Raw genomic sequence first — 72,089 nt, forward strand, 5'->3', positions numbered from 1 at the left:
CTTTTAGTCTGACTGCTAAGAAACAAATTATAATAGTTCTTTAAAAACAACCAACACACACTTATTTTTTATCATGAACTACGGAGCTCTGATTTTCTCATTGCACTATGAGAATACGTAGGCACGGGGGTTTGAATCCTTGGCGAGCACACTAATTAAAAACTTATTTTCCCCCTTAATCAATCACAAGTACCATTTAGATAATAACACTCATATATTCAAAGAACAATCAAAATGGTTCCCGTTGAGTATAACGGACGTGAGGGGGTGCTGATACCTTCCCCTTGCATCACTGACTTCCTCACCCTTTTTCTCTTTCCCTTGAATTTTATCGATAATTTCCCTTTCTTTCGGGAATAAATAAAGTTTGGTGGCGACTTTGTTGTATCTTCGAGCGTCCGATGCGTTCAGGATTTTTTCGCAGCGCGACAGTTGATGGCTCTGCTATATCATGATTCTTCTGTAAGATATGAATTTATATGAATTTTCATTGGTTACAACACATGCTACTGTCCACTGTAAGATATGAATCCCAATCCTTTGATTCAGTTGACGATGTCTGGACTGATATTTTGTCATCTGAATTCTAGCTGTGATGAAGTAGGCTCAAGTGTTATAGTCAAATGTCTTTATCCTTAACTTTTTCCTGAACATTTTTTCTCTTTTTTTTCGTCCATCGGGATACCTATTTTTACCTAATTCGTCTTTTTAGGTTTTTAACTTAGGGGACTTATCTTTTTTTTATTTGATCCCAAATTTTTGCCTGGACATTTCTTTTTTGGTCCATCGGGATACCCATTTTTGCCTAGGTTGTCCTTTCGGATGTCAACCTAGCGGGCTCCTTATTTATTTACTTTTAGGCGTAATATTTTTTGACTACGTCGGAATTCAGAGGAAGTGAAAATTCCTCCATATCCATGGTGGCGAGGATCAGAGCTCTGCTTGTGAAGGCCTTCTTTACGGAAAAAAATCCTTCATAGTTGGGAGTCCACTTGCCTCGTGGATCCGAATGTATCAGCGAGTATTTCTTGAGCATTAGGCCAGCTTCTTGGAATACGCGAGGGAAAATCTTTTTGTTAAAAGAATTATTGAGACGTCTCTGGTATAGCTGACCATGGCAGAGAGCGGTTAGTCTATGAGATTTAGCTAGTCAAATATAGATTGGACTCATTCTGCTTCATCAAGCATGGCTTCCATGGTAACCCTTAATGAAGGAACTTCAACCTCGATAGGAAAGACAACTTTCATGCCATATACAAGAGAATGGAGTTTCCATAATATAAGTATATACCGAAGTTATATAGCCATGTAGAGCAAAGGGAAGCATCTCATTCCAATCCTTGTAAGTCTTGGCCATTTTCTAGTCAATCTTCTTGATATTTTTGTTTACTGCTTCTACAACGCCATTTATCTTGGCCTAGTTTGGCGAAGAGTTATGATGTTTGATTTTGACTTCTTTGCACAACTCTTTCATCATTTTGTTGTTCAGGTTACTGGCGTTGTTAGAAATAATTTTGCTAGGAACTCCGTAGCGACATATTATTTCCTTCTTGATAAACCTTGTAATCACCTATTGGGTGACATTAGCATTGAAGCAACTTTGACCCATTTTGTGAAGTAATCGATAACGACTAGGATGAAGTGATGACCATTCAAATCTTTCAACTCGATCAGTCCAATCATATCAATTCCCCACACAGAGAAAGGCCAAGGTGATATCAAGACGTTCAGTGGAGTTGGTGGCACATGGACCTTGTCGGCATATATCTGGCATTTGTGACACCTTTTGACGTAGTTGTAACAGTCAGTCTCCATAGTTGTCCAATAATAACCAACTCAGAGGATCTTCTTAGCCATAACAGGTCATTTAGCATGGATTCCTTCACAACCTTCACGGATGGCTTTTACGATCATGTATGTTTCATGTCTATCCATGCATCTGAGCAAGACTGAGTCATAATTCCTTTTGTACAACATGTCACCATTCAAGAAGAATTTCGCTGATAACTTCTTCAGAGTCTTCTTATCTATAATGGACTGATAAGGCCAAAAAGAGCTAGATAATATATACATATTAAATAAGATGCGAAAGATCCTATTTATAAAAGAAAATTTATTGTTTAGGTTAAGTAAATATAATAGACTGGTAACATTGATTATTCTTATTTAGGTTAGTTTATCACTAACTATATTCTTATTTAAAATGTTTACAAAGTGAGAAACTATACTTAAAATTGCGAGGTCTTAGACTTAGACTTAAAATTGGAGTATTTCTCTTTCTCATACTTTCTTTTCCGATTCTCCCACGTCCTATTTAGTCTTCTACCTATTATGTTTACGAAAAAGAAAAATATACACATGGATGAAAATAATAGCAAAATACTGAAAAAAAAGTGACGGTGTGAATTGTTTTGGTTGGTCTGCGAGGGAAACGCGAAAAGCGCGCGCACAACCGCTGTTAGAAGAAACAATCCCGAATGGAAAAAATGCATGGCGATGAGATTGAGATTACGAAATGGAATTCTCTCCTTCGAATCGAAAATCCGAAAGAATGGAAGTAGAGAAATCGTCGCTCTGCAATTGCGTCGTTAACTTTCTGTTAGAAGAGAATTACATTCTAACTGCTTTTGAACTTCTCCATGAACTTCTCGATGATGGACGAATCGATCAAGCCATTCGTCTTCAACAATACTTCGCCGATCCTTCTCGTTTCCCTCCCAATCACATCTCTCGACTCAACTCTCTCCCATGTATATCTCTCTTTTCTCAATTTCGGCGTTTTGATTTTGTTACATGAATCACATTTTTCATCGTTGAAATTGCAATCGCGTTTTTGCAGCGGCGGATCCACAAACGCTGCTACAAAACAAAGAAGAAACGGAGGAAAAGTTAGCGATCACCGATTACGAACTGCGTTTGGCACTGGAAGATATTACAAAGCTGAAAGAAGAATTGCAAGCCAAAAGAGAATGTAATATTTTGGATGGTGCAACAATGAAGTCAAGTGGAGATGTTTTGGTGAATGGTGGTGGTGGCGGCGGCGGTGGTGGTGGTGAGTTACAAACTCAACAGCAAAAAGGGAATAATCATAGTCCGGTCGCGGCTTTAGGTCAAGTGAAGGATACTGAGCGTCGCGATCTCAATTGTGCTGTCAAGGAATATTTGCTTATAGCTGGTTATCGACTCACTGCAATGACATTTTATGAAGAGGTATATCTATATCAATATCATGCGTAATTCAACTCAAGTGTCTTCAATTTTATTATAATAGCTATTTTTGGCGCTTTTATGTTGAATTTGTCATAACTTTTATTGTAGGTTACAGACCAGAACTTGGATGTTTGGCAGAGCTCAAATGCATTAATACCAGATGCCTTACGGCATTATTATTATCAGTATCTTTCTTCGAATTCAGAGACTTCTGAGGTCATTATTTAATCTTTGGAGTAGCCAAATTAGCTCATTGAATTAACTCAATTTTTAGTAAAACAAAATGCTTGATTCAATAATGGAGTTGTTGACATAATGATAGTGATAATAATCAAATTTGTTAGTATCCTTTAGGGTTATGATTGGATCACGTTCCTATTTAGTTCTGGACCTTTCCAATCTACATGAGAGCTGAATTCATCAAATAGTTATGAGGTTCAACTATCTGTTTTTGCATTGGTCATTGTTTTTCGCTGGCTCCATCTTCAGGAACTGTTTTGTTTTCATCTAGTGGATTCTCTAGGGCTGTTCATGGCACAGTTCTGTCAAAAAATCGAATCCAACTGAACCGAACCGTAGTAGTAGGTCACCTGAATTGAACTGAATTGAATTTACTCAAAACCGAATCCAACCAAAATTGTTGGTTTAGTATACTGGTTCTGAATTCCGAACCGTTAGAGGACAATTTTTCCCAAACCAAACCATTTTTTAAAGAACCGAACCATTATAATTTTTTTAATAAAATATTTTAAATTTGTTTTTAGCATTTTTCATTTTCAGTTTTGGTTTGGTTAGGTTTCAATTTTAGTTTTTTTTTTTTCCATTGGTTTGGTTCTAGAATTGTTTGTGCAACATGGTTCGGTTCACTAACCAAACATAACGGTTTAGTTATTTTAACTTTAACTCGGTTTGGTTCACAGTTTTAATGAACAGTCCTACATTTCTCGCCCCCATATCCCATATCTTCTCTTTACTGTAAAACTTATTCTGTACATAGAAATATAACTTCTTCAAATCATATACTTTTTAATGATACAATTCAGTTTCAACGTTCCCTTTATGCCTAACAAATAAAAGTTATGTATAATTTGGTGGAACTGATTGCCTTGAATTTATTTTTAATGGGTCTTTGAAGATTTATGTAAATGTGTTTGCCATAATAATCCTGCAATATCACTTCCAAGTTACTGTTTATGTTGAACTCCACATGAACGGATATGCAGGAAAAAATTGGCCTGGTTCGAGAAAATGAAGCATTTTTGAAGGAAAATCAGAGGCTGAATGAAGAAAAGGAGAGTTTGTTGAAGGGCAAAGATTTGGCAGATGGTCAAATAAGAACATTAACTAAATCCTTGGGTGCACTTCAAGAAGATCTTAAGCAGAAAGAGAACACGGTAGTTGCAATCTACTTCGATAATATTCTGTCAAACTATATTAGTTTTCTATGATGAATCGTATACTGATAATAAATTTTAGGTTCAAGTTTTAAAGCAGTCCTTGGAGAATCAGAGAAAGGAGCTCCTTGACAGTAGAGTTGAGATCAGTAATTTGAAAATGCATATTAAAGGGTTCAGTTCTGGAAATAATATGGCTATTAATGATGTTGATAATGTTCTGCCCGACTCTTTAGATAAGTACAATGAAGAAATTAAGAAATTACAAATGGAAATTGAACGGTTGAAGGAAAAGAATAGAGGAACTCCAGAACATGGAAATTTTGGTGGTTCTGAAAATGAACTTATGCAGACAGAAGACAAAGTTATTGAGATGCACGAGGACCAAGGTGCGACATTGGATGTTAAACACGATGAAGACGCTCATTCTCCGGCTCTTCAAACTCTTAATGAATTTGCTGATAAACACACAGATTCACAACTAGACTTATTTAATCCTGCACATACAAACACTGTTTCTGAAAATATTGAACATGTCTCTGAACAAAATGGCCACAAGCAAGGAGGGGATATCAGGTTACATGCTAAAACAGAAGGTGTAAATGACAAAGCAATATCTGAGAAGACGGCAAGTCCATTCTACTTGATCAAAACCTCATACACCATTACTTTTTGCCTGACTTTAACTTTGTTAAATTTCTCAAATGCTGAAGTGCTAAAAGTCACGTTAGCTAATCAAAATAGAAAATAATTAATGTATATATATATATATATATATATATATATATATATATATATATATATATATATATATATATATATATATATATATATATATATAAAGTCACTTATCATTTCCTTATTGAGTGCCTTTTAGACACTAGTTCGCAAGATTCTTAGTTCTTCCAGCTTATAATCCAATCATATTTTGTAATATTAGTGAAAAGTAAAACGTCAAATTCTTTTAATATGGTAACCCCTTAGATGTAAGATTGATAGTGGATACATGATTAAACTCTTCCTGAATTCCATTAAGAAAAAACTCTTCTTGAATTCATTAAAGCTGAGTTTGCAGAACTAGTTTTGGCAAGGGCTTATTCTAGTGTTACAAATAAGCTAGTACTATATTTCCTGGTTTTCATTGCATGTAATGCAGTTCTTGTATGTATGTATGTATATACAGAGCAAAAATCACATCCCCTCCCTTTAAGGAATAATTGAAAGTCAAACTCACGAGCGTTTAAACAAAGGATATTTGCCTGTCTACTTCTTCGTGCACTTTTATTTTTCCTTTCTTATGTATGTTAATATTCGACAGGGATTAGGAACCATTCAGATACTCGCAGATGCTTTGCCTAAAATTGTTCCATATGTCCTTATCAACCATCGCGAGGTCTGTTTTTCTCTAATTTTATTTACAACTATATAGCCTACAAAATATGTTGCATCACTGTTGTTTGGTTGCAGGAGCTCCTTCCTCTAATAATGTGTGCGATTGAGCACCATCCAGATAGCAGGACTCGGGATTCATTGACCCACACAATATTTAATTTAATAAAGCGTCCCGATGAACAACAAAGACGGATAATAATGGATGTAAGTTGTATTGACTTCTTATAAGTTGATTAAACAATCTGGTTTTCAATACAATTATGATCATTTCAGGCATGTGTCAGCCTTGCAAAGAATGTTGGAGAGATGAGAACAGAAACAGAATTGCTTCCTCAGTGTTGGGAACAAGTATATCCTAACTTTATTTTTTGACTTGCTCCTGGCCATCCTGACTTGGAATCTTGTTTTCAGATTTTCTGTGTTATGGATTTCAGATAAATCACATGTACGAGGAACGTAGACTGCTTGTTGCTCAATCATGTGGAGAGCTAGCAGAATTTGTACGCCTTGAGATTCGTGATTCTCTTATTTTATCAATTGTGCAACAACTAATAGAAGATTCTGCCACTATTGTTCGAGAGGCCGCAGCTCATAATTTGGCTAAGCTGCTTCCGCTTTTCCCAAACACGGATAAATATTTCAAGGTCAGCCTCACTATATATGCTTCGAGGCAATCATGGAGAAGATTTCTGACTTGAGAGAATTGGCTGCAATGTAAGCTCAGAGACAGGTTGACGGGACGGTGTAGTGAATGGAGCTTCTTTATACCCTTACCATAAAAATTAAGACACTTTCTTTTTCTTTTAAAAAAAGAATAAAGATAAAGAGTTGCTCCAATTCTTTGTTTTATTTGTTGTTAGGTTGAGGAGTTGATGTTCCAATTGATATGTGATCCCACAGGAGTGGTGGTGGAAACTACACTCAAGGAGATGGTTCCTGCAGTTGTAAAGTGGGGAAACAAATTAGACCATGTTTTGGGGGTTTTACTCTCTCATATGTTCAGCTCTGCACAGGTATTGGTTTTCCTTTATGCATTTAATGTTCCTTTGCGACCCATAACTTCATCCTTGGCAGTTATTTCTGAGTAAAATTTTGTTCCCGCAATTGCAGCACTGTCCACCGCTTTCTGTAGTTGAAGGGTGTATAGATTCACATCTACATGTGTTGGGGGAAAGAGAGCGCTGGAATATAGATGTTCTATTGAGAATGCTGACGGAGTTGCTTTCTTTCGTATACCAAAAAGCAATTGAAACATGCCCCTTCCTGTCCAGCTTAGAAACTACACAATTTGTGGTATCTACCACATTGCTTGAATTATATGCAAGGTAAGCTTGGCTTAAACTGTTCAATTTGCACTACTATGTAGTAACAATAGGACATATGAAAGAATTGATTGAACTGACCCTCTCGAATGTTGTATTTTTCCCTTCAACCCATTAGTTACTAGTTGGAAGTTGGAATATTGGGTTAAGAGGGTGAAGTGAATGGACGACTTGGTGGCATGTCAAGACTTGTCTTCCAAACCCACTAACTTTGTATGCTTTACTCATATTCTAATGTATAAGCATTGCAGAGATGCATATGCCAAAACGTAAACTATGCAGGATCACAATGTCAAAACTATTGACCTTGATTGGTTCAACATTTGCTAGGGGAAATGTTAAATGGGATGCATTTGAATGGGTGCATGGTGAGTGTTTTCCTAAACTGATACAACTGGCTTGCTTGTTACCCTGGAAAGAAGACAATTTGCGAAGCCGAATTTCAAAGGTTAATCGGTTACATTTTCTGGTTTTTTATTTTGTGCTGTATGTTCAGTTGCGTAAGCAACTGAATTATTTCTAATCAAAGTTTCGCAATTGCAGTTTCTGTTATCTGTTTCTGAAAGGTTTGGGGATACTTATGTTACATGCATAATGCTCCCTGTATTTTTAACAGCAGTTGGGGATGATGCTGATTTAACATTTTTTCCTAGTGCTATTCATTCGAGAATAAAAGGTTATGATTCTTCAATTTTTGTGTGAAGTTTTACATAATTGCTTTATATTTGACAGTTTTCTTGTAGGTTTGAGACCAAAATCTTCTGTTGCTGAGAGGCTCTCTACATCATGTGTCCTACCGCTTTTGTTAGCTGGTGTTTTGGGTGGGCCTGGAAAACGCAAAGAATTAACAAACTACTCGAGAAAGCTGCTATTAGAAGACAATTCTAAGGAAAATACATCAGCCAAGCATACATCTGAAGTTATTAATGCAATCCGCTTCATTTGGTTTGTATACCCACCAATAATCTATTTATATTTTCGAAATTGGTTGAGGTCCTTTTGCCAAATTTTGGTCATGAGCTCTATTTATAATGCAGCATATATGAAGAAAACCAGGGTATGATATTTGAAATACTGTGGGAAATGGTTGTTAGCTCTAACCTAAACATGAAAGTAACCGCTGGCAAACTTCTAAAAGTTCTTGTAAGCTTACTACTTACTTAGTCTCTATTTAAATCTCATATTAATGGAAGCACTAACTTAGAGCACTTCATTATTAGGTGCCACATATTGATGCAAAGACTGTCTCTACTCATGCTTTGCCTGCATTAGTTACTCTCGGATCTGAACAAGACCTTGATGTGAAGTGTGCTAGCATTGATGCATTTGGTGCCGTTGCTCAACATTTCAAGAATGAAATGGTATCTCTTGCTAGCGTATATCCTTGGGTTTTGTCGGTATAAAGTTAATGATGACTAAACGTTTAAAATCCCGACTAAGAATATGATCTCTTGCAGATAGTTGACAAGATACGTGTTCAAATGGGTGCTTTTATTGAAGATGGATCCCATGAAGCTACTATTGCTGTCATTCATGCGTTAGTAGTTGCAGTACCTCATACAACAGAACAACTTAGAGATTATATCCTTAACTTTATTTGTTGGTAAATAATATTAAGAAGTGTGTTTATAATTTTCCGACTCTCAAGTCAACGTTCTGTCTCATTTTCTATTGGCTTTCTGCATTTTTTAATTTCAGCTGTTAGTTTCTTAACCTTGATGCACATCTTTTGTCCAAGATTGCTCAACTTACAACCGTGCCAGTTACTGCTTCAACTAATTTGAAGTGCCGGCAAGAAAGAGCCAATGTATTTTGCGAGGCAATCCGTGCTCTGGATGCCACAGGTTTGCTCCATGACATTTATAAATCTTTCTTATTTATCATTTTCAAGGTATTTTCTGGTATTCAAGCCATGGTGTAACAATAGTATTAGTAATATCTCTTTCACATGATCTTGCCAAAGTTGCTGAAAACCCAACTCTCTAACTCTGGTCATTGTATGTACCATCAATGCAAAAATGTTTTACATTGTTATTGCTACTTGCAAATGTTCTTACACATCAATATGTATTGTTTTTATTTATACCAAGGAGACACTGAGTGTATAATAATTAATGTTTCTTAAAAAATATATTAGTATTCAGTACATGTTAATGTTACACTTACAATTCATATCAGCTTCCCTTTGAGCAATGATTCAAAAACCAACCTTAGTACTATGTTATTATTGATTCATAACGAATACTGTTCCCTTGTCAAAACAAAATTGTGGAATAATTTATTTCTAGCTCTTGTTAACTTGGAGTATTAATCCCACGGCTACTGGATATGTTAGTTTTTCTTTCTTACATCAAGCATGATTAGTTACTCTTTATGATACAGATCTTTCTGCAAACAGTATCAGAGACTACCTGCTGCCTGCAATACAAAACCTTTTTAAAGACTTGGATGCACTGGATCCAGCGCATAAAGAAGCCCTTGACATTATTATGAAGGAAAGATCAGGGACAAGTTATAGTAGTATAAGTAATAAGGCGGCGAGTTCTCATGTTGGTCTGGCATCATCAATGAGCAGCTTCTTTGGTGATGGCGGCTTGCTTGGAAAGAGAGACAGTACAGAAGTGCTATCAGAAATGTCTCCTTCTTCCAACAGTGCTGCGTCACCACCACCACCGGTGGAGGACACTAGATTCAGGCGCATCATGCTGGGACATTTCGGCGACATCCTTCGTGGCAAGGGAAAATCATCAGAGGAAAATCATCACTAATTCCAAGCATTTTGGCCTTGTAATTGCACCCAAAATGTACAAGTTTTTTTTACTAACATAGTATGGTATAAATGATAGATATTTAGATCTTTAAAATATTTGATTAGGGATTCAATCCCATGCCAGTTCTAATAGAAAAATATTGAGAGACCAACCTCTTAAATATATCTTCACGAGCGGGCACCGAGATATCTTGATTTTGGAAAAAAAGGAATGTAATATTTGAAAGTATTAAAACGGAGGTGGAGTTGCTCCAGAGAGGGGAAATAAATTAGAGAACAATAAAATTGTGGAACCTTTTGAGTGTTCTTTCATTGATTATTATTGAATCTTGTAGAAGTAATTTAATCCAAAATTGTAGGATCAACTGCCAAGTGTACTAAGATCAAATGCATAGCAGAATCGGGATATATTCGTTTGATTAAAATTTATAAGTTGGAATGTGACTTCTCAGCAGAGAATGCAAATAGTTCTCCACCAACAACCTTGGCTATATTATTCCAACGCTCAGGGGTTGTCTTTGTCATAAACTGTTAGAGCGCTTTCAAAATGTGAATTAGTATAAAGTTGAAATTCAACTTTCCCTTGGACCATATTTGTGGATTTAAGCAATTGCATTGCATTAATAATGCCAATAAGAATAAGGCTACTAAATTAAATTTTTGATCTCGTCTAGCTCATAAGTGTAACCAGGGAAAGGAGGATGCATATGTAGCAAACCGATTCGGAGGAAGCTGCCTGATTTCATGGTCAAAGGGCAACTTGGCTCTACAATTTTTTTTTATTTACAAATTTTTCTGATGGTGTGAAATTGAAGACACGGAGGTCCATTTTTTTTCCAAGTACCGGTCAGTTTGAGATGTTTTCATCCTAGGGAAAAAGATAAATGGGGCAAATATTTTGGTTTCGTTAGATTCAAAGATGTGTTTGATGTGAAGAAGCTTTTTGTTAGTGTTAGTGATATTTGGATTATATCCTATAAAGTGCGAGTTAATTCTTCAAGGTTTAATAGAGTTGCTATTTTGCATGCTGGTTTTTTGTTATGAAAATTTATAAAAAACCATTAATCTCTTAATTAAAGGTTACATACAGGATCGATTAATGAGTCCTAGGACATTGTGCTAATATTTCTAACTTATAATTTTCTTTTAAATAAGGATACTACTTCGACTCAATCGAAATAGTTATAGTGACAATGTGAAAATATAGTTTTGACAGGAATAAAGCATATTGTTGCAATAAAGTTAAAGCGAAAAGAAAATATTGAAAGATATGTAAACGAAGGTAATTAGACTGTAAAAGTAAATTGAACTGAAAGACTTTTGCATCAAAGTAAAGATTTGGTATTTCATGGTTCATACATTCTCTCAATGAAGATTTTTTTCCCTATTAACGTTGATACTTCGAGTGAAAGTGAGATTCTGTAGTAAAATGAACACCTCCAATTCTACAAATGAAATCCCTATATATACAAGGAGCCATGTCCAAGTTGTACTTGTACTGTTTCAAGAAGGCTTCAGACACGTCCTTCCAAGATCGGATCTTGTTGCACTCGAGGCCCATATATCAGTCAAGAGATGCTCCATACAGGCTATCTTGAAAGCAATGGATAAGCATGAAGTCATTATCAATGTAGGAAGTCATCTTCATGTAGTACATAGTGATGCGCCTTCTCGAACAACTGAGCCCTTTGTATTTTTGTAGATCTGAACCTTGAACTTTGGAGGTAAGACTACGTTTGGTACAAGACATAATTCTTTTGCATCCATACATACGCGAAAAACCCCTCAATAGCATTGATGCGCTCATCCATCAACTAATATTCAACAGGCTTGCTTTGACTTGCACCATGACTATTCTGATTGATAACTGGACCTTGCAGACAAGCTTGAGAATTAGGAAATTGAGCAACTTGTGGAGTAGTTTGAGCAGGTGCTTGAGGATAAACAGATTGAGGAAACATCTAAGCAGGATACAATACGCTAGAATTAACAGTCTGACCATGTTGGATCCCATACGGAGCATAGGGTGCCCCAAGATAAGCAACCTGAGGAACAACATCAGAAGTGGCCATAAGATGGGCAAGCGACATTCCAGATTGAAAGCCTTGCTATGGATATTGAGCAGTAGGCTGAGCAACTTGAGAAGGAATTTGAACATGAATGAGAGGACCCATGTATTCAGGTTCATTTTCATTAGGCGCCTCGGTGGTCACAAGCACTAGAGTCTGTTGAGGTCGTTCCTCATGATTGTCAATGTCCACTACTTAAGGAGATATATGGGAAGACATCCCCATGGATGAACAACAAAATTCCCATTGACCAGATGAATAAACATTGTCTGATAAGGAATGAAGGAACCCCCATTAGCAGTCTGAGGAACAAAATTCTGAGGCATGCCCTAGGGATACACATCAAGATGCACATTGAGCCCCGAAACATAGTTTGGTTGATTCGTGATAGGTTTAACAATATTCTCAACATGAGTTTCAACAACAACAAAAGTGGTAGCCTCTTTTTGAGTACGAGGGTACTCTAGGATGGAGTCCACCTTACCTTGAAATTGATTCATATGACCCTGGAACTGATCCAAAGTCTCCTTATAAGTAGCATTCTCTTGTTCAACATCAGCCATAATTTTCCGTCTGTTAGCTCTTGTGAAGTATCTGTGAATGAGAGTCGTCATTTTCTATAGTTAAGGAAGGGAAAAGTGAGCTTTCTGGTTTAAATGCATGAAAAATATGAATGTATGAATGCATATGTTGCTTATGTGGATGGAATGCAAATAAATATGCAACATCTATTGATTCAAAGGTTTTGATGATTCAGTAATTGTATGCAATAACATACATTAAAGGTTCAACATGCTATGGATAGTCTGCATATGATTCTCAATGCAGGTTCAAAAGTTTGGCACAATCATGATTTTCGAGGAATGTAGAGTATATGGTTTCTTGTAAAAAATATCCCATATCCCCTCATAGGTAGGTTCTAGTCTTGAAGAAGGTAGTCCTTATAAGGTCTCCCAGAGTCATCGATCTAAATGAAAATACCTTGTCGTAGTGAATTCTCGCATGACAAAGATACTTCCAAGTGAATCTAGTCTGGGTGTGGGTCTCGTGCCAACCCAACATGCAAAACACGGGTCGACACGACTATCCACGAGTCTATCATGTGTATATACTCAAGCTCGAGTATATAGCTTCTCTCAAATCACAAAGCCCATCCCACAATGGAGAATATAGCAAATATCCAGCATGTAAAGCAATAAGGATGCAATAAAGATGTAATTTATGCAAAAATGGTAAGTAAAACGATAAGGATAAATGCCCTAATAAATAAGTAGGAAAACTGCAATATCTCCATCATATTCCAGATAATCTGTCCATACTTCTTGACGTAGGTTCAAAGGTCCGAAGTTATGCGAGAACAAAGGTATGTAGGGTCTTGATCTCCTACAAAAACCCAATATCCCCTTACATGTGTGTACTATTATTCAAAGGTAACCCTAAAAAGGTCCATAAAGTCAAGGAACCATTTTGAGATACCACAGCCTGAGACGAATGACTCGTCAGACAGCGATGCTCCCAAAAGGATCTATTGTAGGTGTGGTTTCTCGTGCCGACCCTGATAGAGGAATAACTCCAAGTAGGTCAATCACGACTTTTTCCACATACTATCTTGTGTTTGTGCTCAAGCTCAGGTATATAGCTTTTCTCTCATGTAACAACATCCTAACCCAACAACAGAGAATATAACTGATATCCAAAGTATGCAGAATATGAATATTTAAATCAATAAGGAATGCGATAAATAACATAAAGATAAAGCGAGTAAAACATAAAAATAAACACCCAAACAAACAAGGAAACAAACAAAACTAGGCTTGACTTGCTTATGTACTCCCCAACAGAGTCGCCAGCTATCGCGCCGCGAAAAATACCTGAGTGCATCGCACGCTCAGAGATACAACAGAGTTGCCACCGAACTTTATTTATTCTCTAAGGAAAGGGAAAATATCGATAAAACCCAAGGGGAATAAAAAAAGGGTAAGGAAGTCAGTTATGCAAGGGGAAGGTATTAGCACCCCTCACATCCATTGTAATCAATAGGAACCATTTTGTTTGTTCTTTTCTCGAATGGATGTTAGTATCTAAAGGTTACTTACGAAAGGGGAGAAAAGGTTTAATAATTAGTGTGCTCGCCAAGGATTCAAACCCTTGTGCCTACATATCCTCATAGTACAATAAAGAAATAAAAGCTTCGTAATTCGTGGAACTAGGGATAAGAACTGAAAAGGAAAAAGTTGATTGAATAAGAAAAAAGAAAGTTCATTGAATTGAGAAAGTGTGGTGATAGTAATGTTTGGACCATATATTTTGTTGTTTGGATCCATAAGGTAGGTGTATTTGAATCAAAAAGTGTGGCTAATACAAAAATCTAGAATTTTAGCTAGATCCAAGGATCAAGATCTACAAAGGGGGTTGCCAGAGCATGAAGATCCACAGGGCAATGTATGAAAGTTTCCAGAGCAGAAGACTCCATAGGGAAATGCATGAAGGTTGTCGTTACTGAGGTTTTACGCGCGATAACGAAACCAGGGACCGAACTAAAGGATGCTTCCTTGATCGAAAGAGAAGAGAGAAGGCAAAACAAAAGAGTCGCCATCAAATTTTATTTGGATTACCTCTATGGGAGAGAAGAGGGAAAATAGTCGATAAACCCCTCGAAGAAGAAAAGGTGCACACGGGTAGTGCGAGGATAAAGAATCGATCTTGCAACCGAGACTTGGGTTCAGAAGTCGGTTACGTAAGGGGAAGGTATAATACCCCTCATGTCCATGGTATTCAATGGGAACCATTTGAGTTGTTTACGTACGTGGGTATTTATCTCGTTTATTCTTGTTTTATTTTCTAAAGAGTGCAAAAGTGATAGGACTTAGGGTTTTTTATTTTGGTGCTCGCCAAGGATTGTGGCCCTTGTGCCTACGTATCACTTATCAGGTGATGAGAAATCAGAGCTCCATAGTTCGGAGTAAAAAATGTTTGTGTGTTGGTTGATTTTACCTTTGAGAAAAGGGTTTTCGAAGTGGTGCCCTAAGGCATAAAAATAAGGTTTGATGGATTGTATTGTTTTTACCTTGAACTAGGGTTTATGAAAAGAGTTTGTGATTAGATTGCACTAAAGTCTATGGGTAGAGGTGAAAATTCTAGACAACAAGCCAAGCGTCTTGTGTCCAAAATAATCAGAGTAAGGGTATAAAATCTCCATTCTTACTCATTCTTCACCTCTTAAGGCTCGTGGCGCACAATATTAATCGTAGTTTAATTTCATTTTGAGTTTGATCATGAAAATGCTACTTGAAGTTGAATTTAGTGTTTGTTTATTTTATTATGAAATTGGGTAATGTAATGAATATACAAAGTAACCAACAAGGAAATAAAGGGTCTCATTGTAAGGTAGCCAAAGAGAAAGCCTTGTGTGTGTGAAATTGACCTAAGCTAAACAAAGGATAATGGTCTTACAAACATGCCCCCCTAGGGTGGTGCCATGATGCCATACTTACAATCGGTATGTAAGTTACGCATGAAATCCAAAGTTAACAGAGTAACATAAAGATAATGAAAGGATCCTCCAAGCAAAGATCCTAAATGATATGCTCTAAGTCCAAGTTGATTAAGTGGAAAGAATATTTTTGGTCTTATCATTTTATCATGTTTTATTTTATTTTTAATTGTATGATGACAATAAAGATAAATGACAGTAATAAACATGCATGATGAGTTTATACAATGAGTATGATGATGACGAGTACTTGAATGTAAATTATAAAGTAACAACATAAAAGTGAATAGCAAAGTAACAATGGTAATAAAACAATAACAATGGTTAGTGGTGATCAAAGTTAGTAAAGTTTAAGTTAAATTAGTATTATGAACAAGTCCAACACTTTAGGATTATCTATCCTTAGGTCAAAACATTCAAAATATGGCGCATCAGAGGATAACTCATCACTGATGCAAAGTATTGAAGATGATCAAAATGTCAACTTACAATAAATTTGTAACAATGAAAGTTATGTAAACCCCAAGTCCATATATCAATAGCTTGGCAAAAGGAAGACTATACCAACTCAAGGTTTAAAAGTTAATGTTTTGATTAAATGATTAGGTTAGAAAAGTTATAAGGATCAATATACAATATAAACAAGTCAATAATAAGGGTTAGTGGGTTAGTGTGACAATGGAGACAAAATGGAACAAAATGGAACAAAAGGAACCACAAGCAAATATGTACATATACATGGCTTCATCTACATGTAAAATGACCCAAGTTGGTTGATGTAGAGGCAACCTATCCATACCTTAAAGTACCATAAATGAACTCTTGATCATTCATTAGTAGGTTTGAAACATAGAAGGTTCAAGCAACCCTAAACAATCCAATATCATGTCAACTATAGACTTCATTAGCCACTAAGTTCAAACCTCCTAAGTGAATGAAAAATTGTTTAAATGACATGAAACAAAGCATAAATAAATAGTATAGGCAAAAATAACAAGGGTCCATGTTGAGAATATTTTCAGAATAATAAAAATAAGTGGGATAAAAAATAAAATGAAATGCAAAATAAATAGGATGAAAATAAATAAAATAGAAGTGAAAAGAATAAAAAAAGGGACATAATGCATGCACTAGGGGTTGAACCCCTGACCTTGGGGTCATGGGAGATCAACCCCCTCTCTCACTGGGCCAAGCTCCCACTTGTGATAAGAAAACACACTTAATAAATAAAATAATAAAACAAGACTCAAAATGGAATGCGCGCGCTGAAGCACCAATCAGAACAAGACACAATTTACTTCTGACATGGTTTTCCCCTCAACTCAGTTTGTTTTCACTTTAGCACCAAAAAGGAGGGCCAAGGATGGTTGGATCATAGCTGTGGTGGCTTTTGTTTTTAGTCATTTTTGGGAAATTTGAACTTTTTGCACATGGATCGGGTTTCTTGATTTGTGACCCTCTTGTATCCCAGTTGACTTCTAAACATACCTAACTATGCTATGCAATGTGTTAGAGGTCAAAAGGGAGAAGATCCATGTGGTTTGGGAGCTTGGTGAACAAAAATGCAAATTCTGTTTGGTTGTGGTCTGGTTTGTGCATCATGGTGATTTCCAATTTTTGAACCAAGGCCAAATGAAATTGGCTTGTGAAATTTTCATGAAATTTGTGCCAAATGTTCCTTGACATTTCCTTGATTAGATGCAAAAAGAACCAGGTCAAAAGGAGTTGTGTTTTGGAAATGGCAATGTGGTAAAGTAGTGGTCTTGTTCATGTTTTAGGGCATGGTAGACATGTTGGACTAGCTTGGACAATGCAAAAATTTAGGTCCTTGCTTAATGAATTAGGTCTTGGAGATTGAAATAAAGTTGGAGAGGGACTCAATTAGGACATTTTTATCAAAGTGGAACTTAAAAAACCTGTAATATGAGAAAGTTGTGGATTTTGGAGCTGGCCATAAGTCATTCTTGCCAAAATGTAACCAACCAACATGACCTAAAAATGTGACTTTGAGATTTCTTGATTTTTATGGTGAAATGATGGATGTTTGAAGCTCATATGATCATATAATGATGTAAAATAAGGCTTGGGGCTTTGTGTAGTGATGTTAGGTCAAGTTCATGGGTGAATCAAATGCCTTAAAAGTTCAAATATCATGACCAAACCAAGTACTTGTGACATGAATTGAATGGATAGTTGAATGGTGAATTGTGGTTTAAAATGAATTAAGTTGATGTTGAATGAGTGGTGGTATGATAGTGTGATCAAAATGAAGCAAGGTCAATGATCAAAGGATGCCCAAATTAGGGTTTCTTAAATCACAAGCTTCATCAAGAACCATGGTCAGAGAAATTATGGTTTGGTGATGCAATTGATATATTGAGATGTTTCAAAGGTTGGGGCATGGAAAAACTTTGGATTTTAGGAATCCTCAGTGACATGGTCAAGATTCATGGTGAATCATGACTTGTACAAGCCAACTGAGGATCAAGAGTTAGGGTTGAGGTCCTTGGGTGACCAGATGAATCTTGATGTGTCTTAAATAGGGACTCATCATCCAATTAGGGTGTTAGAGAGTGAGTGAGATGTTTTGAATGATCCTCCAAGATTTGTTGGATGCTTGAGGATAAAGATTAGGGTCAAGGTGGATTGGGAACACCTCAACATGGCTAGAGGGTCTCAAGGCTTCACAAATGAATCCCATGCCTTGAGTTTATGGATTATTGTGGATCATTAAGTATAAATGCATATGAGATGATATGTATGGGATCTATGTTGATGGATTAGGGTTGAAGAGGATGATGTAGAGGTAGGATAAATTTTAGGTTATGGAAAAGGTTGCCAGAGTATGAAACTCCACAGGGCAATGTATGAGAGTTTGCTAGAGTATGAAGCTCCATAGGGCAAAATAAAAAAAGGCTTTAATAAAGCATGAAGCTCCACAGGGAAATGCATGAAGTATTGATTCAAAAATGGGTGCTTGACCATGAGGTGCTTAACCCGCATAATGTATAGATGCCAAAGAATGTAGTGTTTGGTCCAAAGAGGCAGTGTATTATTGATGTTGAATGTTGAAGTGTTGAAGTGATATCTGTGGAGAAGAAGACTTGTCAATTGTTTGAGTTGAATTACGCTAAAGTTTATGGACTAAGGCGAATACTTTGAATAACTAGGGCCTACGCCCCATACTCAAAGGTACTCTAAACAAGGGTAGGAATAATCCCTCTCATCCTTCTCCATTGCTTAAGGCTCGTGGTGTACAATTCGCGTCAGAACTGACAAGTGTTGAAGAAGAATCTTTGTCGTGATTGAACAATAATCCAATGTCCAATCTGTCTACAATGTTTTGTCTGACTTGTATTAACTTGAGTGTGAAGTCTAAAGTCTGTATTTTTCTTGATGTCCAGAATCTTCAAAGTCTTAAAGCTTGACTTGAATATGACTTTGGATCTAGTGCAGTGCCAATGCAGAGTGCTAATCCTATCAAATGATCAAAAGACTTTTGATCACTCAATTGGATAGAGGAGTGAGACATGTGTCAAAGGACTAGTTGATCAAGGGAAACTTTGATTAATCGATCATCTAGGGACAATATCAGAGTATGATTCAGGCACATGGATTTGTGGATTAATTTCAAAGAGAAATTCAATATTTACAAGCGTACTAATTCTAAAGGGTTTAATCTAAAATTTTAATGAACAAATGGTTTTAATTGAAATTCATCCTAAAAACTAAGTATTATTTTCTAACTAATGGCGATATCTTATTTTTATAATTTCCAAAATATTGATTAAAATATAATTGAGCAAACATTAAAAATATACTAAACAAAAATGCATAAAAAACTAATAGAAAAAAAGGATAAATTAAAACAAATAAAAAAGAAATAAAAGAAGGCATGAGGTTTTGCGCCATGTAGAGAGGTGTGACTTGCAATCGGTGTGGGCTTGTATTGAGAAGCCCAACATTTAGAAAGCAATGTTCAGTGGGGGTTTTGTGCCATGTGGGGCATGTGAAGCAAATCATTGGGCCACCCATGGTTCGTGGGCCCAAGATAGCAAAGCCAAGAGAGGGACAAAAGAATAAGGACTCACTCCACTTCAAAGTTCACTCCAAAAGCATTTCACCTGAAACCTCACCTGAGCATTAACTCCGTCACATTGGAAATCGCCTCTGGCGGTGGTAGAGGTCCCAAACCTTCAAACCACATATCAGATTGCTCGTCGTGTTCCCCTCTCCTCGAATCTCACCACATCTTTCCCTAAAACCTCATCCAATTTTCAAATCAAGGCCAAGAATGGATGAACCCTAACATACTAAAAACATAATTAAACACAAATAAAAGGGAATCGAGTCGTGCAACCATGAGGCTCTGATTCCCCTCCCTCGAATCTATATCGTGGAAACAAAATCAGTGCAAGAGAGTGAGGATTAGAAGGATCTACTTGCAAGGCAGAGTCTTGCCTTGGATAATGTTGAAAATAAAGGCGACGAAGCTATAAAGTACAAAATACCAGAGATGAGAATCCAGGTAATAATTCAATCTTTGACCTCTTTTGCAAACTGTTCCTTCTTCTCCTTCTGTCGGAACCACTTGAATCATTGTTGCTTTGTGGTGTTGTTCTTGCGTGTATATGAGTGATTTGTAGAAACTCTAAGAGATTTAGAGGATTAAATGAGAGTGAGATATGATTGATATGGGAAGGAGGTGCCGTGAGATTGAGAGACTCATAAAAATTAAGGACGATGGAGAACTCTGAGAATTTCTGTGAGTGATGATTCTCTAATGATTGTGTGTGAATTCTATAATGATTGTGAATCCTCCCACCAATGATTGAAGAGTGACTAAGTTTTATAGATGAGAGAGAAACTTATTGTGGCAGTGAAATCGGGCAGAAGAAGTTGGAAGTTAGGGCACCATTGAGTCTGTTAGTTTTTATCTATGCAAATTAGTTGAACTTGATAACTCTGTTAATATTCTGTTTCAATCAGTTTGAATTAGTTATGGTATTGAAGTAATTCAGTTAGTGTTAATTTGAAGGTGCAATCAGTTAGTGAAACTTGATGGCGAGTTAATTGTCAACGTAATTTTGTTGTATTATAATTGGTTGTTGTTAGTTGAACTTGAATTAGTTAGGGTTATGATGGGAAGTGAGGTAGTTGTGGCTTTTAGTTTTGTTGATAACACAAATTAGCATGATTAGAGTTAACTTGTTGTTATAAAGTTTGATCTGCTATCGCACACGGGTAAAAAACGAGTAATAAAATATAATAAACGGGAAGCGACACCTCGAGTATCGTATCGCAAGGACTCTTGATAAATTAACCAAATAACAAAACAAAATAATGGGGTTACGATTCGATTTAGAATAAGTGATTATGAAAAGTGATTATAGAAAGTGATTATAAAATAAGTTGATCTACCGATTTGGTTTCCTAACTTATCATTGGTTAATATAATTTTCACGCCCTAAGTGGATTCTAATCCCTTTTCGATTACAGTAACAATTACAAGCGCATTGATACTAATATAAAATATGTGTTCCTAATTTCTGAATTAAGCAAACAGATTCCAAATTAAGCAAACAGGTTAAGCACAAGCGAATTAAGCAAATACGATTATGGAACATATATCAATCAAAATTAATTAACGAATATTCTATAGAACTTGAATAAAGCATACACGACATAGAACAAAATATTGAAAGGGAAAAAACATTTGATTGAAAATTAAGCAACCTCAAAGTATCGGCGGAAACTGATTACAACATATCAACCTTGTGAACTTTAGTTCTCCATGAAATCTTCTAATAAATATTGTACCATCAAAATTCAAAATATGATTCCTGTAACAATGAAAGACCTAATATAATAAAAGGGAAATTCGGACCCTATGGGATCCGACCCAAAAATTACAAAAACCGGCACAAACTAACTATTTTAATTAAGTCTGGAACTTCAATGAATTATTCGACCATTCTTCATTCCGAATATGCTTTTAACTTCAACTTGAAACTTGTATTTCTTTCTTTTAGCTTTCCAACTTATACTAGAATGCGTCAATCTGACTCCTATAGCCCAAGTTATGATCTGCATAGTGATAAGGTATCAAATAATTGTTTATGCTGAAAATAAAGTACGAAAATAAAAAAAAGCAAAAAATAAACTTAAATATAAAAATACACTAAAATAGTAAAAATAATAGAATAAACTATAGAGTTGCCTAAGTAAAATAGTAGAAGAATGTGTATCAAAATGCACAGGTCAAATTCCCCCACACTAGAACTTTTGTACTCCGAGCAAAATTATAAATTCAAAACTCAAAACAAAAAAAAACAAGAACAAACAAAACATGCAATTCAAAAGGTTATCAAGATACAAGGTACAAACAAATTCTAAGTCTAAGCTTCAAGAATATGGTGTTAGTGAGCAACTTATTGTGAATTTCAAAGAAGATAGGAAAATAGATTACCAAAGAGTACATCCAAAAGCAGTAAGATCCTCACAGGATAAAATTAACTCAACTCTCAAGTATTTAGGTTAATTGTTTACCCTCAAAGCACAACATGAAAGTTAGTACTATCATAAGCTTGAAAATAATCTAACATCCACAATTAAAATAAATGCACACAACAATCAAAATGACTTCTATTTGGTTGTAACATGGCGAATGTAAGAGTGAGACAAATCCTAAGGGGGTACTAGGCTAAAATTCAAAGATACAAAAGAGACTTGAAAGAAACTGCGAGAGTTGAATTTATAAAAGATTTCATTCACTTCAACAACTTTATAGCAACTGTTTTCTCTTCTCCTTTCTCTTTTTATTCATTTTTTTTCTCTTTTTTTAGAAGGAGTATGTATTGACATCCTTCTATTTTTTTCATTAATTTTTTTCTTTTTCTATTCTTTTACTTTTTATTTTCTTTTTCTGCGAACTTCTGAAATATTACAAACATAATTATTCAACCTCACACAACTCCAAACAAGACTCTTTCAACCCTTTGAATAAGGTGATAACATTGTTTTTCACTTCTCAGTTTGTAATAAGTTTTAAACAAAAAAAAAGATAATAGACTCAAGGGGTTTCAAACAAGGGGTGGTATTATTCTAGGTTGACTTTTTGGCTAATGGCTAAAAAAATAAACAAAATAAAAATAAGTTGTCTTTATCATATCAATGTGTATAAGTAAACAAAAAGTTTCAACAAGAGTCAATTCAAGTTCTAGAGACTAACAAACATGAGTGAAATCACACAAGAAAGAAAGAGATGTATTTTTAAATGTTATCCAATAAAAGACTCAAAATCTCATAAGGATAATTGATCTACCATAAATGATGTACAACTTAGAGTTTAGTCCTACCTATCATATTAAAAATACACAACAAAATTTTCACATCACACCACAAGACTTTAGTCAAGAGAACTAAGAAAAATACTCATAATTTTAACTCAAAAGCCAAAGGAAAAATCATGAATTTTTTTATTATTTAAGAAAACAAACAAAAACCAAAACAGAGAAAAACTGAAAATAAAACAAATAAATGGTTCCTTCCCCCATACTTAAAATATATATTGTCCTTAATGAAAGAACATAAATATAAAATAAGAGTGAGAGAAAGGAAAGAACACACCCGAGGAGTCAAGGCAGATAAATGATCGCATAAGCAGTATTTCCCAAAGAGATCACTTCTACAGTCTCTTCTTCCAAAGTTGGGTTCTCATGGAGTAGCTTTGGATAGTGTCCATTGACCTTGAATTTTTGATTAGTGCATTCACCTTGTATTCCAAGATCAAAGAAGGATATTCAATAAGTAAAAGTGTTGAATGAGCACATGAAAATGATCTCCTTTTTCACAACATCAAGAATCAAAGGATTACGGGTCTGTCTCACTACTTTTGTTTCATCTTTAAGTGAAATCCTATGCATACATATGGATGGGCTAATATCATGAGTGTCATCCAAGGTCCATCAAATTCCATTCTTATGTTTATTCTTAAGTTGAAGCTTTGATGAATAATATGAATCCTCAGGAAGGGGTTTAGGCTTTAGAGAAAGTGGTTGTTCAATGGATGGTATGTTTGGGGCAACCGAGGATGTCAAAAGCTTCATCCACATAAACAACTTCATTTACACTCTCACCCTGCAAGACAATATCAATCTCAGCACAAACAACGTAAAGGTTAGTATTAGTACAATCATCACATGAGTAAATATCATCAAAACCAGATAAAGTTGGAAAATAAGCTGAAAACAAATTAGAATAAGCTTCATCAACAATTACAGAAAATAACTCTATTTGAAAAACAGAATGCTCTTCCAAGGGATGTTTCATAACATCAAAAATAGTGAATTTCGCGACAATGTCACCAAATTCCATGGACATGGTTCCATCGTCAACATCAACTTTTGTTTTAGCTGTTTTCATGAACGGTCTGCCCAAAATGATTGGTGATCTGCTTGAATTTGTTTCTCCATACATGTCTAGAATATAAAAATCTGCGGGAAAAATCAAGTCATTAACTTGAACAAGCACATCTTCCACTACTCCAGTAGGGCAAGCATTGCTTCTGTTTGCTAGTTGAATGATTAAACATGTATGCTGCAAAGGACCAAGATCAAAATTATTATAAATAGAAGTAGGCATAACATTAATGCCCGCTCCCAAATCAAGGATGCAATTTTCAAATTTACTATCCCCAATGGTACAAGGAATAACAAAAGTTCCCAGATCTTTGCACTTTTGGGGTATGACCTGATTCAGAGCTGAAATAGTAGTTTTTTCAGGTGAATGTTTAGGCTGGAGAATGGCTAAAATGTTTTGTCCTAAATTTACTCTCTCATTTCCCTTCAACCTCCTCTTACTTGTGCACAAGTCTTTCAGAAATTTTGCATACTTTAGAACCTGCTTAATCACATCAAAAAGCAGAATGTTTACCACCACTTTTCTGAACACATCTAAAATCTCTTTTTCTCTCTCTCTCTCTCTCTCTCTCTCTCTCTCTATATCTATCTCTGTCACCAGCCCTTTTCTGACCACATCTAAAATCTATTTTTTAGTATTCTATGTGGGAAAGGAACTGGTGGCACATACTTCTTCTCTTTTTCTTTTTCAATTTCTACCACAACAGAGGGTTCAGTTTCTATCACAATAGAAGAAGGTTCAGGTGTTACCTCAAGATTTTTTTTTAATCTTTTTTTGGGGCTGATTCTGTAGCCTTCTCGGATCTCAAGGAAATTGCACTCACATTAGCATTAGAGCCTTTTGGATTCACAACTGTTTGGGTAGGAAGTTGGTTTGATCATTGGGCTTGCTGCATGGCATTCATTGAAGTGGCAAACTGCCCAATTTGTATCTACAAAGTCTGAATACTGGAATATGTTCATTGCTGAAATTGGAGATTGTTCACAACCATTTACTTGACCAAATCCTTTAATGAAGGTCCGGAAGATGCAGAGGTGGAGACTTGGGGAGTGGTATGTCATGGTGGCGGTGGCAGGGGTAACATCAATTGTTTCACTAAAGAGGTAAGTTCATCAACTCTAGTTTCTAGAGCTTTATTGGAAGAAGAAACCTGAATCTCATTCACACCTTTTATTTGGACCACAAAATTATCCCTTTGTTGTGAACTGTTGGGAGTTAAGTGAGATATTCTCAATCAAGGATTTGACAGCAGTTGTAGTCTTATCAACAAGTGCTCCACCACTAGCAGCATCTAAACTGTTTCTTTCCATTGGTAGCAATCTCTCATAAAAGTATTGTATTAGCAATTGTTCAGAAATCTGGTGGTGAGGACAACTCGACACTAACTGCTTGAATCTCTCCCAGTATTCGGCCAATGATTCCATGTCAACCTGTCTAATACCACATATTTATTTTCTGATTGAAGAAGCTCTTGAAGCAGGGAAAAGTATCTCTAAGAAGATTTTCTTCATATTATTCCAACTTGTAATAGAATTTTGCTCAAGATAATATAACCAATCTTTCGCAACACCTTGTAGTGAGAATGAAAATGCTCTAAGATTGACATGATCTTCAGTAATTCCTTGAGGCCTCAATGGTGTAGAACACATAACCTGAAATTCTTTTAGATGCCTATGCGGATCCGCGGATCCTCACCTGCAAGACCATTAAACCTTGGCAACAAGTGTATTAAACTAGATTTTAATTCGAAAGATACAACAACAACAAGATATTCAATACACAAAGCATTATAATTAACATTAGCGGCAACAAGTTCTCTCAGAGTTCTTTGGTTAGCCATGTTAAACTAAATAGAAAAGAAGAAGAAAAAATCAACAAACAATGAGAAAACAGATAAGTAATTCAGCAATGCAACAACAAATAGGAAAGTACCGACAATGTCCCTATAAAGCAAAAACAATTGAAATATGAAAAAAACAATTAAAATAAAATAAAATAAATATGAAAATATGAAAACTAATTTAATAAAGTTAATTAAGAATTATAGGAATTTTTTCAGAATTTTCTGAAACTACCAAAACAGATAAAAAATCTTTAAAAATAAAAAAATAAGGAATTTTGAATTTTTAATAATGGCTCTCGATACTTGATTTTTTCCTAATGAATCGACAAAGAATCGGAATAATCTGAGACGATTTTTTTAAAAACAATTTTTTTATGCTAAAACGTGAAAAGGACAGAACGCAAGAACGCTGGGGCAAGAACACTGAAATATAACACCTATGACTATAATAATCGTTAAAATCTACAAGAGTCCCCGACAACGGCGCCAATTTAATCCACTGTCGTACACGGGTCAAAAACAAGTAATAAAATATAGTAAACGGGAAACGACACCTCGAGTATCGTATCGCAAGAACTCTTGATAAATTAACCTACTGAAATTGATTTACGGGAGATTTATGGTTTATGGATCGATTTAGAAAACAAAGTAAATAAGTGATTATAAAAAGTGATTATAAAATAAGTTGATCTACTGATTTGGTTTCCTAACTTATCATTGGTTAATATAATTTTCATGCCCTAAACGGATTCTAATCCATTTTCGATTATAGCAACAATAACAAGCGCATTGATACTAATATATGATATGTGTTCCTAATTTCTGAATTAAGCAAACAAATTCCGAATTAAGCAAACATGTTAAGCACACGCGAATTAAGCAAACGCGATTATGGAACATATATCAATCAAAATTAATCAATACATATTCTATAGAACTTGAATAAAGCATACAAGACATAAAACAAAATATTGAAAGGGAAAAGACATTTGATTGAAAATTAAGAAACCTCAAAGTATCGGCGGAAACTGATTACAGCAGATCAACTTTGTGAACTTTAGTTCTCCATGAAATCTTCTAAGCAATATTATATCATAAAAATTTAGAATAAGCTTCTTGTAGCAGTGAAAGACCTAATATAATAAAAGGGAAATTGAAACCCTTATGGGATCCGACCCGAAAATTACAAAAACCAGCACAAACTAACTATTTTAATTAAGTTTGGAACTTCAACGAATTATTCTACTCTTCTTCATTCCTAATCTGCTTTTGACTTCAACTTGAAACTTGTAGTTCTTTCTCTTAGCTTTCCAACTCATATTAGAACACGTCAATCCGACTCCTATTGCTCAAGTTATGATTTGCATAATGATAAGGTATCAAATAATTATTTATGCTAAAAATAAAGTACGAAAATAAAATAAAGTCAAACATAAACTTAAATATAAAAACACACTAAAATAGTAAAAATAATAGAATAAACTATAGAGTTGATTAAGTAGAATAGTAGAAGAATGTGCATCAAAATTCACTGATTAGAGTTCCTCAACAAATTTTGAAAATGATCAACCTTCAAACTCGTAGTAGAGTCATACCATTCCAATAAAGGTCAGCTGCATTCTCATGGTCAAGACTCAGGATTAATCAAAATTGAAAAAAAGGTGATTGTTAATTGGTCTTGCAACATTAGTAGGTTGGATTGGACTGTCACGGTTGATTAATGCATCATAGAATGAACTTGTTATTAGGTTAGTTAATTGATTATGCAGGTTCTGTCAGGATTTGAAATTGGAGTTTTAATTTTAACTTCCATTTTAGAAAATATTTCTATTATGAACAGTTAGTTGGATCATTGAACTTGCTATAATTAAGTTGTTATGGACTAATGAATTTTAATTGGTGAAGTCAGGTTTGAAATTGGTTTGTTAGGGATTGTTACTGCTAATTTGTTATATTAAATTATCAATAAGAAATTGAATAGTTAGTTTGTTAGCATGTGAACTGAACCTTTTAGAATAGTTTGAAAATTGTTATTTTGGAATTGCTAGTGTTATGTTAATGAATGGTTTGTAAGTTATTATTTCAAGTAGAATTCAAAACTAGATTTTGGATAGCATGAAAACTTAATGGTTATTTAATTGGCATGTTGAAACTGAACTGGATTGGCTATATGTTGACTCTGCTATGAAGTAATCTATCCTATTAGCCTTTGTTGCTAGCAAAACAAAGTTGTTCATTAGAGTTAGTCAATATTGTTGCTATATTGGTTAATTGTAGTTAGTTAGTGAGGGGGAGTTATAATGAGTTAGTGAGCTGCTAACTTAGTTATGTTAGGATATAAACTTGCTGCATCCGTATGGTGTTATTTTGCTTGATTTGTTGTGATGTGGTTGTTATATCAATGAAAATTTGCAATTACAATAGATATGCAATGTGAGCCACTTGGATTTTGTTTGCATGCATGCTTTTGGCCATGTTTTGAATGTTGGCAATATGTTTGTGTATACTGAACTTAATTAATGTTTATGCAAGGCTGGTACTAATTCAGTGGGGTGAACTTGGTATGAAACAAAATGGCATGGCATGAAGAGATTTGAAGTCCTTAAAGAAAAATGTGGTGCTTGTTTGAATACATGGACCAAAATTCATGGAGTCAAAAGAATCATGAAGGCAAATCATGACATGGTGGAAGAACTCCTTGAAAAGAGAATACCAAAGTGGACTTAGAGGTTAGGGTATTTAGTTTGACTTTGGTTAAATATTGACCAAAAAATCAACAGTTGATTATAGTAAACTTAAAGTCAATAATGTGTATTTTTGTATAGAACTCGGCTTTGTATATCTTGTAATGAAACTTGTAATGTTTGTAATGAGTTTTGACCTTTGAATTGTGGCATGTGACCTATTCTTTCAGATATACTTTTCCCTCCAAATTACATTTGAAATTTTGCACTGGAATTGAACTTGCTTTATGAATGAAACTTGATCTTGGATGAATGCCATAATATGAATCAAGAAATGATCATTAGTAATCACTAAATGTGACCTTATAAGAACATGCTCATCAAAATCCATGTTTTAACAATGCCTTTCACAGTCACTTATTCCATGACGCCATCCCAAGATTGTACAAAGAATTTGGGTTTCTCCCAGATGAATCTCAAACTTGTGGTGTTCAAGTAATCAAGATGTAGCACAGTGAATCATAGACTTGATTAGCAATTGCATCATGAAACCCTTTCCCATGCAATATTCATAATCTAATGCTCTTCACCATAAATAGTAAACCTTTGAATCAATGATGTTTTAAAAGAAAAATAGGTGCGATTATGAATGAATTACTTAGATAACTAAGAGAATGAAGATGAATAAAAAACAAAAGTCAGATGAAAAGTGAAAAGGGGAGGGAAAATTTGGGGGTATGACAGAGGCATATTCAAACTCACTCGATTGTTATTGCCAAGTCCAAATATGAAAGAAAGAAAATCTTTGATAAACAACTTTAGAATTTCTCCCTTCTTCTTTCTTTTCATTGGTTCTTACTAATCTCTTTTGTATTCTATGGATGCCATGAAGAGCTAAAACACCATGCGGTGGTTGAGGAAATAAATTTGAGATGCTGCTATTTTGGTTGGGATTCCGAACACGCACTCAGTTGGGAGTGGGTTCTGCTTTGGGTACACTTATTGGGACCCCTTCTGGTCTGGTTGTTAGAAAAATCATATAAATTATTTCACATTGCATTAGAGATACCACCCGACTTCTCTTGATCATATCTTTATGAAGGGAACTTCGCCATGTCCTCGTCATGAAAGGGATGGAAGGATGCCTCCATTCTTGAGTTGGAAGAGATCTGGGATGAAAGTCCTCTTTGTAAGTGCCTTCGTCGGTCTAGATCCGTGGATGGATATTCTTCCGCATAGATGAATATGAACCCTATACTGTTAGCTGTTAGATGCCCAAAAGTGCTTATTTGAGCTATCATATGTGGGCATCTTTCACTCTTTTTCCTTGCTAAAAATTGTCAAAACCACATTTGTTTTACATGGAATGCATTACATTGATAAACAAGCTTGGTGCCTTTGATTTGTGTGTTATTGTGCAGGAAAAAGGCATGAACTAATTGAAAATGAAGACACAAGAAAATTGGCAAAGGAACCAAAGAATACAAGCATTTCATCAGCCTGCTCGCTAGGCGAGGCTGTGGCGAAGCATTGGTTCGCTAGGCGAGTTCCTGGCGAAAAGCTCCAGTAAATTGTCAAATTAATTCGCCAGGCGAGCTGAAGGCGAAGGTGGTAGCGAGTTCCCAGCGAGCATTCCAGTAGCAAAACCTCTCAACCTCGCTGGGGCGAAGGTTGAAGCGTGTCCTTCGCTAGGCGAAGGTATGTTCGCTAGGCGAACATGACAGTTCAGCAGGCCCTGTTTTCTCTGGGCGCAGGGGCCTTATGTGCCCATTTTAGACCCTCGCTAGGCGAGCTAGTCTGCTCGCCTAGCGAACATGACAGCCCAGCAGTGGTCTATAAGTAGCAGGTGCCACTTTTGAGCACCATACCTGAGTTTTACCTCATTTTTCCACTTTTGTACTTTCTTCTAGATATTTTTGCAGCATTGTTCTTGGGAGCTTTTATGCCCTAATTTTCATTTCTCTTCATCTTAGAACCATCTTCTACAAAAAGAAGGTGGATTCCCATCCAACTTCGATTATCCGACTTGGATGTTGATCAACCTTCTTTCCTTACTTGCCGACCAAGCTACCATGAAAATGAGTAGCTAAGTCATCCATTTGTCAAGGTTAGATGTAGGTGATTACTAGCTTTGTGTGTAAATGTAAGGATCCTCATATGTAAACTCTTTAATGGTAAATATATGATGAAAACTTTGTTTCTATTTAAAACTCTTTGTGTTGGTTTATGATCGAGAGATGTTTACCGACTCTTGACCTAGGTTTTCATCCAAACTTGTTTGTTAGCTAGAGATAGTAATGAATGATTTTGTTCACCATAAGGTTGAACCAAAAAGTTGTCATTTTGATAGATTGTGTTCGAGAGAAACAATGGATCAAAATGGCAAAACTCACAATGTGTGTTCGAGAGAAACATATTGAGAGGACTTTGTGAAATTATTTATCATCTAAAGGAGTTTATAAGATTGTTGACCGAGCAAATACATGCAAAGTGATCATTGAAACCTAACTTTGACAATATTTCTCATTTAATCAAACCATAACTTTTACTGCAATTTATTACTTTTTATGCAAGATAACTTGATTAAAAACAAAACCCTATTGTTACATTGAGCTACGATTAATACAACCATCGAACGGCGGTGATATCTTACAATCCCTGTGGATACGATAACAAAAACCCGACACGAAAAATACTTTCAACAAAATGGCGCCGTTGCCGGGGATTGTAAATTGATATTGCGAGCATCGCAATGGTTGTTTAAGTTTTAGCTTGTGAATTTTTGACTTGTGCTTGTAATTTGTTTGGTTTAGTGTGCAGCTTACGTTTTATGCGAGGGCAAATCCCTGTGGACGAACTTCTTTTTGATCCTGAGATCGAGAGAACCGCAAGGAGGCTCAATAGCAAAACGAGACGTAGGAGGCAACAGGCTAGACAACGCCAAGAGCAAGGAGAAAGTTCTTCAACCACAAATCCACCATCATTCATACCAAACATGGAGCCACAACCACCACCACCTATTTCTACTCCATGTATCAATAGTCCAAGGAACACCGCTCAGTTTGCCAACCACACAGGAAGGCAAGCTGAGATGAAGACGGGAACTCTGAATTTATTATATGGGAGTCCATTCACCGGAATGGACCATGAAGACCCATTTGCTTTTCTCACAAAATTTTATGAGATAGCATTGGCTGCCGGAGTGGATCAGGCTTAGGAGCTTCCGTTGTTCAGACGTTTATTTCCCCACGCTTTGCTCGGTAAAGCAAAGGATTGGTATCTCGATCAAACACCAGCCGTAATGACAGACTGGAACGTGTTAGAAGAGAAATTCATTGAAAGATTTTTCTCCCATAACCGATTCATGGAATCAAAGACGACCATCTCGGTGTTTTCTCAAGGAACCAGTGAATCTTTAAATGAAGCGTGGGAGAGATTCAAGTCCATGCTTAGGAAATGTAAAGGGCATGGATTTGATGAATTGACTCAAATCCATATCTTCAGAAATGGACTTCAACCAAACTGCAAGACGTTGTTGGATGCCACCTCGGGTGGCTCGTTGATGTCAAAAAGTGCCGAAGAAGCCACAAACATTATCAATCGGATGGCTCTAAATGATCTTCAGAGTCAAAGTCGTGGAAATTCTTTGAAGAAGGCGGGAGTGCTTGAGTTAGGGACGAATGATGCCATCCTTGCCCAAAACAAGCTCATCTCACAACAAGTGGAACTCTTAACGCAACAAATCAAAGAGTTAAGAGAACCGTCAAAAGCTAAACAAATAGCTTGTTGTGAACTTTGTAAAGGTGAACATGACACCGGATTTTGTCCACCTCCCGGTTTTGACGAAGTAAACTACATGGCCAATCAACGGGACTATCAACCGAGACAACAACAACCTTATCAACCGCACCCTCAACAACAACAACAACAACAATTCCAAGGGAACCAAGGGTTCCAACCTAGAAGCAACTATTATCATAACCAAGGTTATGGAGGTGGTTCTTCTAGCCGTCAAAACCCTCCCCAAAATCCGTATCAATCTCAACAACCGCCGGTCGTCAATTCTAAATTGGAAGAGACATTGACGCAATTCATGCAAATGTCAATGGCCAATCAAAAGAGTAATGACGCGGCCATAAAAAATCTCGAGACTCAGGTTGGGCAACTTGCCAAGCAACTCGCTGAACAACAAACCGGTCCTTCTTTTTCGGCTAATACGCAAACAAATCCTAAGGAGCATTGTAAGGCGATTATGACGAGAAGTGGGAGGGAGTTGGGTAGTGAGAATGAAAAAAGAGTTGAGAGTGAACAAAGAGAGAAAGAGAAAGAAATTGAGGAGGAAATAGTGGAGGAAAATGTTGATGGTGAAATAGGAGTGTGGAGTGATGAGGAAGAAGTTGAAAAGAATAGAAATAATGGTGAAGTTGAAAAAGAAAAAGGTGTGGAGATTGAGGAAAATAAAAGTGATGAGGTAATAAGGGAGGTAGTGAAAAAGCCTAGATGGAAGAGTGCTAGAATTGCAAAGGGAAAGGAGGTAGTGAGCGCTACTCCTATCCAAAACCTTCCTTATCCTCATGCTCCTTCCAAAAGGGAGAATGAACGGCATTACGCCCGGTTCATGGATATTTTTAAACAGTTGCAAATCAACATTCCGTTTGCTGAAGCCTTGGAACAAATGCCAAAGTATGCCAAATTCATGAAGGACATACTAACCAAAAAGCGGAGGTATACGGAACCGGAGACCATCGTCCTTGATGCGAGCTGTAGTGCCATTATTCAAAGGACGCTTCCTAAGAAAGAGGTTGATCCGGGAAGAGTTACATTGCCGGTTAAAATTGGTGACGTTTATGTTCGGGAAAGGACTTATTGACTTGGGGTCGAGCATTAATCTTATACGTTTGTCAATTATCAAGAGGCTTGGCAACATCGAGATTAAGTCCATCCGAATGACGTTGCAATTGGCGGATAAGTCGACGACCCATCCTCATGGCGTAGCCCAAGATGTTTTGGTGAAGGTCGACAAATTCTTTTTCCCGGTGGATTTTATTGTAATTGATATGGAGGAAGATGATGATGCTCCGCTCATCTTGGGCCGACCATTCATGAAGACCGCAAGAATGATGATAGATGTTGATGACGGTTTAATGAAGGTGCGAGTTCAAAATGAGGAAGTCACATTTGACCTATTCGAGGCGATGAAGCATTCCAAGGATAGAAATGATAGCTTTCGCATCGATGTGATCGAAGACGCTATTATGGAGGTTTCAAAGCATATTCATGAGATATCTCCTATGGAGTTAGCTCTTGACGACTCATTGGAGGTTTTCACTGTTGAAGAGGAGCTAGCTCTTGAGGAATGCTTAAAGGAACTTGATAGTTTGGAAGACCTACAACCGTGGGAAGTAGAGGAAGAAAACTTGAAGAAGGAGGTCATTGACGAGAAAGCGCCAATTGAATTAAAAGAGTTACCTTCGACTTTGAAATATGTGTTTCTAGATGAGACCGAGGCAAAGCCGGTCATCATAAGCAACCTTTTGACAAAAGAAGAAGAAGCCCGTCTAATCATTGTGCTAAAAACCAATCAAGAAGCTATGGGTTGGACTCTTTCCGATCTAAAAGGAATTAGTCCATCCTATTGTATGCACAAGATTTTGATGGAGGAAGATTTTAAGCCGGTGGCTCAACCACAACGCCGCTTAAATCCTACGATGAAGGAGGTTGTAAGAAAGGAAGTGGTGAAGCTATTGGATGCGGGAATGATTTACCCGATCTCGGATAGTCCGTGGGTTAGTCCTGTGCACGTGGTTCCGAAGAAGGGTGGAATGACCGTAATCCGAAATGACAAAGACGAATTGATCCCGACTAAAGTTGCCACGGGGTGGAGAATGTGTATAGATTATAGACGGTTGAATACCGCGACTCGAAAGGACCATTTTCCACACCCATTTCTGGATCAAATGCTCGAAAGACTATCGGGCCAACAATACTATTGTTTTTTGGACGGCTACTCCGGGTACAACCAAATTGCGGTTGACCCGGTTGATCATGAGAAGACGGCTTTCACGTGTCCGTTTGGAGTGTTCGCATACAGAAAAATGCCCTTTGGGCTGTGCAATGCACCGGCGACCTTCCAACGATGTGTCCAAGCCATTTTTGCCGATCTGATAGAGAAAACAATGGAAGTCTTCATGGATGACTTCTCGGTATTTGGTGGGACGTTTAGTCTATGCTTGGCAAATTTGAAGACGGTGTTGGAAAGATGTGTGAAGACCAATTTGGTGCTTAATTGGGAGAAGTGTCACTTTATGGTGACCGAGGGGATCGTGCTAGGCCACAAAGTCTCTAGAAGGGGGCTTGAAGTGGATAGAGCTAAGGTTGAAGTAATTGAAAAATTACCCCCTCCGGTGAATGTGAAGGGCATCCGTAGCTTTTTGGGGCACGCGGGGTTCTACCGGCGCTTCATCAAGGACTTCTCAAAGGTGGCTAAGCCTTTGAGCAATTTGCTCGCCAAGGACCAGGTATTTCTCTTCACCGAAGATTGTTTGCAAGCTTTTGAGGTTTTAAAAGAAAAATTGGTTACCGCTCCAATAATAGTCGCTCCCGATTGGAATGAAAATTTTGAACTAATGTGTGACGCGAGTGACTATGCTGTTGGAGCGGTACTTGGCCAAAGAAAAGACAAAACTTTTCATGCGATACATTATGCGAGTAAGGTTCTTAACGAGGCTCAAATAAATTATGCCACAACGGAAAAAGAACTACTCGCAATAGTGTATGCGCTAGAAAAGTTTAGGTCTTATCTTATAGGGTCTAAAGTCGTTGTGTATACCGATCACGCGGCGATTAAATATCTGCTAACCAAACCGGATTCGAAGCAAAGGCTCATCCGTTGGATCCTCTTGTTACAAGAATTCGATGTGGAAATCAAAGACAAGAAGGGGTCGGAAAACTTGGTAGCGGATCATTTATCCCGATTAGTGAACGTGGAGGTTACCGCGTCTGAAAAAGAAATCCGGGAAGGATTTCCTGATGAAAAATTGTTTAAGGTTCAAGTTAGGCCGTGGTTTGCAGACTTTGCAAACCACAAGGCTAGTGGTTTTGTGCCTGCCGACCTAACTTCGAACCAAAAGAGGAAGTTCCTTTCGGATGCGAAGTATTATGTTTGGGATGACCCATACTTGTTTAAGTTGGGTAGCGATAACCTGTTAAGGAGATGCGTAACTGGTGATGAAGCCCAGAGCATCCTTTGGCATTGTCACAACTCGCCTTATGGCGGACATTATAATGGGGTTAGAACGACCACTAAAATTCTTCAATCGGGATTTTATTGGCCAACTATTTTCAAAGACGCACATACCCATGCACAAAGTTGTGACAGTTGCCAAAGAAGTGGTGGGATAGGTAAGAGAGATGAGATGCCTCTCCAAAATATCCAAGAAGTGGAAGTGTTCGATTGTTGGGGCATAGATTTCGTAGGACCTTTCCCACCCTCTTATGGGAATGAGTACATGCTTGTTGCTGTCGATTATGTCTCTAAGTGGGTTGAGGCGATTGCCTCACCTCGGGCGGATGCCAAAACGGTGATAAAATTTTTAAAGAAAAACATATTTTCCCGTTTTGGAACCCCCCGAGTGTTGATAAGTGACGGAGGGTCACACTTTTGCAATGCACCTTTGGAAACAATTCTAAAACATTATGGTGTATCGCATAGGGTGACAACTCCGTACCACCCTCAGGCTAACGGGCAAGCGGAGGTCTCTAATCGAGAGATTAAGAGAATCCTAGAAAAAAGCGTGTCTAATTCTAAAAAAGAGTGGTCCCAAAAATTGGACGAAGCATTATGGGCCTACCGTACGGCCTTTAAAGCTCCAATTGGCCTAACTCCCTTTCAATTGGTATTTGGTAAAACTTGCCATTTGCCGGTTGAATTGGAGCACAAGGCCTTGTGGGCCCTAAAGTTTTTAAATTTTGAACATGAGTTGGCCGGTAGCGAGGAGGAGTCCTGAGCCCTTAGTGGGTTAAGTTTTTGTGTGTTTTCAGTTTTTATGTTATTTCTATTTGTATTTTCGGATTTTGTATCTTGATTTTGGTGTTGTACTATTGGGGTGTTTTGTCCCCCATGAACAAATTTATATTTTCAGTTAATGTTATTTAATTATGTTTTTAATTTTGTTTAATAAATTTTTGGTTGATTGAGTGGTAAACCCTTCTAGATTGGTTGCTCCTCAAGAAGTACCCAATGAAGGTGCATCCGAGCTTGGATGGCAATGATAAGAATAAACAAGTGAATAAGGCTAAGGTACATGGTTACCGTCGGCTAGAATTTTAGAATGCATTAGGAACTTTACTCTTTTTGGTAAATTGAATATTGTCTTTTTGCAACATAATTGAATGAATGCTTCATCTAGAACTTAAAACCACAAATTGTGAGGAAACCTCCATTGTTCACTTAAATGCTGGATTCTAATAAGTTTTGTTGATTCATGTGATTCATTCTTTGTCTTTTATTATTGTGAAATTGTGGAAGCAATTAGAAATGATCAAGACACTTGTTTTCTTTCGAGCACAACTACATCCAAAAACAACTTACCTGTGAGCAGAGAGAGTATTTGTTAACCCCTTTGAGCCTAAACAGTTGAATCTCGGCTTGAAATAAAGCGAGATCTCAAAAATCTTTTTTTTACAACCCGGAATATCTTGATTATTGTTTTTTTGCCGTAAAAAGTTAAGAGCATTCACTTAGGGTGTGGAAGAAATAAGTTGGGGAGAACGAAAAAGAATTGGTAAGTACCACAACTCTTGAAAAAGAAAAGAAAAACCGAGCAAGCAGAGAAAAATATATGTATAGAAAATATAGAAAAGAAACATCTGTTTTGTATATTTGATGTGAAAGAAAAGAACAAAAATAGAAAAAATGAAAATGAATGCTTGCTTGGAAGAAAAATAGTGAAAAATAAAAATTGAGTTGTGGAATATGTGTTGTGAAGGTTTCAAATAAGAAACAAATGAAACAAAGTCGAGTAGTGTGAATAATACTGTGAATGTCTCTTTTGCATCGGCACTTTCGTTTCAATGGCCTTAGAAATGTCCCTTGTTTGTTAACCTAGCCAAGCTGCACCCTAAAAGCCCTTAGTGATCTTTATGCTTCCACAGTACCATTTATAATTGTTAGACATTGTATGAATCTATTTGTTTTCTTCATTATTTGTTAGAGAGTGAGATTATTCCCACGGTTGCAAACGCGTAAAATCTTCATTCCTTATTCGAAGAGGAGAGATAGGATGATTCATTCAGAATAGTATTGTTGTAGATAGATAAATATTTTGCATTGCTATTTAAGTTTTAGTTCTTGTGTATTGTTTTATTCAAACCGTTGGAAACTTGTATTTGCTGATTTCGCTTGTGTTTGAGCCGTTTATCCAACTTCGGAGAAACCATTTTCTTAAAGCAAATCCTCTTGTCCTTCAAGAGGCATACTTTGCTTGAGGACATGCAAGAATCTAGTTGGGGAGAGTTGTTGGATGCCCAAAAGTGCTTATTTGAGCTATCATATGTGGGCATCTTTCACTCTTTTTCCTTGCTAAAAATTGTCAAAACCATATTTGTTTTACATGGAATGCATTACATTGATAAACAAGCTTGGTGCCTTTGATTTGTGTGTTATTGTGCAGGAAAAAGGCATGAACTAATTGAAAATGAAGACACAAGAAAATTGGCAAAGGAACCAAAGAATACAAGCATTTCATCAGCCTGCTCGCTAGGCGAGGCTGTGGCGAAGCATTGGTTCGCTAGGCGAGTTCCTGGTGAAAAGCTCCAGTAAATTGTCAAATTAATTCGCCAGGCGAGCTGAAGGCGAAGGTGGTAGCGAGTTCGTTCTGTTTTGGTGAAAAACGCAGCCAACACTCACTCGCTAGGCGAAGCTCTAGCGAGTCCCCAGCGAGCATTCCAGTAGCAAAACCTCTCAACCTCGCTGGGGCGAAGGTTGAAGCGTGTCCTTCGCTAGGCGAAGGTATGTTCGCTAGGCGAACATGACAGTTCAGCAGGCCCTGTTTTCTCTGGGCGCAGGGGCCTTATGTGCCCATTTTAGACCCTCGCTAGGCGAGCCAGTCTGCTCGCCTAGCGAACATGACAGCCCAGCAGTGGTCTATAAGTAGCAGGTGCCACTTTTGAGCACCATACCTGAGTTTTACCTCATTTTTCCACTTTTGTACTTTCTTCTAGATATTTTTGCAGCATTGTTCTTGGGAGCTTTTATGCCCTAATTTTCATTTCTCTTCATCTTAGAACCATCTTCTACAAAAAGAAGGTGGATTCCCATCCAACTTCGATTATCCGACTTGGATGTTGATCAACCTTCTTTCCTTACTTGCCGACCAAGCTACCATGAAAATGAGTAGCTAAGTCATCCATTTGTCAAGGTTAGATGTAGGTGATTACTAGCTTTGTGTGTAAATGTAAGGATCCTCATATGTAAACTCTTTAATGGTAAATATATGATGAAAACTTTGTTTCTATTTAAAACTCTTTGTGTTGGTTTATGATCGAGAGATGTTTACCGACTCTTGACCTAGGTTTTCATCCAAACTTGTTTGTTAGCTAGAGATAGTAATGAATGATTTTGTTCACCATAAGGTTGAACCAAAAAGTTGTCATTTTGATAGATTGTGTTCGAGAGAAACAATGGATCAAAATGGCAAAACTCACAATGTGTGTTCGAGAGAAACATATTGAGAGGACTTTGTGAAATTATTTATCATCTAAAGGAGTTTATAAGATTGTTGACCGAGCAAATACATGCAAAGTGATCATTGAAACCTAACTTTGACAATATTTCTCATTTAATCAAACCATAACTTTTACCGCAATTTATTACTTTTTATGCAAGATAACTTGATTAAAAACAAAACCCTATTGTTACATTGAGCTACGATTAATACAACCATCGAACGGCGGTGATATCTTACAATCCCTGTGGATACGATAACAAAAACCCGACACGAAAAATACTTTCAACATTAGCGCTTTCAGGTCTAAGGATCGGTGATAAGTTTTGTTGTTCAGTATCTAAAGAAGATTACTCCTGCTTCTCAGAAATTTTTGACGAAGCTCGTCAAAGGGAGTCGGCCGAGTTGGCTTACCATGCCCGTCGAGCATCTGCTATTTTATCTTCTGGTGCTACTAGACATGAATATGTTCTCTTGCTCGGTCATATCCATTAGGAAAGGGAAAGTTTGTAGAAGTGAGTTGGTGATCTTACCGTTGAGAGGGATAGGTTCCTAGAAGATGTATGGGATACTTTTAAGTCATTTATCGCCATCGAAACTGCTTTGGATCCCTTAAAGTACCCTGATTCTCTAGTTGAAAGGTGAAATGATTTGTTCAAGGAGAGGTTGAGAATGATGCAACTTTAGAGTAGGCTAATCGGTCTTTAGAAGTTTCTCATAAGAGGAACAAGGAGCTGGAAAAGACCTTGAAAGAGTCCCAAGAAAATCACAGGAAAACTGAGATTGACCTTAAAAACATGCGCAAGGAGAACCTTTCTCTTTGTAAGGATCTGGCGAAATCCCCACTAGACGATTTTGGTGTGGATGGAAACGATTTTGAGAATTCCCTCTAGTAAGTGGAATACTTATATTCAATTGGTCCAATTTCTCAATCCCAGATCCGTATGGTCCAAGTTATTAAGGGTGGCCACGTGATTCCTTTAGATGGCTAGCTAGTTCTTTACTTTTTTTGTGTGTGATTATGTAAGCGTGTTTGAGTTCAACTTTTATGTAGTTTTTGTTCCCTTTCACTGTAATGCACATGTATATATTTTTATTTTTTTCTTATTCCTTGTTTAACATGTACCTTATTTATGGTTTCATTTTTGTCTGAATTTTAATCTGAGTTTCAACTCTTTTTACTAAGTTTAATGCTCAGAGTATGTTAGACGTCTCTGGGAGCCGTGCCTGGCCAAAGGTCGGTACCATTCCAATGCCCTCAGGTGTAAACCTAGTTTTAGGCCAATGTATTGGTGGACCAACCACAACCTCTAGAGTCGCTAGCTACCAAGAGGATGGTAGGCCGATTATTTTCCATTTTGAAGTGTATTTTTATGTGCTTATGTGCCGATGTTGTGGGGTTTTGATTGCTTTAGTCATACACTATTGATGTTTATGACAACTCCCTGATTCTGTGTGGCGGGGCTTTGATCCTTCTGGTCGTACCCTAGAGTCATTGCTACCTTTCATCATAAAAATGGAGAACACAATTTAGTGAAAAATTCTTTATTTACTTCAATGGTTGTAGTACATTATACATGTCATGCTTTTTATTTTACTATAAAAGGAAATAAGAAATTTAACATAACCATGTGGTCTTGCCACAACTTTTTTGTTACATGGTTGGTGTTGTCTACTTTCCTTCAAGTTAACCACTTTTGTTTATCAACTTGGATTGCCATGCTTTTCTAATTTGAGAATGAATGAACATGCCCTTAAGATGCTCAATCAGTGAGGTTACATTGAATTCCATGGTTGTAGTTTCTCCCTCCTCTTGATACTTCTATAAAACTTGGTAAAACCTCTTTTCTCCGAACAAGTTAGTGCTAATAGTGAGTGACTTATTATGTACGTTATGGTGTTTTAGCCTCAGATGAACCATGGAGGCTACAATGTCCAATGTTGTTGCAAATGGTTAACCTAAGATACATTTGTAGATGCTTCAACATAGGATAACAAGAAATTGGGAATCAATAATTCTGGTATCTCGTCCTTGTCCTAAGGTAAGCGTTATCTCGACGTACCCCTAAGACATGTCACTGTGCCACCAAAGGCTTGTAAATATGATCTCTCATATGATAACAACTTCTCTATCTTCAATCCTATCTTTTTGAAGAGGTCGACATACACGATATTGCATTAGATCTCTTCGTCAATCAGAATTTAGGATACATCAAAGGTGGCTATAATATATATTATTACAAAAGGGAATATCCCTTCAGGGACTCCTCCAACCTTTCTAGGTTGGAAGTTGATGTCCTTCCCTCCTTTTTATTGACAACCATAAGTTTGACAATTTTACTCATCAATGTTCCTTTGGACGTCTGGCTTGACCTGGGGGCTCCCCAAATTGTGGAGAAGATATATTGATGCTTGCTCTTATGATGTCATTCATCCTCCTCACTGCATGTTTCTTTTCCTTTTTCCCCTAGCCACGATCACAACCGTCTTCTTGAGAGGCTATATCTTCTTTGGGGATTCTTCTCTTCCCCTCTTACCATCCTTGGTATATTCAGATAGTCACCCCTTTTTAATAAGCCATTCAATTTCATCATTAATCTAGATATAATAATTGGTATTATGGTCGTGACTTTTGTGGAATTGGGAGTATTTTGATAAGTTAGTCCAACACAAATTCTTTGACCGGATATGAGTTTCTTATTTATTCCTCCTTGAATTATGTGTTGGCGCACTCCATAAAAATCCTCCCTCGAGAGGCTGTTTGAAGCAGTGTAGAAGTAAAATTTCAAATGGGGCCTTCACCTACGTTCTTCTTTAGTTTTCCCAAAATTGTTCTGCAATGTTTGTTTGGATCCGATGTTCCCCATTCCCGTGTTGCCTCCATTCACCAACTATTTCTCTTGGTAGTTGATGTAGGGTTACGTCCCACTCAGGAAGTTTTTTAGGTTATGTGTCTCTTTATGCCCCAGTTTTTCTCAAAATGTGTTATCAGGTCTGAGCCCTTTCTAAAACATATAATACTTTAGGCTTTCATCCATTCCTCCGACGACCACTACTACTTTGGTGAATCGTTTGATGTATGTGTATAATGTTTCTTTTTTTCCCTGAGTGACTCCACTTAGGACAACCACAATAGTTAGTTGTATCTTCCTAATAATATAGTGGGAAGTGAAAGTTTCACATTTTTCAGACCACAAATCTATGCTCCCATCTAGAAAAGGCTTAAACCATACCCGAGAGAATTCGGTCAAAGTAAGCGCGAATAATTTTCATTTTACGTCCCCATTCGTGTGGTAGTAATCTAGCTTACCATCCACATGCTCAACGTTCTTTTTCCTTGGCCGAGCAAAGGTAACTTCTTACTTCCTTTCCCTTCTTGCGGTCGACATGGCTTTTAGGGGGGATGTGATTGTCCCTTCCCCCTTTAGGGCCAGGCGAAGGGGTGCGTCACCTGTGTCTTCAGTGATATGAGGATTTATGGACCTCTTATAGGTCTTTCTTGGTTTGAAGACATTCTCCAAGTTCGCTTCCTAGATAGTGTTGTTACTTGGGATATCTGTTAATACCTTAGGATTGGCATTAGTTTTGTAAAACAAATAATGTATTCATCTCTGTTGTTTTAATATGTTGGGTTGAAGAAATTCAACATCTGGACCAACATGTCATGTACGATGTCACGACATCATGCCTGTGACATCGCACATGTGTAGAAAACTGAATTAATTAATTCAGTATATATTCTGGGATTAGTAAGGATATTTGGTGAATATCCTAACTCCCATGTGGAGGTCTTGAAGACTCAATCAGAAGATATATAGGCTCAAAGTAAGGAGATATATATGGAGAGATTTTAGGATTGAAGACCTTGTTTGTAGCAGGATTTTTCTGCTGAATTTGTAACAGCAAAGAACAAGTTTGCTGCGATTTCTGAAGGCCCAAATCCAGTTTGGTGATTAGGTTATAAATAGCACAATGTAACCTAGTTTTTGTAAGCCTCCTAGAATGAAAATTTAGGGGTGTGTGTGAGGTAAACCTCCCAATCTGTGGGAAGGTTACCATGTGTTTCTCAGTGGTCAAAGCTGAGAGTATTTGTAGCTCAAAGCCTGTAGGCAAGAGTGATTTTGTTCTTGAATGTAGCTGTGAAGCAAGTTCAAGGTGTGTTAACATTACATTGTATTTGTAGTGATAGGAATGGAAACTGGAGGTTTCTATCTAGGAGTTCCTAGGTATAGATTGCATTGGGTAGGGATTAAGTGAAGAGTTGTAAACGGGGGAGTTTAACTCTGAATTAATACTGCTAATAGTGGATCTTCTTCCTGGCTTGGTAGCCCCCAGATGTAGGTCATGTTGGACTGAACTGGGTTAACAATTTCCTGTGTTTGTTTTCCTTCTGCATGTGTTTTTATTACTGTCATAACTCAGCTGGTATTCCAGTCAGCTTATCAAGATGATAACAGACCTGGTATATAGCCTTCTGTTTGAATGTCAATCAGAATGTTGTAACATTCATCAGTGACAGCGTATACTGAATAATAAGCAGGTTAATTTCAGTTCAGTATTTATTTAAGTCTGTTCTTTTCAAGGATAACAGACCTGGCTGAAGGATCATTGTGAAACTGTCAAACTGGATGTTTTGACAGTTGATACTGAAGGCTGATACTGAAGCTGAGACTAGTTGGTCTTTTACAGTACTGCAAACTTAGCACAGTACGTTTCCAGTAACATAACAGAATCAGCATATGTTCTGGATGTCGAACTGAATGTTGTGACATTCATTCCCGACAGCAGGTGCTAAAGTGTAGGATGATTGGTTTTTATGGTTCAGTATTTTTCTCAGGCTATTCTTCAGGGATTCAACAGCTGAGCTAAAATCCAGGAAACCAACTACTAACCTACAATTAATGAACCTAACAAATAGCCTAGTTGTTAGCAATCTAATAAGTGGAAATTAGATTAACGTGTTCAACCTTTAATTCAGGAAATACAAGTAAAAGACAAACACACTGGAACAATGTAACTGATGATGTCCAAAAGCAACAGTAAGACATCATGCTGATGACTGTGTAAGAAAACAACAGAAGTGAGTGATAGGATTGATCTCTGTTGAGTCTTTCTTCCTGATGCACAGAACCGGGCGTTCATCCATTCTAGGGTGACATAGAATGAGATGTCGTGACATCTGTAAACGTGTGCATATTAGTACAGTGGTTAATAACTATCTTGCTGTATTAGTTACTATGTTAGATCAGATGTCATGACTAGGAATAGAACATCTGAATTCTGACTACACCAGAATTTCAAATGGTATCAGAGCAGGCATCCTGTTCTGCTTCTGGATGAGATCCATGGGTGATACTTTCTGGTATCTTGCAAGAAGTTATGTTGGAACCTGTGGAAGGTTCTGTATTCTCCCTGAATGGTCCCTTGAAGTAGGTGGATGGACTGTTCATGACAGGAATGGTGTGTACCTGTCTCTGGAGGTTGGCTATGGACCTTTGTGTGGGACTGTTGTGCCAGTATTGAATCACATTCAAACTTGGTATGGTCTTGGAGGCTGATCTGGCGACGTGCGTGTTCATAGGTCGAGTTGTATTATGATTTCCGCTGCATAATACCTGGCAAAACTCAAACTCTGATGGAGTTTCCCCTCATGTGGATGAAAGGCTGCTGTATTCAAGATTTCATCATAATATATTGAAGATGTCAAAGATACTCGAGTCTCCTCAAGTCCACTCATCATGACGCTCTCACTTCAGGATGGTAAGAATCAACTGATCACTGATTCTTTTACTCTTTTGGGTAATGTATATGAAGACCTTGAAAAATTTCAAGGAAAGTTTGTTCCAAGGAGGTGGAACTAATGTTCTATGTGATGTTAGAACATGTTGTTCAACAAGTATGCAGCTACTGGTTGAAGAGCAGATGTTTTTAGGTGTCAAACAAAGGGAGACCTTGTTTGGAACCTACTCCTGACCTGGAAGAGGAGACATCTGTGTGGGCTAAGTTGACAAGGGTAGGGTCAACTGTGTGTATGCTCAAGAAGGTCACATGTAGAGGTCTGGTCTCTAGAAGTGGAGCTGGGTGAGATGTGACATTGCACAATTTCCTGCTGATTGTCCTACTCCTGTAGATTGATCAGGGCTGGATAGCTGTTCTCTGGAGTACTATGGAGTGTTGGAAGACAAGTCCTCTGGATGTTAGAAGTCAACAATGGGGTAACCTGACTGCTACTTCATTTAAGAGGATTGGGACCATGAATCTTGCTATTCAAGCACCACGATCAGAAGTGGGAGTTCTTTCAAGGAGTGAGAATATGAAGATTCATAGGTTGTTTGATGTAGTATGCTCTGGCAATGCATATCTGCTATTGACTGGTGTTCCTCCAGTACTTATGGTCAGCTAAAGTCTGATTGCTGTGATAGGAGTATGCGTAGGTATAACTCATAGAGTTAGCTACCACTGGTAGGGATGGAGTATGTCACGTTGAGACATGTCTGTACAATGCATGGATATTGGTGTGAAGTTTCCATGATTGTTAATTTGAAGGGGGAGTTTTGGTTAACCTCCTCACATGTGGTCAGCCTAAAGTCTGGTTGGCTGTTGAACTGTGTCACATGGGTTCTGGTGGTTGTGTGACACACTTGCAAGGAAGAATTCATCTCTCTCATTCCTAAGGGTGAATTTAATCTGAGAAGATTTTCAAAACTGTTGAAGTGCTTGCAAGCAGAAGATGTTGACACTAGAAGAGTATGTTCAAAGTAGTCTTATGGTGGAAGTATCTGAAAGGAATATTGGGAAAGGATTTAAAATCAATGTCAGCTTGTGCCAAGTACAAGTATTTAATTGATTATCCTTGGAGCTCAAGATATCTGATGTTCTTAAAGATGTTGGAACATCTCTTCTTCAAGACCCTGTGCAGAATCACAGGAAGGATAGTACATTGGTTTATGATCTATCTCTTTGGTGGCAGCAAAAGCATATGATCTCTGAAAAGGTTTCCTGGCAAGAAACATGTTCAGCCTTGGTATGTACAAGAAGAAGAAGACATCATAGTCTTGATGGTGGTTAATTGGATCAGCTTATTCCTGATCTAGGTAAGGAAGTGCATTGGCTAATGCACACTATGAAGTTAAGAACAAGTGGCAGCTTTCTTAACATCATGGAAACAGTCGTGCTTTAGGAAGTAGAATCCTTGGTATAGCTGAAGGGTTAGTTGCCAACTGGTCCTTCTGAAGACTCATGCACCAGAGTGTCTGATGTCTTTGGAGAAGAAGCAGGAATTCATCAAGGTGTAAACTTGGATGACTTAACTGCAAACCTGCAGAATGGAGGTTGTTTACTCAAACTTGGTTCCGCAATCAAGTCTATGAGAACATTGAACTCTTGTTCTGTGAAGGGAGGAAGCTCTTTCAAGTGGCAGAAGAAGGAGCTGAATTCAACAGCTGGATGTCAAAACACAATGTTGTGACATTTGGTTCAACATTAGATTCTTAGTTGGTGAAGTGGCACATCAACTTGAGATAGAAGGGTCTGCAGGGTTATAGATTGGACACTTCAATAGGCTTGAAGTTCAAATCTCACTTGGAAGGTCAGAATATCTTTGGGAGAAGTCTGATAAACTTGGAGAGGTCAAAAGGTGGCATTTGACTTTTTCATATGAGGATTCATGAAGGAAGTAATCAACCAGTGGCAGTTGGTCTACCTCAGAAGTGAGTTCGAAGAATCAAGATAATCAACATATGGCAGCTGATTATTCTTGAGGAAAGTCTGAGACAAATTACTTTTGAGCAGAAAAGTATTAAGTTGAAGACAAAAGGAGGTGCCTTCTATTCATCCCTTGGAGCTTGTGGTAGGAGTTCTGGGCCATCTATGGAAGATTATCTCTTGTAATGGGATGAAAATGTATATGTCCCAATGTATGTCTGGGTTCTTCTTGATCAACCCGGTGACTCAGTGATATCTGAAGACTATCAGATGGTGTGACTTGTCTTGTTATGAAGGATGTCCCTGCTGATGTTAGAACATCTTGTGAAGTGGTCTTCTGTTCTAGTTAGAAGAGAGATTGTCACAGAGTGTGAATGTGTTCAGCTAAGAGGGTTGAACAGAGGGTGTGCTCTTGAAGACATGAAGATGCGTCTTATGTTTTCCATTCATCTAGTGGTCTGGATTCTCTTTGAATCAGGAAGTATGTGAAGGTCCAACTTTGGGATGTTGGATATGCCCATGTGTGATCTCCAAGCTTCAAGAGGAGAGTGGGTTGTTCAGGACAGGGGGAGTTCTGTCTGTGTGCTGCAAGAAATCATCAAGCTTGTGGTCTACGTATTCTCAGATAACTAGATATGGCACCTTGTCAGTTATCAGGATGCTGTGATGTATGTCAAGGCTGAGTGAGCAGAAGAATGTCTGACCGGATGTCATGACATTGCCCTGGACAATGCTATAAATTCCTTCTGAGTCTTAAAGTCATTAGGAATTATAAGGGTGTTGTGTCAAACTCTGATAAATCAGAATAAGCCTGATGGCTACAGCTGTGTGGTACAGGGGGAGTAACCATCTGCTGAAGTGTGGGAATTTGACTGTAGCAGTGCCAGATGTCAAGTCTCTACTGGAGGTATGACAGGAACCTTGGGAAATGTTGAATACTGGCAGAATGCAGGAAAAAGCCGCGTGGAATGTTAAGACATCGCGTGCAACGTGTCTGACTGCATATATGGAATAGTCTCCATGCACTGGAACTGCTGTTTTGGAAAAGAAACAGTCAAGAGCTATAAAAGGTATTCAAAGATAGTCTGAGATTTTGTTGGTGATTCTCTGACTGTTTCTCAGCAAAAATTAATGAATCTTGACCAAGCATTAATTCCTACCGTTAATTCCTAAGCACGGGCTGGACTATTTAAAGGATGTAATAGCCCTCTTCTTCTCACAAGAGAAACACTCCATTCCCTCAGAATCATGGGGTATGTTAAGGTTTGGGCAAGCTGCGCCTGGATCTGGTTTTGTGAGGGGTGCCTTTACAAATGTTTAGCTAAAAAGGGGGAGAGAAATACAGTCCTGGGGTTGAGAATGTACCAGAAGCAAGCTAACTGTGGTAGCAAATAGAAGTTGGTGTCAGGCACAAAATCCACCAACTGGTATATCACTTGTGTCTTGTGATCTGAGTTAAGAGGACAGTTGTGTCTTGTGATCTGAGTTATATTATCTATGTACTCAGTATTAGATATTCTTCCGGAAGCTCTCCTGTTGAGGGAAAAGGTTCTGGTACAACTGATCTGTGTTCCTCTACTTCCTCATGTACACCAACATTGGTGTTTGGGGTGGTGGAGTCAATGACAGAGATGAAGAGCATACCCATAATGGGATGTTTTGTCCAGTATAATGCTTATTTGTTTTAGCTAAAATTTGCCAAAGGGGGAGATTGTTAATACCTTAGGATTGACATTAATTTTGTAAAACAAATAATGTATTCACCTCTGTTGTTTTAATATGTTGGGTTGAAGAAATTCAACATCTGGACCAACATGTCATGTACGATGTCACGACATCATGCCTGTGACATCGCACATGTGTAGAAAACTGAATTAATTAATTCAGTATATATTCTGGGATTAGTAAGGATATTTGGTGAATATCCTAACTCCCATGTGGAGGTCTTGAAGACTCAATCAGAAGATATATAGGCTCAAAGTAAGGAGATATATATGGAGAGATTTTAGGATTGAAGACCTTGTTTGTAGCAGATTTTTTCTACTGAATTTGTAACAGCAAAGAACAAGTTTGCTGCGATTTCTGAAGGCCCAAATCCAGTTGGGTGATTAGGTTATAAATAGCACAATGTAACCTAGTTTTTGTAAGCCTCCTAGAATGAAAATTTAGGGGTGTGTGTGAGGTAAACCTCCCAATCTGTGGGAAGGTTACCATGTGTTTCTCAGTGGTCAAAGCTGAGAGTATTTGTAGCTCAAAGCCTGTAGGCAAGAGTGATTTTGTTCTTGAATGTAGCTGTGAAGCAAGTTCAAGGTGTGTTAACATTACATTGTATTTGTAGTGATAGGAATGGAAACTGGAGGTTTCTATCTAGGAGTTCCTAGGTATAGATTGCATTGGGTAGGGATTAAGTGAAGAGTTGTAAACGGGGGAGTTTAACTCTGAATTAATACTGCTAATAGTGGATCTTCTTCCTGGCTTGGTAGCCCCCAGATGTAGGTCATGTTGGACTGAACTGGGTTAACAATTTCCTGTGTTTGTTTTCCTTCTGCATGTGTTTTTATTACTGTCATAACTCAGCTGGTATTCCAGTCAGCTTATCAAGATGATAACAGACCTGGTATATAGCCTTCTGTTTGAATGTCAATCAGAATGTTGTAACATTCATCAGTGACAACGTATACTGAATAATAAGCAGGTTAATTTCAGTTCAGTATTTATTTAAGTCTGTTCTTTTCAAGGATAACAGACCTGGCTGAAGGATCATTGTGAAACTGTCAAACTGGATATTTTGACAGTTGATACTGAAGGCTGATACTGAAGTTGAGACTAGTTGGTCTTTTACAGTACTGCAAACTTAGCACAGTACGTTTCCAGTAACATAACAGAATCAGCATATGTTCTGGATGTCGAACTGAATGTTGTGACATTCATTCCCGACAGCAGGTGCTAAAGTGTAGGATGATTGGTTTTTATGGTTCAGTATTTTTCTCAGGCTATTCTTCAGGGATTCAACAGCTGAGCTAAAATCCAGGAAACCAACTACTAACCTACAATTAATGAACCTAACAAATAGCCTAGTTGTTAGCAATCTAATAAGTGGAAATTAGATTAACGTGTTCAACCTTTAATTCAGGAAATACAAGTAAAAGACAAACACACTGGAACAATGTAACTGATGATGTCCAAAAGCAACAGTAAGACATCATGCTGATGACTGTGTAAGAAAACAACAGAAGTGAGTGATAGGATTGATCTCTGTTGAGTCTTTCTTCCTGATGCACAGAACCGGGCGTTCATCCATTCTAGGGTGACATAGAATGAGATGTCGTGACATCTGTAAACGTGTGCATATTAGTACAGTGGTTAATAACTATCTTGCTGTATTAGTTACAATGTTAGATCAGATGTCATGACTAGGAATAGAACATCTGAATTCTGACTACACCAGAATTTCAATATCGTTTTGCACGCTCTCCTCAATTCAAGTAAGTCTGTCTGTGAAAGCTTGAGAATTTTGTTATTGAACCATTTGGAACATGTCATTCATCAATTTGTGAGCCTCTTGGGGGTCGAGATTGGCTTGTAAGACCTGGAAATCGGGGGATGCTTCATGGTCGGTGATTGTAGAAGGTAACATTGGTTTGGTGGACGAGTCCCCTACGTGGAACTATGAAACGGGTCCAACAAATGTGAGGAGCTGAGGAACTCCCTGGATCATCCCTAGTTGCATGGCATTTGGTGACGGAAGAGAAAACATAGTAGGTGTTAAGGTTTGGTTGTCTGTCCTTAGTAAAGGCGGATGAAGATTTCTTGTTGTTTCAGCAATTGTGCCAGCTTGCCGTTGGGCAACAAAATGAGTGGCTTTCGATGGTGCCATTGCTTGATAATTCCTGTGAGAGGAATTCAACTGCAAATTTTTATGAGATTAATTTATAAATGGAGATATACGCCTCAGTTGAAGGAGATCCAAATATGAGATTAGTATAATGTGGTAATAGTAGGAATCAAAGATCGATTTTGAAAGACGACACCAATGTTCTGTTCATGAACGAAACAATGATCAGAAAGGTTGAATTAATGCGGTGTTTCGGTGGTGCTAGGTTTGGATGCGGTAAAGTAAAACTGACATACAGGGTTTGCACTCCAACGACCAAGTCAATAAGAGAGTGAGGAATATAGTATTGATGAGAGCAATGTTTGTACTTGGAAATGGCGCATCACCCCCTTTAAATACGAGAGTTTGTTAGCAACTGAAATGTGAAAACAAGTGTGAGGTGCGGATGACCGTTAGATGGATCTGGACGGTGTAAATGTGCTTTTCGGATGAGGTGATATGGGGCACATGGCACAAAATTTGTTTATCCTTGACTTTCTTTGCGCTTCCTCTGTGTTGGTCCTTTATATTTTTTGGACCTTTTGGTCGGCCTAGAACAATTTTCAAAGTACTCTAAAGGGGATTCTCCGATTCATGTTTAGGGTTTAGGGTTTGAGGAAAAATTGAACGTAAAACTTAATGTGAAGACACACTTTTGAATTTATTTTGTGCAATTACCATAATTTATTTTTTATCTTCTTCTTGTTCAAGTTTTATAGGAGACCCCAACGCAAGATCTAACAGTTGCACGAGATTAAATGTTGTGTTTTTTAGAATCAACAAGAAAATAAAGTAATGTAAGTATAGATGATGATATTGTGTTCGATGTGTGATAAGATTATATGAGATAAAATTAGAAATAGAAATATTAGAGAGAGTGTTGGGATAATACCTATAATATAAAAAATGATAAAAAATAGACTTAAATAATTTGGTCATATAGAGAAAATTCGTAGATTCTGTAATAAGAAAAGTAGATCTAATAAAGAGAAATCAAATAATTAAAGATAGAGGAAGATTTAAAAAAAACTATAAGAGAAACTATTAAAAAAAAAAGATTTCAAAATTTATAAATTAGATAGAAACATGACTTATCCGGTAATAGATCGTAATCAATCTCGTTTAATGGAATAATTTAATATTTGATTGTTGTTCTTGTTTGTTTTGGTAAAGAGAACTTTTCAAGCTTAATAATATTAAAATTTCACTTAACTTACAACTCCCTTTCCAGAATTAATCGGTTCTTCAACAAGATATATCCTATGCCAAATTCCAATAGTTTAGGAAGTTTCCTTTTTTTATATCCTATGCCAAATTCTAATAGTTTAGGAAGTTTCCTTTTTTTTTGTTTTTGTCAAGAATTCTATAGTCATATAAATTTCAAAATTGCCATTCTATAATTTTAGCCCTTCATTCACGGCTACATTTTGACCCTTGAGAATGACTTGATAACAAAAATATTGACTCAATCCTATGCCTCAAAATTCTTCAATCCAAACTCTAAACATACCCTTGAACACGTTACCAACAACATTTTCACTATATAAAAGACACATAATTATGTTAGAGTTGAAAGCAATTAATAATCCAATTGAATCCTTAGTCACAACAAAGAGAAGAATGAAGAAACACTCTATGTGTAGAGCGTTTGTTGTAGCAGTAGTAGTAGTGCTTTTGGGAGCTCACATGGGAGAGGCACTGACTTGTAGTCCTGTAGAGTTAAGCACTTGTTTAGGATCAATCACAAGGTCATCTCCACCATCAACTGTTTGTTGCCAAAAAGCAAGAGAGCAAAGGCCATGCCTTTGTGGTTATCTCAAGAACCCAAGTCTCAAACGGTATGTTTACACTCCTGGTGCCAAAAGGGTCGCTAAATCTTGTGGGATTCCCTTTCCACCTTGTTAGTCATCAATTGTAATAGGTGTAGCAACTGTCATTGAATTAAGGTTTAGTGAATATAACTCTGATCTAGACTCTGTTGTTGCTTCACCTTTGTACCAGTTGTAGCCTACAAATAATTACAATAAAAGTTTGAGGTTGTATCCATTGTGGTATTAGATTCCAATATACACATGTGCCTAATCATATAGCGTTGTAAATGACACTATTGAATAAAATAAAATCTGATCCTAAAACTTGAAAGAATTGTTGCCTAAAGATGAGGTGTTGTCTTAACTTTTTGTAACGTTTTTTTTAATCATACAACAACGCCGTATAGATAACCGTTGTTTTAGATATGTTTTGTGAACAAATTTCATAGTTCCCAACGTCAAATTGCGGGTTTCCTAAAACTTTTGTGCATATATTCGCAAGCTGAGCAGTAGTAAACACATAGGTTAGGCAAATATTATCTTGAGAATTTTATTCCGGACGAAATGATAATCGATTTGAATAGGTTTGTGCGTTCATGAAAACAAGGTTCTTGGCTATGTGTCTGAGCAGTAGTAAACACATAGGTTAGGCAAATATTATCTTTGAGAATTTTATTCCGGACGAAATGATAATCGACTTAAATATGTTTGTGCGTTCATGAAAACAAGGTTCTTGGCTATGTGTAATGGCGCTTGAGTGTTATAGTGAACAATCATGGGTTGTCATAATAAATTCTTAGATTGGAGGGATATCTTTTTAACCTTTTTAACTCGCATGTAGTAATCGCCATTGACAAATACGTAATGCTCAAGTGCCGCCTACAAGTCGCCACTTGCGCCTCTACGCCCACGCCCTCGGACCCGGTCCTTGAGTCGGAGCCGGTGGATACACCAGCGATGGGTTGTTCGAATGTGACACATGGCATAATGCTTGGGACCACCACATATGTCCATGTGACACCTTATCCTCTTTGGCTCCTTTGGTGAGTTTAATGTTTCAATGTCTTTATAAATGCTTTTAATGTTAGCTCCACTTTCTATGTGGGATTATTTGTAATGCATTTATTGCCATTAACTTAAAACCCTAATTTTGTCATATTGGAACATACCCATGTCAATTATTGTTTGTAATTTCCAACAATCCCCCACTTGTTCTAATACTGACAAAACTAATTCCAGAAAATGAGATATAAAGAGTGTTAATACAATCAGGTATCTTTCGATTTAAAACTTAACCTTAGTGAGGATAACACAAAGTTTAATCGGAATATTAAGTAGCAATGCTTTTAAACCATTAATCCATATGATTAGACCGGTGTTACCTTACACACACTCTTTAAAGGTTCTTCCTCTACATATCTCGCTTAGCACTTATTTATGGCCATATGCTATCCTGTTTCATAAATTTTTTATGAGAGAAACTCCAACTCTCACTTTGAGACGGCACCATCTCGAAATTCACATAGGTGAAGTTCATGTTGTATCCTTTTCCATGAGATACTTTTCCTCGGTTTTGAACTTCATTAAGAGGTTTTGAAAACCTCAACCCTCTATTTAAAATAGTTAACACTATTTCCCAATGCCTGACTTACATCCAAATCAACGACTTGTTGTTACCCATTGAATCTTGAAGTTAATATTTTGTTAACATAAGATTGGGTTGCCACCGTCGTTGGAACTCTTATTCAAGGAGTTTCAACCCCATGCCTCTCGAGGTTGTTTTTACTAAGTCTCTGGCCAATGGCTTAGTAAATGGATCAGCCAAATTATAGTTTGTTCATATATAGGTGAGTGAGATGATTCCATCCTTAATCATTTTCCTCACAAACGAATGTCTAGGTTCTATGTGCCTATAATTTCCATTGTACACTTCACTGAATGCTCTTGCTAAAGTGGCTTGGCTATCGCAATGTATCATCACCTTTGAAACATTGTCTTTAGCCAATGGAACTTCCAACAGAAGATCCCTCAACCATTCTGCTTCTTGACCAGCGGAAGCGAGAGCCACAAACTCTGATTCCATGGTCGAAAGAGTAATGCATGTTTGTTTCTTGCTCTTCCAAGAAATTGCTCCTCTAGCTAGTGTAAATATCCATCCTGTTGTAGATTTATGATCTCCAACGTTAGATATCCAACTCGCATCAGTATATCCTTCTAGTACGGCAGAAAACCTACCGTAATGAAGGCCAAGGTTTTTGGTTTTCAGTAGATAGCCAAAAATCCTCGTGATTTTCTTCCAGTGTTCAGTACTTGGATTACTAGTAAATCTACTCATTTTACTAACTGCAAATGATATATTGGGTCTGGTACATTGCATCAAGTACATAAGACACCCTATTGCACTTGCATATTCCAATTGATCTACTGCTCTGCCATTGTTCTTTTGAAGTTTGACGACATGATCAAATGGGGTGGTTACTTCCTTAAATTTTAGGTGTTTGAACTTATCAAACATTTTCTCAATATAGTGTGTTTGACTAAGTTCATAACTCCCACTATTTCGCTTAACTTTGATCCATAGAATTGTGCCAACAAGTCCAAGATCTTTCATTTTGAAAGTGGAAGTTAGAAACCTCTTTGTCTCTCTAATTCCATTCAAATCGTTGCTAATTATTAGCATGTCATCAACATAGAGGCAAAGAAATATCACAGTGGTTTTGCACACTTTTGTGTATAAACACTTGCCACAAGACTTAGGAATAAATCCATTTGAAAGTATCATGGAATCAAATTTTTGATGCCATTGTTTTGGTGCTTTTTTTAAGTCATATAAGGATTTGACAAGCTTACACACTTTTAGTTCATTTCCAGGAAGCACGTAGCCTTCTGGTTGTTCCATGTAGATTTCCTCATCAAGATCTCCATTTAGGAATACTGTTTTAACATCCATCTGATGAACTATAAGGTCATTTAAAGAGGCTAAAGCAAACAACAATTTATATGTGGTTGTCCTTGCTACTGGTGCATATGTGTCAAAGTAATATATACATTCCTTTTTTCTAAATCCTTTTTCCACTAATTTGGCCTTATAAGTGTTTAAGGTACCATCAGTATGATATTTCCTTTTAAACACCCACTTGCATCCAATAGGCCTTGATCCCTTTGGTAAGTCAACCAGTTCCCAAGTGTAGCGGGGTATTCGTTACCTTTAGATTTATTGACTAAATCAAAAGTAAATCATACAATTCGAGTCGCCACCGCACTTCTATTTATCCAAAGGAAAGGTTAGAAAGCGAACAAAAACCGAGAAGTTTTATCAAATCAAAAACTAATAAAAATGTCAGAGATCTGGGTAAGAGGGTTGGTTATGCAATGGGAAGGTTTTAAGCACCCAAAACATCCTTAGTACTCTAAGGGAGCCCTTTTTACAAATGTTGTATGGTAGGTTGGTATTTGTGAAAATATTTGTGCAAACATGATTGGGGAGATGAGAAAAGAATATACAAGTTATTTACAATTTTGTGTTTGAATGGATAAACCCATTGCCTACGTACCATCTTAAAAGGTAGGATCAAAACCTCGTAGTTCGGGGTAAAAATCTCAAAAGGAGTTGGTGAATTGATTGGTCAAAAGCCTTAAGGTCTTTTGTTATCAAAGGGAGAAAACTCAACCTAAAACCACAAATCCACCATGTGCGGAGAGCTTCAACATGCTATTGAGGGGTTAACCCTATAATAAGCATGGAAGACTTATGATCCAACACTAAGGATATATGTGAGTATTATATCAACCACTAAGATAACTCAAACCTAATAGCTAATGTTTATGAAAAGCTTTGGCAAAAGATGGTCATTGGAACCACAAAACAGTTTGAGTGAGTTGTATTTACAAATGAAAAGTATTCACAAAATAAGGTCAAAGTTGACTTAAGATTCAATTCAAAATAAGTATTATGAAAAAGAGTTTGAAAAAAATCAAAGGCATAATGCCTAGGTTTCTAACTTTTGAAAGCAATGTTAATGTTTGCACAAAAAGTTTGGCTTGGGTTAGAGTGGAGAGAAGAATAGAAAAGGGCTAGGTCCTAAACATGCAAAGATGAGGGTAGAGAAATAAAACCACTTGGAGTTCCCTTCTTGAGATCATAAAGATGATCCAAGTTGCTCAATTCCTTTGAACTTAGCAAGTAATAAGCAAATATTCAATCAAGCTCCTAGGAATCTTCCAATTGAACTTGTCTCTCTCATTTTGGGATGCTCATGACAATGGTCCTTCTAAGTAGCTCAAGTTTAGGATCCCTATCACAAGAACACACAAATCAAAAAGTTCCACAATGCAATAAAAAGAATGGGCAAGAGTGATTTTAGAATTAGGGTCCTTTCAATGTCATCTTCAAGATTAAGCATTATAAAGGCATGAGGCCTAGTTGCTCTTTGACAATTTTAGCATTCTAAAGGCATGAGGCCTAGTTGCTCTTTAAACTCCATTTAGCATAGGTAAGGTCCTAAATCTAAGTCCTTTCTCCATTTGCATTGGGTTCACACAAACAGAACAAAACAAGCACAAGGCAATAGTATATACACAATAATGTGCTCAGGTGAGCAAAAGGCAAACTGCATTGACATAAACATGAGCTCAAGTGAGCAAAGGGCAAAGACAAATGAATTAATGAGCAAGAAGTTAAATTTCATTAAAGTAAATTGCAAGAATTAAATGCTTGAATTAAAAGTTAGTGATTAGTAGTTAGTGTTAGTGTGCCATAAGGCAATTTAGCGCTATGTTAAGCAATCGTAAGTGGACTAATGTAGTAGTCACACCTATCTGAGGCCGGTCAATAAAACTATAGACAAATAAAGACAAGTTAGAGACCATGACTAGTAAGCCAAGCTCCTAAAACTTACCATGCCAAAAGAAAGGAAGAATGACCTTGTATGGATTTAGGTTTTTTGCTTGACCAAGAAGCAACCTATCTTCAATGCAAAGCAATTCACTTGATCTTTGATCAAGATGAATTTGATTTGGATCAAAGAAGATTAAGCCTCTCATATGTCAAGGCTAACCACCAATCATTAACTCATTGGTCAAAAAGAAAAAAAGAATAAGAAGAAGATGGAAATGGAATGTACATAATTGAAATTCAAATGACATAAGCAAAACACATTGATTAAACATGAATGAGATCAACATCAATAAATGGTAAACAGAAGTGAGATGAAGCTTAGAAGTCAAGAAACAATAAAAATATTTTTGGTATTTTTTTGGAATTAAAATAATACTTGAATTAAAATAAACAAATAAAGGTCAAACTTCAAATCCATTTCAAATCAACTTGGAAAAGTCCAAATGGATCATCATAAGTCTAACATGGTCAAACAAGGTTTGACAAAAAATTTCATCATTTTTTGAAAACAGAAACTAATTTTAAACAATTAAAAATGAAGAAAAATAACATAATTGGACTAAAATCTCAAATAAATCTCAAATCAATTAAGAAATTAATGAGAATATTTTTCATAGACCCATCATCATCCAAAGATGTTAAGAAAATATTTTTGGCATTTTTGAATATTGAAAAGTATTTTAAATGAATTAAAAATGACCAGAAAAGAAATAATTCACAAAAAGTATTAAATAGAATCACAAAAATAATTAAAAATCATTTTTAGAAACTAGAATTTAAGAGAAAATTTTTGCAATTGGTCCCATATTTTTGTGATTCCAAATAAAGAAGTTATGAATTTTTAAAAATAATTGGAATAAAAGAAAATTAAAACAGAAATTAAAAATTGGAAAAATCCACAGGGCTTGGATCAGCGCTCATTAATTGACGTGGCTGATCCAAGGAACCAGAAGCGCGCGCATATGGTGAGGCTTGGTCAACAGCGAAACACTCAGCATTAAAATAACTCATAACAATGCATGGCCAAGATTAGATCCCCAGAGCCAGATCCAAGGGCCAGGAACTCATCCACGTGGGGACGGTGGTGAAAACCACCGTCTTCTCCGGTGAGACTCACTGTTCCGGCCAGAGTTGCAGGTTTTAAAACCTTCACCAAAATTCACGATCCATACATCATTAGAAAGCTGGGGTGATGTACATCACCCCTGTACCCTTAGTTTCCACTCAAGATCCCTATAGAGAGAGAAATCTGAGATGGAAAAATATGGTGTTCAAACTGAACTTGCTCAATTTATAAAATTAAATGCACAAATCAATTGCCTCTCACATGAGGACTTCAGAGGTACCAACCAACATAAGAAATGATCGATATCCAAGGAGATTCGAAGGAAAACAGTTGGAGGGAAAACCTTTGAAGAGCAGCTTTCAATGGCACGATCTGATCCAAATCTTCAGTGCAGCTTGTTCTTGAGGTAGCAAGGAAGCAAGGCTAATGAATTGAAGTTCAAAGATCAACCAATGAAGTTGAAATTTGAACTTGAAAAATTGAGAGGAAAATCAAAATTCCTTTAATTGAGGGTTAGGATTTCACTTTTGCAGAATTTTAGGCGCCTTTAGGTTGCCAAATGAAATGAAATGAAGCTTCTATTTATAGCCAAGGGATGATGCAATGCATGAAATATCCGTGTGTGCATGAGCTTGGGTCCTCAATGCATGGGCCTGTACAGGCGCATGTGAGGCCCAAACTCAATTGGTTTTGCATGCTGATGATGAAACAAATGAATTTGGACGTGCAGATTGCAATGTGTAAGCTTGTGCATGGAATTTTGACATGGTATGCATAAATGATCACAAAACTTCTCCTCTTCGAAAATGCCATTTGCAAAATTGAAACATAGGCATGTGGGTAATGGTTGGAAAGGTCTTGCCATGAGGAACAAACGTTATGTTGAACAAGAATCCATTTGTATTTGGGAAAATATTGAAAACAGGCCATGAAGTTCAATGTACAAAACATGTATATGAGAATTTTTCCAAAATAGACCAACTTCAAGCCCTTATGTTTTAATGATGCAAGCCTCAAATGACAAAACCTTCAACATCAGAGTTGTATATATTTTCAAGACAATAAATTTGGACTTAAATTTTGCATCATTTGGATTTTTTATCAGAAAGTTATGGGCACTTGAATTTGGACTTTTTCACATTTCAATGACTTTGGTCCAAAGTGACCTATAATGTTTTGTATTATCACATGTACTTCTTTTAGGATTATGAAATTTTGTCCAACATAAAAATTGAAGTAGACATCTTAAAATTTCCAATTCACTTGGTCCCACATCAAAATCATAAAAAAATGAGGGAGTTAGGTCCTTGGGAAGTTGACCCAAAATTAGGGTTTCAGTCAAAATGACCTATAATGTTTTGAAATTAATGATGACCTTCCAAGTTTAAAATGAAAATTTGATGAACATAAAAGTTGTTCATATGGTTCTTAAGAACATTTTTTCTCTTGGGATCATCTTCATTTAACAAACACATCAAAAGTTAGGTCTCAGTGGATTTCAAAATAGTCAGATGATTTGACTGATCAACTTCTCAAAGTCAAACTTCAAATCTTGATGAAGTGATGATTGAGGACACTCACATAAGATCATATATGAATGAAATGATGAATGAAATAACTTCACTTGATTTTATTTGATCATAGGTTGAGGTTGCTTCATGAGCAAGGCACAATCAATGCACAGTTGAATTAGGGTTTCCTTGGGAAACAATCCTCAAGCCCTTTGGTTTATCTTGATCAAATTGACAAATTGAGATACTTGGGAGACATATATGACGATTTAGAGCTTTGTGAACCATTGTCATGCTTGCTTTCAACTTCATCTGTCCACATCAATGAGCATAAGGGCCTCCTAGGAGCCTTGGATCACATGATTGCTCAAGCTTCAAAACAAAACAAATTAGTGACATACTTTTGTGATTTTGGTTAGTAAACAAAATAAGAAAATAAATAATATACAAGCATGCTTGGTGATCTCAAACCAACTCACACAAGTCCCAACCCAAGGGTTAAGAAGCCAAGATGCTATAATCCTTGAGGCAAATGTAATGGACAATGATATGATGTCATGAGGGATCTTAGGGTCAAAATTAGGGTCTTACACCAAGTGTGATTTGAAACAATTGAATTCATTTCATCTTGGATAGCGTCCTTCCAAAAGGAGGAGTCCCTTGAAGTTATTGCTTCCTTGTAAGTTTTAGGATCATCTCCTAATTGAAGAATGACTGGAATACTTTGTACGAAATTCTTGCAATTTCCTTCAACTAGATAAAAAGAAATAAATTGAGGATCAATTTCATCTGGTCCTAGACTCTTTTTCTCATCCTAGGCTTGGGTTGTGACTCAATGATTTGAGAGGTGCCTTCAAGTTGTATTTCTACAATCTTAGAGGAATCTTTTCCACAAGATTCTTTAGTTGCAGCCGACTCTGATTCTTTATCCTTGGTGATAAGATTTTCAAAGAATTCTACATCCCAGGATTCTATAATTACATTAGTCTCTAAATTTAAGAGTCTATATGCTTTACTATTTTGTGCGTATCCTACAAAAGCACATCTTATCCCTTGAGGACCCAACTTGATTCTTTTAGGATCCATGTTTTTGTAGAAAGCCACATACCCCCACACTTTAAAGTAACCGATATTTGGTGCTCTTCCTTTCCATGCCTCATATGGAGAATACCAGTTTTCTTTAAAGGAATTCTATTAATTATATGGCAAGTGTAACACCTCAAAATTTGCCCTCCTCTCTTGGGACTAGCATTATCATATTGCATACATTTTTAGGTCATTAGGCATTGCATATTGCATATCATGTGGTTACATTGTGCAAGCTATCTTCCCAAGTCTTGATCAGAAGATAAGGAAGTCAGAGTGCAAGCCTAGGGTTTATTGATTGATCATTGGCCATCTGAGGATTGGGCTGTGAATTAGGGTTTTATGATTCTCCAAGGATATTGATCTTCATCTTGATTACAATGATACATCATCATCATGGTTGGTTATCACCAAGTGTTGAAGCTGATTCCTTGAGATTAGGGTTTTGACCACTGGTCAACCCTAATCAGTTGCATTGGGCCAATCAGGGCATAATCAGGAGATGAGGCTTATGATGGATATGGGGTTCATTCTATGATTATATTGTGCTTATTGAGGCTAGGGTTTCACCCTTGAGCCATTTCAGTTGAAGATTGGAGCTCAGATTGATCTATGCATTGCCAGATTCATCTGTTAGTTGAAAAGTCAACTGTGGTCAACTGTACATGATCTGATGGATTTGGAGGTGGAAATGAGTTGGATACACTTCATTCATGTTGGAACAAGTGTTAAATGACATTGCAAAGCTTAAGAATGAAGAAAAGCAAGTCAGAACAAAAACTGCCAAAAATAGAAAGTGACTTGTAACTGAAGTTTCCAAAAATGGAAAGTTTTTGACCTCAAAGCCACGTGTCCAAGGAAGCTTCAAATGAGAAATTGTTCAACATGAAAGTTGTAGATCTTGTTCTCACCTTTCCAAAAAGTCCAAGAACTTGAAAATCCCATGTATGGTTGGAAAATTATGGCTCAGTGAAATTCAAAAATGACCCATAATCAGGAGGCCATAACTTCCACATGGTTTGTCCAAATTGCAAGTTCTTTATATGCACAAACTCCATTTGACATGTACTTTCATGGTGCATAATTGGATTTTTCCAAAAGTGGTCATTGCAAAAGGTCAATTTTCAACTGGACAGTTAAATTGGACCAAGGGCAAAATTGTCCAACTTTCAAAATAATTGGAATTTTTGAGTGGGGATTTTTGCTACACCTCATGAATGGCATTTAAAATTTGTTGGAATCATCACTTCATGCATAGGCCTTGTAATTTGAGAATTGGCTTGAAAAATGAAATGGCTAAATTTGGACATAAACCATACACATGTGAAAATGCAAATTACACATCCAATGAGAGTGGGACAAGTTGCAACAGCTCACACATGTCATTTAGAGAGTGTGTGAGCTGTCATTGAGGTGGCATGAGCTGTCCTATGGAAATTCCATTTTTGCCCTCACTTGAAATTTCACATTTTCACTAACAATTCCAATTTGGCTAATTACATGATTAAGGAATGATTAAGCTCACATATATAAACCTAAACACATTCTAATCATAACAGAAAATCATTTCACCAAAATTCAGATCTAAAACTTTCACATTCTCTCAATTTCATCAAGAACACCAAAAGCTTCAAATCCATCAAACGTCACCAAATCTCAATCAATCTTCATAATTCTTTTTGATCTGAATTCCTTTCATCATCGTGATCATCTGTTTGAGGAGTTTAGAGTGGAAAAGGCTTGCATTCGTGACTGTTCATAACCACATCATCCATGGTGAATCGCAGTTGTGTGCAATAGGAGTGGAGTTGTTCGAACCTGAGTACATAATTCATCTTCCTGGAGCTTATAGTTGGACTGTTTGTGGAGGAAACACGTGAAAAGCTTCGATCTCACCATTGCCATAGCAGGTTCTCAATTTTTCGAATCATGCCAATGCCTTAATTGTTATATGCATTCTATAGTGTGTTGATCGTAGAGTACTGTGATGCTTTTGGTTTTGCGAATGATGAACCATAGGAGGAGAAATCTGGAATTGAAATTTTGATGTCAAACCCTAGCTCGCGCGATTCGTTTGATTTAGGAACTGTTAGGTCAAACTAAGTTGATATTTGAGATCTACACGTTCATACGGTTTGAATGAATATAGGCTTGTCCATTTTGGTGACGTTTTGGAAATTGCGTGTTCTTGCATGTTCTGGGAATTTCTGAGTTGGAACGATGGAGTTTAGCTTGTTTGATCTTCAAAGCTGTTTGAATTTTCAAATTCTATGTTTACCGCTCCCGCCATGCAGTAATTACGAATATGCCATTGTTAATTTTAATTAATTTGTTTAATTCATAAAAAATCATTAACACACTTAAAAAATTCATAAAAAATTGTAGAAAAATCAGAAAAATGTGGAAATTTTTGTGTTGACTTTGTTGTTGAGTGTAGAATTTGTTTGACCTATTGGTCAAAGTTGTGCATGGTGGAATTATTATTTGACCTAGGGTTCTTTCACATATGTGCATTTTTGGTATCTTGTGCCATTTGAATCATGAAATCCTCATATTCTAAAAGAAATTCTTGAAAATTTTTGTGATGATTGTGGACTGGATGATGTTTATTTCCATGTAAATTTCATGAGTTTTTGATACCTGATCATTGAGTTATGAATTTTGGAATTTAGGTGTGACAATTTGTGTCACACCTCTTGATGTCAATTTGCTGGATTTAATTGAGTGACCTATACTTGGTAGAATAATGTGAAATTTTGCATGGTGAATCATTAACATGTTGAGATGCTATATGAATATTTGTGGAATTTTACATTGCATTTTCAAATTGTTTGGTGTTTTTCATCTCTGGTGGTTGAAATTGCAAGTTCATGTGACATAGGTTGGCAAATCTTTTGAGAAATGCTCATATGGTATTGGATTGTCATGAAATTTGATATGTTTGTAATAGACACATGATGTGACATCCCTGTTTTGGTCTCATCCATTTCTTTACTGTTTTCATTGAGTTATGAATTTTTGAAGTGGAAGCATGTGTTGATGTTGTGATTTGGAGCATATAATTGTGTCTGTTTTTGTTGATTTTTATTGACATGGTTCCCTTTGCCAAATTAAGCTGAAATTTGGTGTGCCATACCTGGATTAGGTCCTGTTTAGGTGTAATTTATTTGAGAATTTTTGGAAGTGTTTTGAGGTGGATTTGAATGCAATAGTTCTGTTTGCATGTTTGGTGCTTCATTTGAACTAGTTTGGATTGTTTTGTGCATAACATGAACATGATGAATGATATAAACATGAGACTAATGGTGTTTGCTCTTGTTTGACATTAATTTGACTTTGGTTGGTGAATACCTTGCTGTTTAGGAATTTTTCTTGCCTTTGGACCCTAGGCTTAGCCTAGTGGTCTTGTTGCTAATGTTTGCTTGATTTTTCAGGATCAAAAGCATAATGCACATGGATAATGAACCAAGTTAAATGCAATTGATGTTGTTTGATGTTTGTACACTAACATAACATGGTTTTGTAGGTGGTGAAGCTTGGGCTTAAGCTTTGAGCTTGCCTTGTTGTGCATTGCTTTGTATAGTCTGACTGATTGAACTTTTGCTGTTTAGTTTTGTCTGTCTGAGTACTAACTGTGTTTGACTGTTTCCAGGTACTTTTAGTTGCTCAGTTCCTTGTGAACTTTTGCTTTGCTTTGCTTAAGCAACTTGCATTGAGGTATAACTTCCTAACTTCATGTAGTCTGGAGACCCGGCTGTTACCGGGCCGGGCAAATAAATGTCTGAAGTCCTCCTTAAGAGGCGATGATTGTGATTGTTTAATTTTGTGCCTAAGCAGGTGAAAGTCCTCTAAAGAGGCAATTGGTGGAAGGTAGGGATATGCAATCTATCCCCCACTATTCAGTTGAGTCTTCTCCTTGCTCCCATTACATGGTTGTAGCATTGAGATCACAAGCCCAAGATCTTGTGCAGTGCACATTGTGTCAGAGTCTCTGAGTATAGAAGGGTGTAGCACCTCAAATTTGCACCTATCATTGTACATACATTTTCATATTAGGTCATAGCATATCATGGTCCATTGCATAGCATTGCATTGCCTCTTTTGCCTCAAGTGCAAGCCAATCAAGAAATTAGGTCAAACTGATCAGGAGATCAGTCAGTCAAGCAAGCAAGCACAATTCTCAAGGAGCCAAGGCCCTAGGGTTGGTCCAACATGTTCACATGACTTAGGGATCCATTTGAAGAGTTTTGGTCAAAGATTGGATGTTCAGAAGTCATCAGTTCATGCACAGACAGTCAAAAACCCTAGACAGTCAACAGTCAGTCAAAGCAGTGGATGGTGGCCATTCTTGTGGAATTTGGGCACCATGCTCATTAATCAAGAGTTCATATGTCTTGGTACATCATTTGAAGTCAAGTTCTCAAGGAATTAGGGTTTGGAATTCACCAGAAGAGGTTCAGTCAGCCAGAAACCCTAAAAGTCAACTGTTGGTCAACTGTCCATTTAATCAGTGATTTGATGATTGGATTTGGTTTGAGAGAGCTCATTCATGTCCAAATAGGCCTCATATATCATGTCAAACACCATCATGGAAGAATTTGAAGCCAGATCAAAAATTTCCAAAAATGGAAACTGGACCTGTAACTGAAACTTACCAAAAATGGAAAGTCTTGATCCTCAAACTTACATCATTATACAAGCTTCAAATGAATTTTTGCCCAACATGAAAGTTGAAGATCTTGTTCTCCCATTTCCAAAAAGTCCAAGAACTCTCAATTCCCATGTGTGGTTGGCAAGTTATGATCGAATCGATTTCAGAATTTCTTGAACTTCAAAAGGCCATATCTCTCAAACCATTTGGCCAATTTGGGTGGGGTTTTTTCCTACAAGTCACATTTGATCCCCTCTTTCCAAAAACATAAATTTCATGAGCCAAAACTTCACCAATCAAAATGGCATTTTTTGACTTATCTCATTTAAATGCAAGTTTGACCAAGGGTTGACTTTTTGATATAATCATTTTTCTACCATTTGGCCAATTGAAATAGCTCAGAAATGTCATTTAAAATGTGTTTGCAAGCTCAATTATGCAGTACATATGGCCATTCTTTAACTTGCTTGAAATTTGGACAAAAGGACACTTTCACCATATCTATCCATACTATCCACCATACCATGCTTTGTACTCTTAAAACAGAAAATTAAAAGATCATTTGCTGTCATTTGAAACCTCAGTAGCAGCCTAAAACCAACAGGAAAAGGCCATGCCAACTTGCTTGGAATTGGGAAGAAAGTACATGTTTCAATAGCTACATCCACATTTTCATGGCTTTTGATGCAGGACCACAAGACAGCAGACTTTCATCATCATTTTCTGTCAAGGACAAAGGCTAAGGGCGGACACAAGCCACATGGGACAGCACAAACCAATAGAACTTCATTCATTGATACTCACCTTTGGCCATTTTTTCTAAAAAACCTGTCAAACTCCCAAAGAGACAAAGCATTGCCTTACCACAAACAACAACAAGACAGCATGTTTTTCATCATTTTTCTGTCATCTTGAAACACAAGGAGCAACCTCTAACCACACAAAAAATCCTCACTCTCTCATTGGGCATTTTCACCCAAGTTGCAAATTCTGTTCACAAACAGAAACAACATCAAAACAGAAAATCATAACTTCATTTTTCTGTCAAAAAATGAAACCAGCAGCAGCATCAAACACATCTTACAGCAAGAAACCTTGGTTAACTCACTCATTCTAAAAAAAATCACATCTTGGCCATTTTTTCCAAAGTCTGTCCAAAGCTTCCCAAAACCTTGCATTGCTGTTTCACTATCTTTTTCCACCATTTTGAACCTGTTTTCCACCACCATCCTACAGCAGACCAACCACTGAAATTCATTCTCCAAAAAAAACTTCACTTTGGCATTTTATCAAATCAGTCCAAAAACCTACAAAGGGCCAAACCCTGCCTTGCCTAAAACACCATCCAAGCATCATTTTGAACCTGTTTCAACCATCATTAACCATCTGTATCAGCATCTTGCAACACTGATTTTGCAGAACATTCATCTATGGCAGTCCAAGTTTGAAGCCCTTCCAAGCCATTTCAAGCCAAGCTAACTTCATCCTTCAACCTTAGGGAGTTCAAAAGGCATCTGTTTCAGGCTAAGAGGACCAAAACCACACTGTTTCTCATTCTGCTTCAAAAATAGGTAAGATTTCGACCCTCTCTATTTCAAAAATCATGAGATGTTTCTGGTAGGTCTCTCCATGCTGAGTCTCGTGGTGTGTTTGTTTTTGAAAATGATTAACTATTGCTCGAGTTATGCTGAAAACAAGTTTGATGTTGATTTATGTTTAGCTTCGATTCATGATTGTTAGCGTGTTTTAAGGAAAATGAATGATGTATCTTTGATGTGTGATCTTGGCTGGTTCGATTGATGCCTTCAATTTGCATTTCTGGAAAAAATTTTGAACTCAATTGAAGATGATGAAGGAACACTGTTGGCGCAAGAACCCTAATTTCCCAATCACATTGCCCAGATTTTTCTCTCCACTCACGTGCATGGCATGGTCTGTTAACCCAGAGCCAATAGGAACATTTCGTTCCATGCTCCAAAACGGCGTCGTCCCGTTTAATGAACCCCAAATTTACAAGAGTGCCATTCTCCTTTAATTAATCCAATTAATTCATTTTAATTTCACACATTATTTCATTTTGTTCCACAAACTTGCAAAAATCATAACTCGCTCATTTTAATTCCAAATTCATTGGGAATTTTTGCATCATGTCCATCTTGATCTCTAGTTTTTTGTCATATATTTCCCAGAATTTTTGCATGGTCGAATTTTAAATGGTGCTAGGGTTTGTGACATGTGACCAATTTTTGTACACTTTGCCAAATCATTTGTGAAATGGTGATACTTTATCCAATGGCTCCCAAATTTTTTGTGCTTGAACTAGACACACTCATGGTGATTTTGGTGTAGAGTTTGTGAATTTATCATTTGTGGTTTGTGAGTTATGATTTTTTTGAATTAGGGTGTGACAATTTGTGTCACACCATTGATGTCCAACTTCATGATTTTTGATACCATGCTTCTTGACCTCCAATGGATCTGATTTTTTGCATGAACCTACCCTTGTATGTCTAGTTTACATGTGAATTTTCTTGGAATTATCTGTGGCATTTCCTAATTGTTTGAGACTTTCTCCCCTGCCTAGTCAATTGTTGACTTTGTGTGACACATGTTCCCATTTCATTTGTGAAATTCTCATACTTTATTGGATGGACATGAAATTTGATATGTGATAACTAGACATCCTCATCTTTGCCATGGTTTTGGTCCCATTCATTTATCATACACCATCTTTGATTTATGAGTTTTCTAAGTTGATGCATGTTTGGTTGACTTCATTGAGCATGTTCAAAATTGCCTTGACTTTCTGATTTTCATTGACTGCCTTCCACTTGTCCAAATGAGATGAAATTTGACATGCTTACCATGCTGTGGGTTGTGATTGATCATGATTTATTTGGTGATTTTTGGAAATGTTTAAGATTACTTTTGATGCAAGTCTTGCTGTTGACTTCTATGAGCTTCTAAATGCCATGTTTTGACCTAATTTGTTCATGAAATGATGATGATGATTGATATGAATGAGAACCCAATTGGTTTTGTTTCTTGATTGTTGGAACATGATTTTGGATACTCATCCTTTGCTGTTTTGACTTTTCCATTCATTTTTGACCCTAGGCTTGTCCTAGTGGTCCTGCTACTCACCTTTGAGCTTGTGTTTTCAGGTTGACCATCAAATGGCCATTGAGACCAATTCTTTTGATTGAGCTTGCTTAGAAATCATTGTCTAACTTGTTTGTTTTGTAGGTGGCTTGGCTCACATGCCTTAAGCCTTGTGCCTTGCACATCCATTTGCCTCTAATTAACTGTTGGGGCCTGTGTCTTTTTGCTTTGTTTGAGGTTGTATACTAATGTCTGCTTGACTATTTCAGGTGCTTTAGTTGCTTTTAGTTCCTTGTGAACTTTGCTTTGCTTTGCTTGGTTAAGCAATTTGCATTGAGGTACAACTTCCTAACTTCATGTAGTCTGGAAGACCTGGCCTGTTACTTGGCCAGGCAACTGTCTGAAGTCCTCCTTAAGAGGCAATGTTTGTGACTATTTAATGTTGTCCTTGCATAGAGTCAAAGTCCTCCTAAGTGAAGAGGCAATTGGCAGAACCCAAGGGATATGCAACCTATCCCCTGCTATTCAGTGTGTCATCTGCTTTGCTCACACCACTGTGTTGATGCATTGCAGATACAAACCCAAGATCTTGTACAATTGTACAGTTGAGTCAGTTTCAAATGTGTAGAAGGGTTCCCACTTTCCGAACCCACACATTCTTGTCTTAAGCTCTCCCAGGCCAGGGATAAGAGTTGTGAAGTCTTATCTTCACTCACCTTTCATCTGCTTCACCTTAGTCTCTCAATGGCAAGGTTAAGAGCAACATTTACCCAGTTCCAGAGGTTTGTTTGTCGAGGTTGATATGACCCCTTGACTAAAACCTAGCCTTGTTTGAGCCCCTTGCTTGTGTATAGTGTGTGCTACCTGTGCTTGTAGGATTGTTTGACTTGCTTCCTGTGCAAGTTAGGATTGTTTGACTTGCTTCCTGTGCAAGTTATGATTGTTTGACTTGCTTCCTGTGCAAGTTAGGGTTAGTTTAGACTTGCTTCCTGTGCAAGTTAGGTTTTGCTTGGCTTGCTTCCTGTGCAAGTTAAGTGTGTGTGTGGCTTGCTTCCTGTGCAAGCCATGCTTAGGATAGGCTGGCTCCCTGTGCCAGTTAGCTAGAAACCTTAACTTAGGGATGATTTGCATGATAACATCTAGGCTCGAGTCGTAGTCTCCCTAGTTGTGTCTTCCTCTGTTATCTGGTTAGGCTAGTCCTTTATCCCTCTGTAGGGGAACTACGTCGCCCTGATCCTCATACCAGATGAGGTACGTAGGCAGGAGATGAGCTGATCTCTCCGGGCGCCTGTGTCTTTGTTTTGTGTTGTCGTGTGCTTGGAAGCTGATGTAAGTCCATCGAGTGGCATTCGGGTTCTAGTGTGAGTTTGTTGGTTCGGATGCTGATGTAAGTCCAGTGATTGGCATTCAGGCTCCACGTTTGCCTCTTTGTGTGTGTTTTGGTTCGGATGCTGATGTAAGTCCAGTGATTGGCATTCAGGCTCCACGTTTGCCTTTGCCAGTGTTTGTTTGTGTGCGTGTCAGCCGAGCTACGAATGCTCTGATTCTTCTCTCGTCCGAGAAGATACGTATGCATAGGATGCGACATCCTAGCGAGCATGTGTCGTTTCCCAGTCCGAACTACTTCGACTCTGATGTCTATGCCTGATAGACTAAGTAGGCCCAGGATGCGACATCCTGCCGAGTCAGTTTCAGTCAGTTTCTTGCGTTTCTTTCAGCCAGTGTGTGTGAGTATTTGAGCAGTGTTTAGCAACCATTTTTCCTTCCTTTTGTGCGTGGATCCCGTAGAGTACTACAGATGCGTAGGGGTGCTAATACCTTCCCTTCGCATAACCGACTCCCGAACCCATTCTCTTTGGTCGCGAGACCATGTTCTTTCCTAGGTTTACTCTGAGCGTTTCCTTTCCCTCTTTTGGGATAAATAACGCACGGTGGCGGCTCTGTTGTTCTTGTTTTCCCGCCGGTTTTTCGCGCGATGCGACAGCTGGCGACTCTGCTGGGGATTTAAGAGAAGTTGACCTATGCTGGTCCATCTTCCCTGAGCGAGTCTCTCCTAGCGCTCTCTAGGTTAGGGTTTTGGTTGCTTTGTGTTGTTATTTATTGCATTCATTGTATATATGTGCATTTATTGTTTGCATTTATGGTTTGCATTAATGTTTGCATTCATTCATATTCATTTGCTGGCTGTGCTGTGTTTCTCTGTTTGGGGTGGGAGTTACTCGAGGTAAAAGGCCCAATACCCAGGCTATGAGTGAAATCTAGGAAACCTAGGAATAGAGTGATTCATGGGAAGCGGGTGGTGTACGCCACTTAGCGGAACATTGATATCACGGGCAGTTCAGACCCTGGTGGGATATTATCGGTGCATACATCGGGTGTGCACAGGATGATATTCTGCGAAAGGTTATTTATGCTGCGTTTCTTTTCGACCTTACCCTGGCCTAGATGACACCCGTGAGTGGGGAAGGGTTTGACCATTTTAACAGGTACAGTTGGTGACTCTTGGTACTGATGGTGACTATGGATTATGGGCATTTATTTCTGGGACGCCAGAGTTCTGCCCGTGGTTTATCAGCGGGTTCCGTTTATTTCGGATCCCCGGGTTGAATTGAAAGTACCTGTTCAGAGGAGCTGGCTATCATCCGTTCAATGGATGTTCCTGTGATGATAGTGATATAATCTCCAGTTTCGTTTATTTCGGAACTCCCCAAGTCGGATTTATGGTGACTTGGTTCCTCAGATTGGTTTCAGATGCCAGTTGATCAGATTGACTTTGGGTTTCAGATGAGTTTGTGGTTCCGAGTTCAAGCCGAAGCTTTGATCCTGTGTTCTGAGAGACACAGCCAACCAGTCATGTTGCATCATTTGCATCATAGCATGTTTATTTTCCAAAAAATAGTAATGCATGAAAAAGAAAAGTTAACTTGCATATGCATATCCTTTATCAGGATCATTCATGACAAAATAGTACCCATATCATGCATATCATGCACATAGCATCCTTGCATTACAGACATGTTTGGAGAGACTTCTCACTTCGGTTCTTGACTGAGAGAGGATTGCTG

At 37.3% G+C, this 72,089-nt stretch overlaps 1 protein-coding gene and 2 long non-coding RNA genes across 3 annotated transcripts; 2 read left to right on the forward strand and 1 right to left on the reverse strand.

Annotated features, from left to right (window-relative positions):
* Positions 1–2,292: 2,292 nt before the first annotated feature.
* Positions 2,293–10,182, forward strand: LOC127118862 (uncharacterized). The gene is made up of 19 exons (XM_051049103.1): positions 2,293–2,750; positions 2,840–3,210; positions 3,319–3,426; positions 4,434–4,604; positions 4,687–5,232; positions 5,923–5,997; positions 6,072–6,200; positions 6,270–6,344; positions 6,431–6,640; positions 6,857–7,009; positions 7,107–7,321; positions 7,649–7,766; positions 7,862–7,994; positions 8,062–8,263; positions 8,356–8,461; positions 8,539–8,679; positions 8,776–8,899; positions 9,043–9,162; positions 9,701–10,182. Exons 1-19 carry the CDS (start codon positions 2,516–2,518, stop codon positions 10,084–10,086), a joined length of 3,618 nt encoding a protein of 1,205 aa, XP_050905060.1. The 5' UTR covers positions 2,293–2,515; the 3' UTR covers positions 10,087–10,182.
* On the reverse strand, positions 9,878–10,388 carry LOC127118873 (uncharacterized). The gene is made up of 2 exons (XR_007802420.1): positions 10,242–10,388; positions 9,878–10,044 (listed from the first exon to the last, which is right to left on the reverse strand). It is a non-coding gene; the product is annotated as an uncharacterized LOC127118873 (long non-coding RNA).
* A 9,363-nt stretch (positions 10,389–19,751) lies between these two features.
* Positions 19,752–28,831, forward strand: LOC127118879 (uncharacterized). Its single transcript, XR_007802425.1, has 2 exons — positions 19,752–20,178; positions 28,447–28,831. It is a non-coding gene; the product is annotated as an uncharacterized LOC127118879 (long non-coding RNA).
* The last annotated feature ends 43,258 nt before the right edge of the window (positions 28,832–72,089 follow it).

The sequence above is a fragment of the Lathyrus oleraceus genome, chromosome 1, assembly GCF_024323335.1.
Source record: "Lathyrus oleraceus cultivar Zhongwan6 chromosome 1, CAAS_Psat_ZW6_1.0, whole genome shotgun sequence".
Taxonomy (NCBI): domain Eukaryota; kingdom Viridiplantae; phylum Streptophyta; class Magnoliopsida; order Fabales; family Fabaceae; genus Lathyrus; species Lathyrus oleraceus.

Coding starts and splice junctions, on each gene's coding strand:
- LOC127118862 (XM_051049103.1), top strand. CDS start 2,516: ATGGAATTCTCTCCTTCGAATCGAAAATCCGAAAGAATGGAAGTAGAG. Junction 8,680..8,775: donor AACATTTCAAGAATGAAATG/GTATCTCTTGCT, acceptor GATCTCTTGCAG/ATAGTTGACAAGATACGTGT. Junction 9,163..9,700: donor CCGTGCTCTGGATGCCACAG/GTTTGCTCCATG, acceptor TTTATGATACAG/ATCTTTCTGCAAACAGTATC.